The sequence below is a fragment of the Podarcis erhardii genome (genome assembly GCF_964252035.2).
Source record: "Podarcis erhardii genome assembly, chromosome: 11".
Taxonomy (NCBI): domain Eukaryota; kingdom Metazoa; phylum Chordata; class Lepidosauria; order Squamata; family Lacertidae; genus Podarcis; species Podarcis erhardii.
The window spans coordinates 54,007,055-54,079,143 of NC_138501.1; the positions used below are offsets into that span (position 1 = coordinate 54,007,055).

Below are 72,089 nucleotides of genomic sequence, written 5' to 3' on the forward strand. Positions count from 1 at the left end.
AGCAATAGGCTCCAGAAGATCAAAAGAGACTATGAGGCTCTGGGCAGGAAATTGAAGCAATTAAATGCACAAATTGTCATCTCATCTGTCCTCCCAGTTGAACGATGTGGCCCAGGGAGAGAGAGAAAAATAGTGGAAGTGAACAGCTGGCTTCGCAAATGGTGTAAACAGGAACGGTTTGGATTCTTAGATCACGGACTGCAGTTTCTTGAAGATGGACTTCTGGCAAGCGATGGGTTGCACCTCACAACGGTTGGAAGGAATGTTTTTGCCAAAAATCTCAGAAACCTCATCAGGAGGGCTTTAAACTGACTAATGTGGGGGAGGGAGACAGTGCTCCTGAAGGTAGGAGTCTATCAATTGATGAAGATGATCATCCAAATTTCATAGACCAAATGGAGCAAACAGCACGCAGACCTAGTGGTGGGAGGAAAAAATCCTTAAATAAGAGACACGGGGGAATGATTAATGGACTTCAATGTCTGTACACTAATGCGCAAAGCATGGGAAATAAACAAGATGAGCTTGAGCTCTTGGTACAGCAAACTAAATATGACATAATAGGCATCACTGAAACCTGGTGGGATAAGTCCCATGACTGGAATGTAATAATGGAGGGATACAATCTATTTCAGAGAAACAGACCAGACAAGAAAGGAGGAGGAGTGGCGTTATATGTCAGGGATGTGTATACCTGTGAAGAGATCCAAGATTTAGAACCTCAAAGCCAAAGGGAGAGCATTTGGGTCAAAATTAAGGGAGAGAAGAATAACAGGGACCTCATTGTGGGAGTTTACTATAGATCCCCAAGCCAAACGGAGGACATAGATGATGCCTTCCTGGAACAGATGGCCAAGCATGCAAAAGGAAGGGAGATAGTAGTAATGGGGGACTTCAATTACCCGGATATTTGCTGGATGTCAAACGCAGCCAAGAGCATAAGGTCAAACAGATTCCTCACTGGCCTTGCAGACAACTTCGTTGTCCAGAAAGTGGGAGAAGCAACAAGAGGAACAGCCATTTTAGATCTGGTCCTAACCAATGTTGATGACCTGGTTAGTGCGGTAGAAGTGGAAGGATCATTAGGCGCGAGTGATCATGCTCTTCTGAAGTTTACTATACAGCGGAAAGGAGCAGCCAAGCATACTAGGACTCAATTTCTTGACTTTAAGAAAGCCGACTTCACAAAACTTAGGGAAGTGCTGGGTGAGATCCCATGGACAGTAATACTAAAGGGAAAGGGAGTTCATGATGGCTGGGAGTTTGTTAAGAGGGAGATAGTAAAAGCACAACTTCAGGCAATACCAATGAGACGGAAACATGGAAGGTGCCTAAAGAAGCCAGGGTGGCTATCTAAAGAACTTTTAACTGAGTTAAGATTAAAAAAGGATGTGTACAAAAAATGGAAAAGGGGGGAAAGCACCAAAGAGGAATTCAAACAAATAGCCAGCATGTGTAGACACAAAGTCAGAAAAGCTAAAGCACAGAATGAACTCAGGCTTGCTAGAGAGGTTAAAAGCAACAAAAAAGGCTTGTATGGGTATGTTCGTAGCAAAAGGAAGAACAAAGAAACAGTGGGGTCACTCAGAGGAGAAGATGGTGAAATGCAAACAGGGGACACAGAAAGGGCTGAACTCCTCAATGCCTTCTTTGCCTCAGTCTTCTCCGATAAAGAAAACAATGCCCGACCTGAAGAATTTGGAGCAAATGATTCAGCAGAGGAAACACAGCCCAGAATAACTAAGGAGATAGTACAAGAATACTTGGCTAGTTTAGATGTATTCAAGTCTCCAGGGCCAGATGAACTGCATCCAAGAGTATTAAAAGAACTGGCAGATGTGATCTCAGAACCACTGGCACTCATCTTTGAGAATTCCTGGAGAACAGGCGAAGTCCCGGCAGACTGGAGGAGGGCAAATGTTGTCCCTATTTTCAAAAAGGGGGAAAGAGAGGACCCAAATAATTACCACCCAGTCAGTCTGACATCAATACCAGGGAAGATTCTGGAGCGGATCATTAAGCAAACAGTCTGTGAGCACCTAGAAAGGAATACTGTGATCACCAATAGTCAGCATGGATTTCTGAAAAATAAGTCATGTCAGACTAACCTGATCTCGTTTTCTGACAGAATTACAAGCCTGGTAGATGAAGGGAACGCAGTGGATGTAGCCTACCTTGATTTCAGGAAGGCATTTGACAAGGTGCCCCATGATATTCTTGTAAAGAAGCTGGTAAAATGCGGTCTTGACTATGCGACCACTCAGTGGATTTGTAAGTGGCTGACTGACCGAACCCAAAGGGTGCTCATCAATGGTTCCTCTTCATCCTGGAGAAGAGTGACTAGTGGGGTGCCACAGGGTTCTGTCTTGGGCCCGGTCTTATTCAACATCTTTATCAACGACTTGGATGATGGACTCAAGGGCATCCTGATCAAATTTGCAGATGACACCAAACTGGGAGGGGTGGCTAACACCCCAGAGGACAGGATCACACTTCAAAATGACCTTGACAGGTTAGAGAAGTGGGCCAAAACAAACAAGATGAATTTTAACAGGGAGAAATGTAAAGTATTGCACTTGGGCAAAAAAAAATGAGAGGCACAAATACAAGATGGGTGACACCTGGCTTGAGAGCAGTACATGTGAAAAGTATCTAGGAGTCTTGGTTGACCACAAACTTGACATGAGCCAACAGTGTGACGCAGCAGATAATTTTACTATTTATATCCCACACATCTTACTGGGTTGTCCCAGCCACTCTGCGCTGCTTTCAATCTATATAAAACCGTAAGAAAACTTCCCTATACAGGATTGCCTTCAGATGGCACAGGGGTCGGATAACTCCATACCCTCCAACATTTCTCCAGTTAAAATAGGGACAACATGAGGAAAAGTGGGACACTTGGTTTGGGAGTCCAGTCAAGATAAAGCTGGCACGAACTAGAAATGGGGAGAGAAATTGAGTTCTGTCTGCATTTTGTTGCAAACCTGCCTCATTTGCACTTCCTGAAATAATATGTGAATCGAAACTCAGCTTTCCTTCAAAACCTGCATATCTCCAAACTTTGCAGTGCAGTTTGCCAAGCAAAAAAAGTGTACAAAAATGAAAAATCAGGGGAAAGTGTGCAATAAAAGGAGCATATTAGTGAAAATAGCATACAGAAACAAACTGTATTAGGGTAAATTGTTTGCATGCACACACACACACACACACACACACACACACACACACAAGCATATAACAAAAATGTTGAGTTAAAAGTTGAGAAATTTTTGTGGCGACTTTAAATATAAACATCATACAAATGTAGCAAACTCAGTGTAGGAGCTTCAATTTCCAGAGTGGTTTAACCACCAATCACTGTTCCTGGCGATCTCTGGGAATTATAGCTGCAAGAGGAGAAAACAGGGGTCTCCTAACAACTCTCGTCACTCTTAATGAACTACAGCTCCCAGAATCCTTTGGGGGAATGTGGCCTAAGTCACTCTGACCAATGTCACTGGAATGCTCCGATTTTAGAAGGAAGAAACCACCATGTCTTGTGATGTATGCTTCTAGGAGAATCTCCCTCCTCAGCCCACATTTCAGGAAGGATGTTGCAATGGTGAACTCTCACATCTGAGCAAGAGGGATTGCCAATGATCACAATCCACTTAGCCTTTCAGGGCAAAAGGTGAAGAGGTGACTTGGCCAGTGCCTCCGTCCCAGGCCTGGTGTCCTCCATGGTCCTTGACATCTGACCCAGTCAGCTTGTTTGACTTGCAGATCTCGTTGCAAATAAGGCTGGCATTCTCCATAGTGGAAGCGCTTGGCTGAGGAACAGATGGCAGGTGGGGGCACAGGAGAGAGATGTTCCCCACCACGCCGAGGGTTTTTGGCCAAGACAGATGACTTCCTGCAAGGCACAGAAAAGGTATACAGTAGCTGAGATGAAATTTCCCAAGCAAATCTGGCTGAATTTAAAGTGAAACTCACTTCTGTTGTGAGGACTTCCTGTAAATGGGTTTGGTTCTTTAGACATCACCCTGCAGACAAAGGTCCATATAGTTAAAGCTATGGTTTTCCCCCAGTAGTGATGTATGGAAGTGAGAGCTGGACCATAAAGAAGGCTGATCGCCGGAGAATTGATGCTTTTGAATTATGGTGCTGGAGGAGACTCTTGAGAGTCCCATGGACTGCAAGAAGATCAAACCTCTCCATTCTGAAGGAAATCAGCCCTGAGTGCTCACTGGAAGGACAGATCGTGAAGCTGAGGCTCCAATACTTTGGCCACCTCATGAGAAGAGAAGACTCCCTGCATAAGACCCTGATGTTGGGAAAGATGGAGGGCACAAGGAGAAGGGGATGACAGAGAACGAGATGGTGGGACAGTGTTCTCGAAGCTACCAGCATGAGTTTGACCAAGCTGCAGGAGGCAGTGGAAGACAGGAGGGCCTGGCGTGCTCTGGTCCCGGGGGTCATGAAGAGTCGGACACCACTAAACAACTAAACAACAACAAAAGAGACTTACCCAGTTTGGGGGCCTCCAGATATTTTGGACTCCAGCTCCTACCAATCTCAAACAGTGCAGCTGGGGAAGTCTGACCTGAGTTGCTTCATAGAATCATAGATCTGTAGAGTTTGAAGGTACCCTCAGGGTCTTCTCTCCCAACCCCCTGAAATGTGGGAATTATAGCTAAAGTATTCCTCACATGCGGCCAATCAACCTGGGTTCAAAAACCTCCAGGTAAGGAGAGTCCATCGCCTTCCAGGGAAGTCTGTTCCAGTGTTGAACAGCTCTTAGCATTAGAAAGCTCTTCCAGTGTTTAGTCAGAATCTCCTTCCTTGTCATTTGAGTTTGTGGGTTTGGATCCTACCATCTGGAGCAGTGGAAAACTAATACAATACAATACAATACAATACAATACAATACAATACAATACAATACAATACAATACAACACAACACAACACAACACAACACAACACAACACAACACAACACAGCACAACACAATATATAATACTTTATTATTTATTATTTATACCCTGCCCATCTGGCTGAGTTTTCCCAGCCACTCTGGGTGGCTCCCAATCGAGTGTTAATACAGCATTAAATATTAAAAACTTCCCTAAACAGGGCTGCCTTTAGATGTCTTTTAAAGATAAGATAGCTGCTTATTTCCTTGACATCTGATGGGAGGGAGTTCCACAGGGCAGGTGCCACCACCGAGAAGGCCCTCTGCCTTTAAGCAGAGGCTTGACAACCATATGTCAGGAGTGCTCTGATGGTGTTTCCTGCTTGGCAGGGGGTTAAACTCGATGGCCCTTGTGGTCTCTTCCAACCAGTGGCGTAGCGTGGATTGTCAGCACCCGGGGCAAGGCAAGTAATTTGCGCCCCCTAACCCGTGGATTTGCGCCCCCTAACCCGTGGATTTGCCCTAACCCCAGATGTTGCGCCCGGTGCGGCCGGCCCCCCCTGCACCCCCCACGCTACGCCACTGCTTCCAACTCTAGGATTCTGTGATTCTATGATTCTATGGTTCCCTGTAACCTCACTTCTTGCAATGAGGGAACCACCAGAAAGCCCTCGGCGCTGGACCTCAGTGTCCGAGCTGAACAAAGGGGGTGGAGACGCTCCTTCAGGTATCCTGGACTGAGGCCATATAGGGCTTTAAAGGTCAGCTCCAACACTTTGAATTGTGCTTGGAAACATACTGGAAACAAGCTTGCTCCACTTCCATGTGGCAGCCCTTCAGATATTTGATATGTTTCAGGACTTGACGAAAGGGCAACGATGTTTCTTGATGAGATAAAGTTGATCATGGCCACTCAGAGTGAGACAAACATGGACACAGACCCCTAGCCTCACCTCAGCAACCCTGGTGCCGAGTTTGGAGACAATATCTGAAGAGGTGGCCAAACCTATGCTGAAAAAAACAGGTGAAGGAGACCAAAGTCCTGTTCCAGTCTGCCATTTTGATTTATAATGCTTGTCCAAGCATTGATCAGGACGGCTGCACCTACCTCAGGAACCCTTCTGTCACTCTCGGTGACGATATAGTGAGAGGCATCCAAACACCTAGAGAACAAATGGACAGACAGACAAACTACTTTCAAAAATATATAGTAGGTAGTATTGCATTTGAACAGGCCCTGTGTTTGCCTCCCTCCCTCCCTCCCCTCCCAGGACAGATGAAGGCTAACTTGCCCATCCTCTGAAAAGTGCCAGCTAGTGAAGGCGACAGGAAGGATAAGAGGCCAACCAAAACAAAAAGTCTATAAGGAGTGGAGAATCTTTAAAGAATACTTAAAAAACTACGGTATAAAAGGAAACACCTTGGCAGAACTAGACTGATCCTTGTATTGCATAAATATAAGTTAGTAGGGAGATAAAAAGAGACTATATAAGAAATATGCAACTGTGCGGTATAAGGTAATTGATAGATAAAGTACAGTGAGATTAATTGGAAGTCATTTTTAATTTCTTTCTTTATATGTTTTATAATTGATTTCAGTATTGGGAGTATAAATGATGTTAGTTATACTAATTTTGTTGTTTCTTATCTTGTGGTTGTTTGTTTGACTTCTTCATTATTTGTTTGTTTGATTGCATGCATGTAAGCAATGACAAACCTAGACAGCATCTTAAAAAGCAGAGACATCACCTTGCCAACAAAGGTCCATATAGTTAAAGCTATGGTTTTCCCAGTAGTGATGTATGGAAGTGAGAGCTGGACCATAAAGAAGGCTGATCGCCAAAGAATTGATCCTTTTGAATTCTGGTGCTGGAGGAGACTCTTGAGATTCCCATGGACTGCAAGAAGATCAAACCTATCCATTCTGAAGGAAATTAGCCCTGGGTGCTCACTGGAAGGACAGATCCTGAAGCTAAGGCTCCAATACCTTGGCCACCTCATGAGAAGACTCCCTGGAAAAGACCCTGATGTTGGGAAAATGGAGGGCCCAAGGAGAAGGGGACGACGGAGGACGAGATGGTGGGACAGTGTTCTCGAAGCTACCAGCATGAGTTTGGCCAAACTGCAGGAGGCAGTGGAAGACAGGAGTGCCTGGCGTGCTCTGGTCCAGGGGGTCACGAAGAGTCGGGCACGACTAAACCACTAAAGAACAACAACAATGATCGTATGTCTGTTTATTTGTTCATTTGTCTGTTTCCCCATAAATGCATTTATTTTAAATCAAGAAAGATATACTTAAAAAGAAAAGAAATGAAAAGTGCCAGGCTAAATACAAACTATTCCTTTGAAGTTCATCCCTCAAAGAATTCTGGGCTTTGTAGTTCAGCCCTCCCAAAGTTATCATTCCCAGAACAAACTACGGAGCCCAGAATTCTTGGAGGTGCAGAAAATGTGCTTTTAAGGCATAGTGGGATTTGAGCTCCATGTTGGGCAGAAGATTCCTGCATTGCAGAGGGTTGGACTAGATGATCCTCGTGGTCCCTTCAAACTCTACAACCCTATGATTTATATTACCATTGATTTCCCTACTTTGCCTTTACTGTACCATTACCAATAATTCACACATTCTGCACACCATCGTTTCTAGCCTTCAGGTCCCATCCTTCGGGTGCTGAGCAGCTGGTCTTTCTGAAGGTAGGCCAAGTAAGCAGAGTTGTTGACTTTCCCCTTCTGCCTTTCTCCACGACCTGCAAATGGGAAAAATTGCTTCTTTTCTCTTGCGGGGGGCCATTCCTCCCGAGGAACGCAATTTGTTTTAACCAGGTGCTTAATTCTGTCCTTGAATCGATTTATCTCCTTTGAAGCAATTCATTTTTTCCCCATGAAGGGGACATGGTATGATGAAGAATTGACACCATGTAATAGTTCAGAAATGCCTCCGATCGCCAGCCTCCCCCTCCCACAGCGCAGAATGAAATGGTTTGACTGCCGCCGCCGAATTCTCCAGCAGATCCAATATCCTTCCGCAGATTTGTAATTTGCCCATTAACATTCTCCTCTGATTTCATTGCGCCGTCTGGCCTTCGGAAATATGGCCGGAGGCTAATGGGAGCCAAACTGTTTTTTATTTGTCTTGGCTATAAAATTGATATCTCCGTATTAACTTTGCAGGGCAATATCTGTTTATGTAGCGTCATAAACCTGATGGTGGGTTTCACAATCTTGTTAAGCATTTCTTTTTTCGACTGTAGGAACACCTTCCCAGAAAGGCAAATAAGGAACCCAAACGTACAGCAGACGGCAGAAATGGCAAATCTCCCGGAAGAAGGGTATTCAACACTTTTGCTTCCATGGAATTGCAAAGTTGAGATTTGCAGATCCCTTATTGGATATGCACACAGTGAGCAGCAGCACATACCAAATGTCTGTCTTATTAGGATCAGCAGGACTGCAATCCTTTGTGCGTGGTTTCCTGGAAGTAAACTCCATTGACTGTGTTGGCACTGACTTCTGACCCTATGGGTTGCACTTGTAAAATGCATGGAGCTTTAACAAAAGGCTGAAATGCAAACCATCTTGCGAAGCAGTTACCATTGGTGTGAAGAAGGAACCCCATCAAAGGAAAGAAAACAAGTATCTAGCCTCTGCTTGATTCCCCCTTCATTCTCTAACTTCCTTCCTGCTAATCTGCCACAGCATAGCTCAGTGTAGCCTGCACTGATGCACAAGGAGTCCCTGAGGCTTCTTTTCCCAATCTTACCTGGAGATGCTGGCACTGAATTTGGTTCTTCTGCATGTTCAGCACATGGTCTATCACTGAGTTATAGAAATCCTGCAAAGGTGGTTCGACCATAATTGGTTTATGAAAGTTACCGATAGGTAGCCGTGTTGGTCTGCCATAGTCAAAACGAAATAAAAAAATTCCTTCCAGTAGCACCTTAAAGACCAACTAAGTTAGTTCTTGGTATGAGCTTTCGTGTGCATGCACACTTCTTCAGATACAGTGTGTATCTGAAGAAGTGTACATGCACCCGAAAGCTCATACCAAGAACTAACTTAGTTGGTCTTTAAGGTGCTACTGGAAGGAATTTTTTTATTTGGTTTATGAAACTATTTTTGGATGCCACTGTAAATTCCTTGCCTCCCCCCCCCCCTTTTATTTCAACATTTCACCCATGGGCAAAAGTGGACAGAATTAAAACAGGACCTTCAGTATTTGGAATACTGCTTTATTTTTGAAATTCAGCTGTGAAAGGGATTTGCGAAAAAGCAAAAACCTACGGCTTCCCGGTGATTGGTTAGGCAATAATAAATAATGGTGCAAATAAACAGGCCTTTAGAGAGTATTGATCAGTGCTAACTGTGAGCATCACGTTGTAATTGATTGGGCAAAAATAGGTTATTCAGAGGCGTGACTTGCAATAATGAAGTCTGGTTGCGTAAGAGCATGCAATATGTTGACAACGCAAGGGTTTGTCTAGGTGTTACCCCCCCCCCCAATCTAACACCAGGGAGATTGCTGCATGGGGAGATTGGTCCGCCCATAGCTTCAATTTAATTATGTCTTCACACTCCATTGTGAAGCTGTTGTGTTGTGATGCTGAAGCAAGCTGTTGCAAAATGGAAGTCCCAGATCAATATTTCTTGGATGGAAATAGTGTGGAGAAGCTATATACGGTACCTATGTCCCCACATCCTATTTCTGCATGACTCAACCTGGAGAAGTGGTCTTTGCTAAATGTAAAGAAATATGCAATAATAAGAGTACATTCATTTGTAAAAAAGGAATATACAACGGGATAGACAGGAAGTTCAAAGCATTGGTACATATATAATTTTGGAATAGTTTTTTGTCCTTGTCCCCCCCTTTTTTTCTTTTAGTATATAAACTTTGTATAAAGGTAAAGGTAAAGGGACCCCTGACAATTAGGTCCAGTTGTGGCCAACTCTGGGGTTGTGGCACTCATCTCGCTTTACTGGCTGAGGGAGCCGGCATACAGCTTCTGGGTCATGTGGCCAGCATGACTAAGTCGCTTCTGTTGAACCAGAGCAGCGCACGGAAACGCAGTTTACCTTCCCACCGGAGCGGTACCTGTTTATCTACTTGCACTGGTGTGCTTTTGAACTGCTAGGTTGGCAGGAGCAGGGACTGAGCAACGGGAGCTCACCCCGTTGCGGGATTCGAACCGCCGACCTTCTGATTGGCAAGTCCTAGGCTCTGTGGTTTAACCCACAGCGCCACCCGCGTCCCTATAAACTTTGTATACATGTTGAAAATTATAGTATAATAAGCCTTGTGATGTAATACGATGATGTTTACCAATGTAACATAAGAACTTTAATAAATAAAGAAAATTCAAAAAAGAAAAAGAAAAAAGGAGGTCTTTGCTTGAGATCAAGCCAGATAAAACGAGGGAAGGAGTCCACCAGCTTCTGCAGTCATCCATTTCACTGTGAAGCAGTCTTGCCACCAGAAAGTTCTTCCTAATGTTTTGACAGAATCTACTTTCTTCCAATTTGAATACTTTGGTTCAGGTGGTCCCCTGTGGAGCCACAGAAAGCAAGCTTTCTCCATCTGCCTTGTGACAGGCCTCCGCGGATGAAGTATCTTTCGCATCAACATGACAAAGTAAGTAGTTTTTAGCGCTGATTCTCTTCTTCCCCCAAACTCCTAAAACGCAATTCATCTCAATACCTGTTTGCAGAATCAAAGTTGATTTTGTGTCATTTCTTTTTAACAAACCGACACAAATCAACATGAAACCCGTTTATTTCTGTGTTTGTTATTTATCTATTTAAGGAGTTTGTTTGCTGCCCTTCATATGCGTTTAACCTAGGGAGGTTGGCAATAAAAAATTGCAATCAAACACAATTTCCTCCTAAGTGCAAATACTGAAAAGGGAAAAAGAAAAAAGAAAACTCACAAGGAATCCAAAAGTGCTTTTTCCCAGTTCAGCTTCAGAATCAATTCTGATGGCAGATGGATGACTCAATTAACAATGCTTAAAACAGAGCCACCTTTCTGTCAGATCTAAAAAGTTTTTCTCGTTTTAAATGCCCAGTTCTGGAGAATAAAAAACAACAATGTAGAAGCCAGGTGATATTCCCAGGGGATGGCGTTCCATAACCACCGGGGTGCCACATGGTTGAAAAAGGCCTCCCTCTTGAAAGGGGGGAAGGGTGTTGTTGTTTAGTCATTTAGTTGTGTCCGCCTCTTTGTGACCCCCTGGACCAAAGCACGCCAGGCACTCCTGTCTTCCACTGCCTCCTGCAGTTTGGTCAAACTCATGCTGGTTGCTTCGAGAACACTGTCCCACCATCTCGTCCTCTGTCGTTCCCTTCTCCTTGTGCCCTCCATCTTTCCCAGCATCAGGGTCTTTTCCAGGGAGTCTTCTCTTCTCATGAGGTGGCCAAAGTCTTGGAGCCTCAGCTTCAGGATCCGTCCTTCCAGTGAGCTCTCAGGGCTGATTTCCTTAAGAATGGAGTTTGACCAAACTGCAGGAGGCAGTGGAGGACAGGAGTGCCTGGCGTGCTCTGGCCCATGGGGTCATGAAGAGTCAGATACGACTAAACGGCTAAACCACAACAACAATACATAAGATGAGGCTGCAGGATCAGGCCAATGGCCCATCTACTCCAGAATCCTGTTCTCACAGTGGCTGAGCAGATGTCTGTGGGAAACTCATAAGCAGGATTCAAATGCAAGAGTAACTCTACTCTCCTGTGGCTTCCAGGAACTAAAATCCAGAAGCATTCCTTGATGGCACAGCTTGGCCATCAATAACCCTTTCCTCTGTCAGCTTCGCCAACGACTGGGCTCCACCTCTTCTGCCCTGACTGGGCTAGGCGAACTCGGAAGCACTTCCAGAGACCTTCCACTGGGGCAGAGCAGGTCTAAGTGCAACGGGCCCAAACCTTGAGCTGTGAGCACCAAACTCAGCACCAAAGTCAGCACAGTATGAATTACACAAACAAAAACTCTGAAGCATAACTTCTTTGTTCTCTTACAGCTACTGCAAACTAAAAATAAATTATAAACTAAAGGAGGCTACTGGACTGCATGAGTGTTACAGTTTCTTATGCAGTCATCTTATCTCTACATCTGAAGGAGTGTCTCCACCCCCATCGTTCTGCCCGGACACTGAGGTCCAGCTCCGAGGGCCTTCTGGTGGTTCCTTCACTGCGAGAAGCCAAATTACAGGGAACCAGGCAGAGGGCCTTCTCGGTGGTGGCACCCGCCCTGTGGAATGCCCTCCCAACAGATGTCAAAGAGAAAAACAACTACCAGACTTTTAGAAGACATCTGAAGGCACCCCTGTTTAAGGAAGCTTTTAATGTTTGATGTATTACGGTATTTTAATATTTTGTTGGAAACCGCCCAGAGTGGCTGGGGAAGCCCAGCCAGATGGGCGGGGTATAAATAATATATTATTATTATTATTATTATTATTATTATTATTATTATTATCTACACAGATAACACTCAGACTCCCACAGAGTCAAGCAGGAGCGGAAGAAGCGATGAGCAGATTCCGCCCCCTCCTTTCTGAAAACATCATGAGATTCTTGCAATGGGAGGGGGTGAAAATATCCACATCCTCATCCATGAATTTCCCTAATCCTCTTTTTAATCCATCTAGGTTGATAGCCATCACTGTCTCCAGTGGCAGGGAGTTCCACAGTTTAACAATGAGCCGCGCGAAGAAAGACTTTCTTGTCAGATGGATTCGGATGGATTAATAGAACAGGAATGAAAGCCACAGTGCCAAGAAAGCTCTTTCCCTCTCCGCTTGATATTTTAGTTTATTACCAAAGAGAGTGAAATACATATTTTGGACTCCCTTGCAAAGATTCTCTGACTGCAGAGAATCTCCCAGAGGAGGAGGATGCACTGCCAGGTTCCTCCGCTTGCCAGACTTTCGAACGGGCGGCCAAAAAGTCACAGGTGTGGACCACATGAGCAGGTGATGCTGATGGAATATCTGCCACCCCCAACCTCCGAAATGTGCTGGAGAGTTGAAACTGAGACAGCTCTCTTCTTGAGATTCGGTTGCTAGATGCTGTGCAGGTAAATAAATATTGTGGGAAGCACAGATGTTGCTGCTGATCTCACTGGAAACATGTAGGAATAATCTTGTCTGCTGCAGATGTTCTCCAGAGAACCAGGAGATACATCGGTTTTGACCTGTAGTTGGATAATTTCACCAAGAAAGAACAACAACCCTCTGCACCTGAGCCCCTGAAGCCTGCACAGAATTTGTTTTACTTATTTATTATTAAATTTATATCCCGCCCTTGGTCCCAAAGGAGCGCAGGGTGGCAGGCTAATATCTTCAGTTAAAAAGAGGAGCTCTCTTCAAGCCGCCAGACTTTCCTTGAAGCCTGACCCTCTAACCTGCTGAGCTTTTCTCCTGAGCCTCCGAGATGGTTAAAATGAAGCTCAACAGGAATCGATACACCAGGCCTTGCAGGGATGCACCGAGGCAAAACTCAGAACCACAGAGCTGCCCGTGACATGAAACAGATCAAAGGAGGATGGAGCCAACATCCAAGCGCATGATGCGCCAGCCTTTTAAAACTGCAGACGGAAACAGGGAGGACATAGGAACTCAAGAAGAATGTGCTGGATCAGGCCAGTGGCCCAACGAGTCCAGCATCGTCTTCTCACAGTGGCCAAGCAAAGGCCCCAAATGGGGAACCCACAAGCAGGACATGAGACCAAAGCACTCCTCCTTTCTGTGGATTCCAGCAACTGGTACAGTACTCAGAAGCATTGCTGCCTCCAGCTGTGGGGGCAGAGCAAAGCCATTGTGGGTAATAATAATAATAATAATAATAATAATAATAATAATAATAAAATAATATATTTCTTTTTTAAAAAAATAATAATATTTATTGAGGTTTTGAATAAACACATATAAACACATATAAACACAAAAAAACAATAAAAAACATAAACAATCAAACAAACAAATCAAAAACAAGTATAAGTTCGAACCATATTTTCTAAACCTAATTTCACCGACCTCCTCACACCTTCCCCTTCTGTATTCTAATCTCATTTATCTTATCAGCAAATCCATCCCACATTTCCCATAGTTTTTATTAATTTTATTCTTTTTCCTTAATCAATGCCCCTGTAATCCACTAATTTTTAAACCCATATCTTATTTAACCTTCATTAATTTTGTAATATTTATTAAGATAGTCTTTGAACTTCTTCCAGTCTTCTTCCACTGTCTCTTTGTCCTGGTCTCGGATTCTGCCGGTCAACTCTGCCAGTCCCATATATTCTGTCATCTTCATCTGCCATTCTTCCAGGGTGGGTAGATCTGGTGTCTTCCAATACTTTGCGATGAGAATCCTTGCTGCTGTAGTAGCATACATAAAGAAAGTTCTATCCTTCTTTAACACCACATGGCTTACCATACCCAGGAGAAAGGCCTCTGGTTTCTTCAGGAAGGTATATTTAAATACCTTTTTCATTTCATTATATATCATTTCCCAGAAAGCCTTAATCCTTGGTCATGTCCACCAGAGGTGAAAAAATGTACCTTCATTTTCTTTACATTTCCAACATTTATTATCTGGTAAGTGGTAAATTTTTGCAAGCTTGACTGGGGTCATGTACCACCTATAGATCATTTTCATAATATTCTCTCTCAAGGCATTACATGCCGTGAATTTCATACCGGTGGTCCACAACCTTTCCCAGTCAGGAAACATAATGTTTTAACTGTTAGCTGATTTAACTGTTTCATCCTGTGTATTCCATTTCAACAGCAAGTTGTACATTTTTGACAAATTCTTAGTATTGGGTTCTAGCAACTCTGTTTCCAGTTTTGATTTTTCCACCTGAAAGCCAATTTTCCTGTCCAACTTAAAGACCTCCAATATTTGATAATAATGAAGCCAGTCTCGCACTTTATCTTTTAGATTCTCAAAACTCTGCAATTTCCACTTATCACCCTCCTGTTCTAAAATTTCACAATATTTTGGCCATTTAACCTCCATATTGAGTTTTTTCAAAGCTTTTGCCTCCATTGGTGACAGCCACCTTGGAGTTTTGTTCTCCAGCAAATCTTTATATTTGATCCAGACATTATATAATGCTTTCCTGACAATATGGTTTTTAAAACCTTTATGCACCTTAACCTTGTCATACCACAAATATGCATGCCATCCAAAAGAATTGTTAAATCCTTCCAAATCCAAAATGTCTGTGTTCTCGAGAAGCAGCCAGTCCTTTAACCAGCAGAAAGCTGCTGATTCATAATATAGTTTCAAATCCGGCAGGGCAAATCCCCCTCTTTCCTTTGCGTCAGTTAAAATCTTAAATTTTATCCTGGGTTTTTTGTCCTGCCAGATAAATTTAGAAATGTCCTGCTGCCAACCCTTGAAACAGTCCATCTTATCCACAATTTGCAATGTTTCAAACAAAAATAACATTCTAGGCAATACATTCATCTTTATAACTGCTATTCGACCAGACAAGGAGAGCTTCAAGTTTGACCAGATTTCTAAGTCTTTTTTCACTTGTTTCCAACATTTCTCATAGTTATCTTTAAATAGATTCATATTTTTAGCTGTCATATTTTCATAGTTTTTAATGACTGATGTTTTAATGTATTTTGAATCATTTTTTGGAAGCTGCCCAGAGTGGCTTGGGAAACCCAGATGGACGGGGTAGAAATATATTATTATAATATAATATAATATGACAACAATAAAAAATGATTCAAAATACATTAAAACATCAGTCATTAAAAACTTCCCCAAACAGGGCTGCCTTCAGATGTCTTCTAAACGTCAGATAATTGTTTATGACATCTGATGGGAGGGTGTTCCACAGGGCGGGTGCCACCACCGAGAAAGCCCTCTGCCTGGTTCCCTGTAAGTTCACTTGAGGGCACAAGGAGAAGGGGACGACAGAGGATGAGATGGTGGGAAAGTGTTCTCGAAGCTACCAGCATGAGTTTGCCCAAACTGCGGGAGGCAGTGGAAGACAGGAGGACCTGGCGTGCTCTGGTCCAGGGGGTCATGAAAAGTCGGACACGACTAAACGACTCAACAACAACAACAAACCTTATATTTTGGAAATGTACATCCAGCTTTTTACCTTTAATTTTTGGGGGGGCCTCCAAGAGAGTGGACCCCTAAGCTATCGCTTGTTTAGCTTATATATAAACCTGGCACTGTGACCTGTCTTTTCCTAAGTCAGACCATTGCTCCGGTGGTGGAAGGGGCAGGCTGGAGGGCAGGGAGACTGACAGCAGGGGGCGCCAGAGCCAAGGATGGGTGGAACCAACTAATTCTAGGTTGTGTATTTACAGCCTCAACCCCAAGCAGGGACGCGGGTGGTGCTGTGGTTAAACTACAGAGCCTAGGACTTGCCGATCAGAAGGTCAGCGGTTCAAATCCCCGCGACGGGGTGAGCTCCCATTGCTCGGTCCCTGCTCGTGCCAGCCTAGCAGTTCGAAAGCACGTCAAAAAAGTGCAAGTAGGTAAATAGGTACCGCTCCGGCGGGAAGGTAAGTGGCATTTCCGTGCACTGCTCTGGTTCGCCAGAAGTGGCTTAGTCATGCTGGCCCGGAAGCTGTACGCTGGCTCCCTCAGCCAGTAAAGCGAGATGAGCCCCAGAGTTAGCCACAACTGGACCTAATGGTCAGGGGTCCCTTTACCTTTTTACCCCAAGCAGAGACATCACCTTGCTGAGAAAGGTCCATATAGTTAAAGCTATGGTTTTCCCAGTAGTGATGTATGGAAGTGAGAGCTGGACCATAAAGAAGGCTGATCGCTGCAGAATTGATGCTTTTGAATTCTGGTGCTGGAGGAGACTCTTGAGAGTCCCATGGACTGCAAGAAGATCAAACCTCTCCATTCCTAAGGAAATCAGCCCTGAGTGCTCACTGGAAGGCCAGATCCTGAAGCTGAGGCTCCAATACTTTGGCCACCTCATGAGAAGAGAAGACTCCCTGGAAAAGACCCTGATGTTGGGAAAGATGGAGGGCGCAAGGAGAAGGGGACGACAGAGGACGAGATGGTCGGACAGTGTTCTCGAAGCTACCAGCATGAGTTTGACCATACTGTGGGAGGCAGTGGAAGACAGGAGTGCCTGGCGTGCTCTGGTCCATGGGGTCACAAAGAGTCGGACACGACTAAATGACTCAACAACAACAAGAGAAATAGCTAATCACATTGAACAGTAGCCTCACAAAAAATGAGTAGCAGATGGAATTCAAGTGTGCCAAGGTTTGGGGGGGGGTTGTTGGGGAGGGGGAAATGAGGGGCGGAACAGCTTTGCACCCGTAGCTTCTCCCCTCCCCGCCGAAGCAACTTCCCTTATCTCCTGGAACACCCGGACCCAGACTCAGTGGCAGGTGAGCAAACAGAAGTGGCTTTTCGGTTCTCTCCTCTCCGTTCTTTATTTTGGAGATTCTCCACGGCAATTTCTGCCAAGTACCCGTAAAACTCCTGGCCAAACAAGCCAGCGGGCAGGAGAGGGCCAGCGAGCCGGTGGGATGCTATTTATAACCCAGATGCCATTTAAGAGATAAGCTGAGGGAATTTAAGCAGGATTTAAGCTAAGCAGTTATCTGTGACCGGCGGACACAGTGTGCATTACGTTAGATTTACCGGAGAATGAGACGGGGAGGGAATGTGAAAAAATAAAATAAAAAGTGACACCTGTTGCCAAAGCAACCATCTAGAAACACGATGGCATTTTGGCTGCCATTAGCGCTGTGGCAAACAGCTGCGATTCTCCCCCAGCCTCTCCCCCAATGTCCCAGGAGTGACAGCAGCATAAATTTGTCTTCCATCTCCATTTGGAAGAGGGAAAGTGTTCAAGAGCCACTGTATATCCGTGTGGATTCTTTCAACATGTGCTCCACGCTCCCTCCATCCTAAGTCTTCAGTGCGAACTGCTGCAGCCTCCAGTAGCAGTGAAATCTGAGTTTGTTCCTTCCACCTCTTTCCGGGTGCATTCAGTCTGGAGAGAGCTTGGCATGGCACACAAAACTCAGATTCCTCACCACTTTCCCAACCAACTCCATACACTGCTGCAAGCTCAGAGTAGAGTTGGTGGGACCTATGATGTGGTTGAAGTGTTTGGCATCTGTCTGTCTTGGGAGACAATGGAAGAGTATGCCTTCAGGGGTGAAGTCAATACAGTGGTACCTCGGGTTAAGTACTTAATTCGTTCCGGAGGTCCGTTCTTAACCTGAAACTGTTCTTAACCTGAAGCACCACTTTAGCTAATGGGGCCTCCTGCGGCTGCCATGTGATTTTTGTTCTCATCCTGAAGCCAAGTTCTTAACCCGAGGTAATATTTCTGGGTTAGCAGAGTCTGTAAACTGAAGCGTATGTAACCAGAGGTACCACTGTAATAATAATAATAATAATAATAATAATAATAATAATAATAATAATAATTTATTATTTATACCCTGCCCATCTAGCTGGGCTTCCCCAGCCACCCTGGGTGGCTTCCAACAAAGTATTGAAATACAGTGGTCTGTTAAACATTAAAAGCTTCCCTAAACAGGGCTGCCTTCAGATGTCTTCTGAAAGTCTGGTAGTTGTTCTTCTCTTTGACATCTGTCAGGAGGGCATTCCACAGGGCGGGTGCCACCACCAAGAAGGCCCTCTGCCTGGTTCCCTGTAACTTGGCTTCTCACAGTGAGGGAACCGCCAGAAGGCCCTCAGAGCTGGACCTCAGTTTCCGGGGAGAATGATGGAGGTGGAGACGCTCCTTCAGGTACACTGGGCCGAGGCCATTTAGGGCTTTAAAGGTCAGCACCAACATTTTGAATTGTGCTCAGAAACATACTGGGAGCCAGTGTAGATCTTTCAAGACCAGTGTTATGTGGTGTTGATGGCCACTCCCAGTCACCAGTCTAGCTGCCACATTCTGGATTAGTTGTAGTTTCTGAGGAGAAACCATCCATTGGAGAGTTACAGAGACTGATATGGGAGAGACATGTTTCATTGCAGCTTTAGTCTTGTGAAGGGGGAAGGAAATATTGAAAGTCTTGTACGTTTGGCCCATCAATGTGACCAGATCGGGGAGTTTACAGTCTGGGGCTATGGACAAGCTGAGACCTTTCCAGTCCACATATCAATTTGAAATGGATTGGCAGCTGAATTCCACTTCAGCATTAGTAACAGAGTAGCCTCCTTCTCTGAACCTGGGACCAACAGGATTCATGGAAGAAAAGGCCCGCAATGGCTATTGGCCATGATGGCTATTTTCTACTGCCACTGTTGGGGGCAGTATGTCTCTGAATGGGAGTCAGAAGGGCGAAGAGTAGTGCTGTGCTCAGGTTTTGCCTCTGGGCTTCCCACTGGGGCATCTGGTTGGCCACAATGGGAACAGGATACTGGACTTCTGGGATTGGACTGTTAGAATTCCTGCTCCGTGGTTGCAGTCATGGGATTGTTGTCTATCACATGACAGTATATGTTTTGACTCCACAGAGTGGGAAGTGACAGAGACAGGATGTTTGTGTTACTGTGTTCCATGAAGTGGGACTATTGTCCTTTGTTCTTTCTCTCTTTGCTGTCTGATGCTGTCAACTTTTCCCTTTTCTTGCAAGGAATCCTATTCGGAATAAGGGAATTTCCCTTAAAAAAAGGGAATGTGTTAGAGGCTATGTGTTAGAGGCTATGTGTTAGAGAGAGGGAGCCATGTTGCAGTGCCCTGTGTGTGTTTATATGTAAATAAAGTAGATTAGCCAAAATGCTGAGTTGCTAAGGTCTGTCACGCAAGTTGGGCAAATTCTGTGGATCCCGAAGTGTGCCGGTGTCTGTTGGCATCGATCGCTGTGATGTTCAGGCAGAAGAAAGCTTATGAAGCTCCCAAACGATTGACCAGGAGGGAGAGAACATGCCAGTCGGGCATGTGTCTCTGCCAGGGTCCTACTCGAGAGTAGGCTGGACTCCTGACACGAACAAGGTGAGCCTTGGTTTCCTTTCCCACTCCACAGTTCTGTGATTCAATGATCTCTTGCAGTCATTTTGGCAATGCCTCCAGATGGGATGGAGCGAAACAGACCTTGCTCCAAATCTGGCCGGCAAAAGACTTTGCTGCAGCAGTGAGCGCATCGTCCCTCACGGGTGATTTGAACTCGGCGCTCTTGCCAAAAGCACTAGGTGGGAGACGCCTCCTGCTGGCCCCGGACAGGGGCAGTTAGAGCTTCTCCATCAAGGGAAGGTCACCTTGGTCTCCAGCCTGTGCTCTTGTCTGGCTAAGGCACCACGGGGAAATGTAACTCTGGATGTGAAAAGACCGAACATTCTTTGCAATGTCAAGCCTTGAGGGATGGAGCCCAGAGCTGTGACTTTTGAAAGAGGGTGTTAAATGAGATGCACAAGCAACGGCAAGCTGGAAAAAGCCAACAGTTCTTCGCTGATAGCTTTGTTGGCTTGAGGGGGGGGGGGGGACGAGTGCATTCTCAGCCCCGCTTGCTCTTTATTTACTGAACTGCTCTGCCTCCAGATTAACTCCGCTCTCATCCTCCTTTATTTGTTTCAGACCACATACTAAATCCCAAGCAGGCTCAGTAGGGAGCTTCGTGCAAAAACAAAATAAAATAAAAATAAAGACTCCGCGTGGTGGTAGGGGAGGGCAGGGGGGAGAAGGGGCTTGACGAATGGCTGCAGCATTTGGGATGCTTTCGCTTTTAAGCGCAGGGAAAAATATAGCCCAGGAAAGTCAGTTAATTGCAAAAGTGCTCTCTCTCTCTCTCTCTCTCTCTCTCTCTCTCTCTCTCTCTCTCTCTTTCTCTCTCTCTCTATCACAGGACAGCAATTTGCTTTGAGAGCAGCCGCTCCCCAGAACAGCCATGGAGGGAAACTGCCAATTTATAAGCACAACATCAGAGTGGTTGACTAGCACAGCCAGGACCCAGCCCTTTAGGATTTGCTGGGCAGGAGGTGTCCTGCCAGGTATCACAGCAAGACCATCCATTTTGGGGCAGGGCAGGTGAAGGCAAGTTTGGTGCCCGAATAGTTGCTCAGCAGCAGAACTTTAGAATCACACAATTCTAGAGTTGGGACACCCAAAGGTCCTCTAGTCCAACCCTCTGCAATGCAGGGATCACAGTGAAAGAATCCTTGTCACATGGCCACCCAAGGTGCTGGCCTCTTCTTCAATGAAGTGTTATAAGAAAAAATTGCTCCTTTTCCCTTATGGGGTATTCAAGAGCCCGTATAGAGTCCTTAAGTGGGTTCCCTATCAGTAAGAGAAAATGACAGAGGCCAACCCGAGTATATTGAGAAGCAAAGCGGCTAGTAAGCCTGATCTTTATTGCAATGGAAAAGTACTGTTGCAACAGGGTCCCCACTCCCCACACACAGGAGGGAGGAGAGAACCCAGAACCATGGTGTGCAAGCCCTAATATAGACTTTTGAAACTGTCTACCCTATAGCTCAAGTACCCCCCCCCGCCCACATCATACATACATCACAGAAGCGGGCAGTCTGCAGCAGAAATCCTGTCTGCCAGGATACCTGATAATGATCACTGATTGCTTTACCTGGGCAGCCTGGCCGTTCTTTTGTGATGGTTGTTGTTGTTTAGTCGTTTAGTCGTGTCTGACTCTTCGTGACCCCGTGGACCAGAGCATGCCAGGCACTTCTGTCTTCCACTGCCTCCCGCAGCTTGATCAAACCCATGCTGGTAGCTTCGAGAACACTGTCCAACCATTTGTGATGGTAAATACTTTAATTCCTGAATCCAGGTTACAGCTCACCCTATTCATACCCAAAGACAATGGAGAGGCTTTCCCATTTCCTTCCTCTTTGCAGAGAAATATTTGAGATCAATTTGGGAGAGTCAAATTGGCTTCAGGATTGTTCTCTTAGACACGTGGTTTATATACTTATGTATGTGTTTGCCTTGTACATTTATGAACATTTATTTTATATTTGAGACCTTAGAATTCTTATAACAGAAGGTTTATAATAATAATAATAATAATAATAATAATAACAACAACAACAACAACAACAACAACAACAACAACAACAACAATAATAATAATAATAATAATAATAATTTATTATTTATACCCCGCCCATCTGGCTGGGCCTCCCCAGCCACTCTGGGCGGCTTCCATAGAAACCAAAAATACAGTAAAATATCACACGTTAAAAACTTCCCTGAACAGGGCCGCCTTAAGATGTCTTCTGAATGTCAGGTAGTTGTTTATCGCTTTGACATCTGCTGGAAGGGCGTTCCACAGGGCGGGCGCCACTACCGAGAAGGCCCTCTGCCTGGTTCCCTGTAGCTTTGCTTCTCGCAATGAGGGAACCGCCAGAAGGCCCTCGGCGCTGGACCTCAGCGTCCGGGCAGAATGATGGGGGTGGAGAGATTGGGTGATCATCTGTCAGGGATTCTCTGCAGAGGGTTGAACGAGATGAACCTTGGGGTACTTTCCATACCTCTAGTTCTGTGCTTCAACTTTTGATTTAAAACCCCAGATGAATTGATAGCACAGTTCTCCAGAATTTGTCTGATCCTCAGATTTACCAGTAGCTGGCAACCCAAAATCTGCAGTGATGCAAGGTGGAGTCTAATCAGGAAAACATCCGTCTAATCAGGAAAACATCTGTCACATCTGGAAGAGCATGCCCACTGTCTACAGGATGATTCCAAAATCACTGTTACTGCAAGACTGACAAGAAACCAAAGCTATTGCATGTTTTGTTCCTGGTGACCCCGGGAACGCCCAAATGCAAACCACCATCAACCTTGTATCCACCAGATGTTTTGGACTACAATACACATCAGCATCTGAGTTACAGCCCCAAACATCTGGAGGGGCCTGACTGACAAAGCCTGCTTTGATATTTCTCTGTGCTTTTCCCGTGTTGTCCTTGGAATTGGTTTTCAAAAAGACAACTGAACAAATAGTGTGAACCTGCCAGATTATTTAACAGGATCTTGCAATGATTCTTTTTTCCTCCCCCTTGAAATGAAGGCTGCTTAGTAGCCTTTAGTGCTTGGAATGTCAAAAGGATTCTTTCCCTCCTCTGTTAAGAACTGGAGCTTTTGCTGAAAAACTGGCATCCGTGCCTTGTGCATGCCCAGGAACAACCGCAAGGGGGAGAGATTGCTGGACGAAAGCAGCTCCATCCAGGACGGATGGAAGGCTTGAACGCCGCTGGAAAAATTTCTCAAACAGTGCAGAGTTCCTGTGCCAAGGAAAGCCTCTGGGTAAAGCCTGGCAGTGGATGGGGAAAGCTCTATAGCTTGGTGGTGTAACAGCTGCATTGCATGCAGAAGGTTCCTGAGTTAATTTAGTGTTAATTTAGTGTATTCCCAGTCCTGTGGAATACACTGCCACTACAGATTGACGTGGGTGGCGCTGTGGGTTAAACCACAGAGCCTAGGGCTTGCTGATTAGAAGGTCTGCGGTTCGAATCCCTGCAACGGGGTGAGCTCCCGTTGCTCGGTCCCTGATCCTGCCAACCTAGCAGTTCGAAAGCACGTCAAAGTGGAAGTAGATAAATAGGTACCTCTCCCAGCGTTTCCGTGCGCTGCTCTGGTTCTCCAGAAGCGGCTTAGTCATGCTGGTCACATGACCCAGAAGCTGTACGCCCGCTCCCTTGGCCAATAAAGCGAGATGAGCGCTGCAACCCCAGAGTCATCTGCGACTGGACCTAACGGTCAGGGGTCCCTTCACCTTTACCTTTACAGATTGACAGGCTCTGGTGGATTGAGCGGACAAAACTGGTTTCTGCCCGTGCCGTAGTGAAGCAAGTGAGGGGCTTGTCAAGTTGGGAAGGAAAACTGCAGCAGAAGGAAAACTCTGATCCTAAACATTCACTGCTTTGCAGGACATCTTTGGGAGAAGATTAGGCTCAGGAGTAAATCCTACACAAATCTGGAATGGACTTCCTAAGGTGGTTGGATGGCGCCTTGTACTCTGTCTTCCCGCAACTCCTGCAGCCCAGCTAATGCCAAACATCTAGCTCTACTTTCCTTTTGGACCCCATCGGAGAGGCCAAGAGGGGGTTTGACTGGGCAACCCAGGACCTCCAGACACACTGCCCATGCTTGCATCCCAAGGAGATAATTTGGTGCTGCTAACACAGCAGTTTGACCTCAGCCCTGGAGGCCGACTCCATTGTCTCTTGAGACAGATGGATGTCAACAACAGATTCATCAAGCGCCTTCTGCACCAACTTTTAAATGCCTACCAAAAACTTTTCTATTCTGCCAGGTCTATGCAGGTCATTTAGCAGATATCCCTCCCAATGGTTAATTGATGTTTGTTTTTAACTTTTTTCTTTTAAAGGTTTTTATTGTGTGGTTGATATTCTTATTGCTGTAAACTGCTTGGATCTATTTTTACGATACAGCAATATACTTTTTTTATATACATATAAATAAATAAATCCTCAGCATCTCCAGATGGGGCTGGGATTGTCCTCTGCATGAAACCCTGGAGAGCTACTGCCAGTCAGTGTAGACAATATTGAGCTACATGGACACGTGAAAATTTCCTGATACAGAGTCCTTAAAGCAGATAGTGGGATCAATTTTTTGGATTGCTAAAGGGGCACGCTTTACAGTTTAGTTTACAGGGATAGCTCCAGAACACACCCAGACACACAAAACCCCTCTTTCCAGGGACAACCCTTTTTCATAGATCCTACCTCTCTAATGAAGGGACGCGGGTGGCGCTGTGGGTTAAACCACAGATACTAGGACTTGCGAGTCAGAAGGTTGGCGGTTCGAATCCCCGCGATGGGGTGAGTTCCCATTGCTTGATCCCTGCTCCTTCCAACTTAGCAGTTCGAAAGCACGTCAAAGTGCAAGTAGATAAATAGGTACTGCTCCGGCGGGAAGGTAAACTGCGTTTCCGTGCGCTGCTCTGGTTCACCAGAAGCGGCTTAGTCATGCTGGCCACATGACCGGAAGCTGTACGCCGACTCCCTTGGCCTATAGAGCGAGATGAGTGCCGCAACCCCAGAGTTGGCCACAACTGGACCTAATGGTCAGGGGTCCCTTTACCTTTACCTTACCTCTCTAATACTGACTGCTCTTGGAGGTCCAAAAGATGCATACTCCAGTGTCAATAATTTGCAACACCAGATGAGAGTACTGGCCATCTGGCTACCCCAAACAGCAGTAACTGCCCAGGGTTCCTTTTATGCCATTTTCAGCTACCCAATACTGTTAGCTCACTGTGCAGTGCACAAAAATAAAGAATAAAGAATAAAATTCCCAATAAAACACGGATCAATAATGCATCAAATAAAACAACTTGAAAAAAATAACCAGAACAACCATTCCAAAGCAGAGATCTTGAGAGAAACAAATTAAAATTAATGTGATATGACTGCTGGCTTCAGGTCTGGCTCCTCTCTTGTGTTAAGTGAACATTTGGAGCAGGGTTAAGTTTGCCTCTTCACAGGGAGCCCCCCTAGATCCTGGAAACCTGAAGAATGTCTGGGACTTGGTGCATGGATTTCAAGAGCAGGACTGGGGAGGCGGGGAGCCATGCACATTGGGGCAGGACCAGAAGCACAGACCCACAGCCTCCCTATTCATGTGTGCAAGTCATGTGCAGGAGGGCTTCCGGCTCTCAGCATTCCATGAACTGAGTTAGCCAGCAGTTGTCTAGGATGGTTCCCTGTGGTCTAAACCACAGAGCCTCCTGGGCTTGTCAATCAGAAGGTTGACGGTTCAAATCCCCATGACGGGGTGAGCTCCCGTTCCTCTGTCGCAGCTCCTGCCAACCTAGCAGTTCGAAAACACACCAGTGCTAATAGATAAATAGGTACCACTGTGGTGGGAAGGTAAATAGCCTTTCCATGCGCTCTGGTTTCCATTACAGTGTTCCACTGCACCAGAAGCAGTTTAGTCATGCTGATCACATGACCTGGAAAGCTGTCTGTGGACAAACGCTGCCTCCCTCAGCCTGAAAGTGAGATGAGTGCCGCAACCCCATAGTCACCTTTGACTGGACTTAACCGTCCGGGGGTCCTTTGCCTTTTTTTTACCTGTGTAGATGCTTCCCTGTAGGGGGAAATTCCCTTTAGGGATTCAATTGGGAGGCTCACACTAAATCCCCAATATTTCAGGCTTTATTCCATAATGCATTACAGGATAGAGCTTTTCATAATGGTACTTGCCATATAGGGAGGAAATGCATTGTCTTGGCTGTTTCAGCCTCTCTCCGACCAGCTTTTGCCACCCTGTTACTCCACTATCTCTCATTCTATCTTGAAAACACTTACTCGGCCCGTTTTTTCTTTACAGGCAGAGTCCTCCTTGCTCCTTACCTGAAGCTGTTTTCCACTGCAACAGGCAGCGTTGTGTTTCTCCTAAACTGGTCCTTACCAGTTTTATCCTCAGGCTTCATTCTTGCATAGTTACAGAATGTCTTCCACATCCTCCCATTCTGGCCTCTTTAGGGTTTTTCCTGTGCAGATGTTTTGTACCTGTGCCCACCTGGGTGTGCCAATTCCTCTCTCTTGGGCACGGGGGCTTTCAGCACAAACAAGAGCCCAGGATGATTCAGGTTCTGTTAGCCTACAGTTGCTTTGGAATTTGTTGCTAATCCGAAGGATTTGCAAATCAAAGGGATGTTCCTCTTTTGATATCACAAAGCCTTGGAGGTTTCTCTGCATTGCAACACCCATGTCATTAGCAAAGTTAGCCACGTCCCTCTCTCTTCTCCTGTTGCTTGGGGTGGGCATCATTCTCCGAGCGGATGGCTGAGGGATTCCTTCTTCCCACACTTGCATTAATGAGATCAGCAGCAGATGCGTTTGGAGACTGCCAGATGGTCCCAGGGCTTTGGGAATATTCCTGTGGTTTGATGACTTTCTTGTCTTCTGAGAAAATGGGAGATGCTGAAGCTTTGATAACAGGAGGGGGAAAGCTGTTTGCAGTTTTGCAGCGACATCTACAAAGCCCCTTGGATGAAGACTTACAAGGAGTTTGATCACTCACTCACCCAACTCAGTCCTGCTGAAGCCTTAGAAGTAAGAGCAAACAGCACCTAATTTACAGAAAACTATATATTAGCTAAAGTGGTGCTTCAGGTTAAGAATATTTTCAGGTTAAGAATGGACCTCCAGAACGAATTAACCCGAGGTACCACTGTATAAGGTAAAGGTAAAGGGACCCCTGATCATTAGGTCCCGTCATGGATGACTCTGGGGTTGTGCTGCTCATCTCGCTTTATTGGCCGAGGGAGCCGGTGTACAGCTTCTGGGTCATGTGGCCAGCATGACTCAGCCGCTTCTGGCGAACCAGAGCAGTGCACGGAAACGCCGTTTACCTTCCCGCCGGAGCGGTACCTATTTATCTACTTGCACTTTGACGTGCTTTCGAACTGCTAGGTTGGCAGGAGCAGGGACCGAGCAACGGGAGCTCACCCTGTCGCAGGGATTCGAACCGTCGACCTTCTGATTGGCAAGTCCCAGGCTCTGTGGTTTAACCCACAGCGTCACCCGCGGCCCTTGTGACTCCCTGTTGCTACTCAGCTTCAAAAAAAAAGGGGGGGGGTGTCCCCGGATTCATTGAAAAAAAATCTGGTAACCATACTTTGGCCTGATCCAGACGGTTCTTCTAACATTCTTATGGCTCTCTCTGCTCAGCATTCCTCTGCTATGAATCCTACAAACCAACTCAGGATGAGGATTTTGGCTTTAAAAACAAAAACACGGCAGAAGGAAGTAAGGATAGAACTCTGCTCAACGTGTGGCATGAGCCTCACCTTCTCAAACAAGTGGATATTATATATATTTTGTCACTCGACAATTCCAGCATCAAGCAGTGACTGGCTTATGTGAATGAATTGAGGTCAGTTTTGTAAACACAGGAGCAGTCAATGACAACATTCCTAGAGTGTACATGTTAGAACATGGGGAGGGATGTCTGTCCAGCAAGCAGGTAAACTTCCTGGGGACGGACTTCCTCCACATGTGACCAGAGGTGGGTGTGGCCTCACCTGTGCAGGTAATGATAAAAGCACAGGGCAGGCAGCCACTCTCTCTCTTGCCTCTTGCCTCTTGCCTCTTGCCTCTTGCCTCTTGCTCTCTTGCCTCTCTCTCTGCCATCTTCCTTCGATGAGGAAACATCTAAGGATGCCCTCTTGGCTCTCAGCCAAGAGAGGACAGTACTATCTTCCTATAAGTGCATGTTTCTAAGTGCATGTAACCTTTTTAAGCCTGCCTACCTTCTGGGATCATATTGTGAACAGAACGTGAGTAAACTCTTTTATACTTTTATAAAGACTGTGTCGTGTCTTGTATTTTAAGAGGGAACAAAGGGGAAATTACCAGAGTAATTATTATAGAGGTTCTAGCGAACCTGTGCAAGCGTTACCGTTGCGAACTTAAAGGGGAATGTCTATAAACTCTGCTGATATTTTGGGAACTTGTTAGTACAAGTTGGATAAGGATATAATTAGTCAATATATCCTCTCCTGCACCCCAGAACATTCCCACAAAGGGTTATTGGGCCCAGTATTGCATATTTCTGCGTATTTTTGAAGGATTGCATTGGATTGTGATTTTGAGTTGAGTAGTATTTTTCTGAGTTAACTTCCTGGTAAGCACATGGTCCTTTGTTCCATTGTGCAGTGGGGATTAAGCAACCCCCCCCCTTCCCTCAGAGTTCACAGTGACCCAAGGCAGTGAAGAATTGTTTTGCATTTTTAGATTTTTGAGATTTTGATTTTAAAATTTTGAGAAATTTTGAAATTTTGAAGAATTTTCAAATTTTTGGATTTTAAGATGGCTAGAGCAGCTTTTGATAGTGATGCAAAGCTAGGAATGCCTGTGCTGAATGAACACAATTTCATGCACTGGAAGCAGCGCTTGATAGCATGTTTAGATTATAAGCACATTTTGGAAGCTTTAAACCCTCAGCCTACAGGATCGTCTGAGGAGGATTTAGCCAAGATAAATGCTTGGAAACGCATGAACAGCGAAGCTAGACACATAATTTTGAGTGGACTTCGTGATGAGCAGCTATCACTAATAAATAGTACAGATGATGCATCTCAGATCTTAAGAGATATTGAGCGCGTGTATGGAGAATCTAGCATAAACTGCTTCAGAAACTTGGTGTGTAAATTAACCAGAGTGAGGATGAATTCAAAACAGGAATTCACAGAGCACATCAACAAGTTTACTGAGATTATTCAAAGAATTGATTTGACTCCCAAAGCTTTTGATGAAGATACAAAGATAGCATTTTTGTTATCATCACTTGGACCACGCTTTAGCGCATTTGTAAGTTTGATGGATCATAGACAAGGTCTGACTTTTAAAGACTTGATTGGTTATTTAAAAGAAGAATGCAGAGATAGAGCTGAATCTCCAGTGAGAAATGCTAGAAGCAAGGACAGCAGTTATGCATCTAGGCAATGTACAAAGTCCAAAGAGATGCCTAAGAAAGTGATTTGTTTCAATTGTAACAAAGAAGGACACATTGCAAAGAATTGCAAGGCTCCTAAAGCCAAGAAACCCCACCCCTTTCAGCCAAAAGGGGAAAAGAAGGGGAAATGCGAATGCACATGGCTACTGCAAGAAAGGAATTTAGCTGTCCAGAATCGTGAAAATAGACGTAATAAATGGATAATTGATTCAGGTGCCAGCTCACATTTTTCATATAAAAAGGACTATTTTAATGAGATAAATGATGAAGAAGGATCTGAAATTGAAATTGCAGATGGCAACATTGTTAAAGCAAAAGGTGCAGGTTCCATGAGTCTGAAATGCAATATAAACAATGAATGCATTGAGAACACAATCTCTAGAGTTTTGTATGTTCCAGAGCTGAGCTGCAATTTAATCAGCGTGTCCACTTTGGACAAGAAAGGTTTCCAGATCACATTTGGAAATGGAGAATGCAAGGTGACTAGAAATGGCAAAGTGTTTGCTCAAGCAGAGCTAATCAATGGTGTATATGAGCTTGATCTTTCAGAGAATCAGTCTGCAAAAGTGGCACATTCCAGCCAGAAGGATGAAGCAGATCTGGACCTATGGCACAGAAGGCTTGGACATAGAGACACCAACGTCATTCTGGATCTACAGAAAAGAGATCTTGTAAGAGGTTTGCAGGTAAAGCAGAGCAACAAAGCTCCAGCAAAGTGCATAAGCTGTATTACTGAGAAGGCTGTAAAACCTTCATTTCCACGTTGTGCAGAACAAAGAAGCAACAAAGTGCTTGACATAGTGCACACTGACATATGTGGACCCATGAGTGTTCCCTCACTGGGAAAGAATAGATATATTTTAATATTTCTGGATGACTTTTCAAGATTTTGTGTTGTATATTTCCTCAAAGAGAAGAGTGAGACAGTGGACAAGCTCCAAGAATACATTGCCATGGTCAAGAACAAATTCCAGAGAGCTCCAGCTGTGTTAATGAGCGACAATGGAGGTGAGTACTGCTCAAATGAAATGCAGGCTCTCCTGGCCAAGGAAGGAATTGCACACGTAACCACAATTCCTTACACACCACAGCAGAATGCCATAGCTGAGAGAAAGTTTAGGTCCATTATGGACATGACAAGGTGCATGCTAAAGGATGCATGTTTGCCACAGAAGCTGTGGGCCGAAGGAGTGTACACGTCAGTCTATTTGCAGAATAGACTGCCAACTAAAGGTGCAGAGCGCACACCATTTGAACTTTGGCATGGGAAAGCTCCCAATCTGTCGCACATACGTGTGTTTGGAAGTCCGTGTTACTTCCACGTGCCCAAGGAACACAGACACAAGCTTGACTCCAGGGCAAAAGCAGGTATCCTTGTGGGATATGCCTCTGGAGGCAAAGGATACAGAATTATGGACTTACAAACTGGTAAGACAAATGCATACCATGCGGTTTATTTTGATGAATATGGAAAAGTAGACACTAAGAACACTGTTGTGGATTCTTCCGATGAGTCAGAAAGGACTCAAGAATTTGTATATTTCCCTTTTGAGACCCCACAAAGTACTAATCTACCTTCGAGTGTTACAGCGCCCCCTACAGGCGATGCACCAGAGGACCAGAACCCTGGCGGCACCAGAGACGAAGATGAGGACTCAGATGGGGACATGCCTGCGTTGGAGGAGGATGAAGAAGCTGATGCGGTTGCAGAACCAGAGGTCAGGCACTCGTCCAGAACCAACAAAGGTGTCCCACCATTGCGGTTGTCCTACTTTGCAGGGTCAGCGTTTCCACAGGAACCTTCCACTTGGGAAGAGATACAGGAGATGCCAGCTGCAGAAGCCAGTCTCTGGAGGAAGGCCGCACAGGAGGAGATGGATGCACTGCATCAGAACAAGACCTGGACACTCACTGAGCTGCCTCCCGGTAAGAAGGCCATTGGCAGTAAATGGGTTTTCAAGGTTAAGAAGGGGTCAGAAGGAGAAGTGCAGCGCTACAAAGCTAGACTTGTAGCACAGGGATTTTCACAGCGTTTTGGTGAAGACTATGATGAAGTTTTTGCACCAACTGTGAGGTACAGCAGCGTAAGAATGCTTCTAAGCATTGCAGCCTCCAAGAAAATGAGAGTGAAACACATAGACATTGCTACCGCTTTTCTACATGGGCAGATTTCTGAAGAAATTTATATGAAACAGCCCAAAGGTTTTGTAAAACCACATGAGGCACATTTAGTGTGCAAACTCCAGAAAGGACTTTACGGACTTAAACAGGCTGCTAGAGCCTGGAACCAGAAGTTGCATAAAATGCTGATGCAACTTGGGTACAAGCAAGGCGACGCTGATAAGTGCTTGTACAGTAAGTCAAATAATGGACAATTCTCATATATCTTAGCTTTTGTTGATGACCTGATTATTGCCACAGCAAGTGAGAAAGACTATACACAGATAGTAAAACACCTTAGCAAAGAGGTGGAGGTCAAGGAGCTAGGAGATGTCCACTACTACCTCGGGATCCAGGTGGAAAGAGAAGAGGACGGCTCATTTCTTCTCAGCCAAAGACAGAAGATCCACGAGCTAATTGAGCACATGCAGATGCAAGACGCACATCCAGTCGCTACACCGATGGCTACTGACTTCCTGAAGAATCAGCAGGATTCGAAGCAGTTGCCAGACAACAATGACTACAGGTCGGCGATTGGTAAACTTTTGTATTTAGTTACCACATGTAGACCTGACTTAGCAAATGCTGTGGGGATTCTTAGCAGAAAAGTGAATTCTCCCACTGAGCATGATTGGGCAGGTGTAAAGAGGGTGGTGCGATATTTGAAGGGTACCATGAATTGTAAATTAAGGTTACCAGCCGTCAGAGACCCTAAGTTGGTTGGGTATACTGATGCGGATTGGGCTGGGGATAATGCTGATTATAAATCAACAAGTGGTCATGTTTTCATGTTTGGTGATGGACCTGTTTCATGGGGCAGTTATAAACAGAGCTGTGTAGCATTATCTTCCACAGAATCAGAATACGTTGCAGCAACAGAAGCCTGCAGAGAGATCGCCTGGCTTGATCAACTCATAAAGGACTTTGGGTTGGTGAGAAAAGGGCCTGTCAGCTTGCTAGAGGACAATCAAAGTTGCCTGAAGCTGACGCAGAGTGAGAAGTTCCTGGCCAGAACAAAACACATTGGGGTTAAGTACCACTACATACGCCAGATGATCCAGGATGGACTTGTGGAACTATCCTACTGCAGCACCCAAGAGATGACTGCTGACATCCTGACGAAACCCCTACCAAGAGAGAGTTTCCAGAATCTACGTGTCAAGCTGGGACTCTGGGTGGTTGAATAAAGTTGTTTATGTTTTGTATAATGTTGTATTGCCTGAGAAGGGGTATGTGGGATGTAAACACAGGAGCAGTCAATGACAACATTCCTAGAGTGTACATGTTAGAACATGGGGAGGGATGTCTGTCCAGCAAGCAGGTAAACTTCCTGGGGACGGACTTCCTCCACATGTGACCAGAGGTGGGTGTGGCCTCACCTGTGCAGGTAATGATAAAAGCACAGGGCAGGCAGCCACTCTCTCTCTTGCCTCTTGCCTCTTGCCTCTTGCCTCTTGCCTCTTGCCTCTCTCTCTGCCATCTTCCTTCGATGAGGAAACATCTAAGGATGCCCTCTTGGCTCTCAGCCAAGAGAGGACAGTACTATCTTCCTATAAGTGCATGTTTCTAAGTGCATGTAACCTTTTTAAGCCTGCCTACCTTCTGGGATCATATTGTGAACAGAACGTGAGTAAACTCTTTTATACTTTTATAAAGACTGTGTCGTGTCTTGTATTTTAAGAGGGAACAAAGGGGAAATTACCAGAGTAATTATTATAGAGGTTCTAGCGAACCTGTGCAAGCGTTACCGTTGCGAACTTAAAGGGGAATGTCTATAAACTCTGCTGATATTTTGGGAACTTGTTAGTACAAGTTGGAGAAGGATATAATTAGTCAATATATCCTCTCCTGCACCCCAGAACATTCCCACAAGTTTCACCCATGTTCTCATTCCCCAAGTTAAACACCCTGCAAAACTCAGTTGCTCACTTTTATAATTAGAGATCTAGTATCGCCATTCTGGACAAACAGCCAAATGACGATCTTGTTACTCCGTTGACCTTGTGCACCCCGGGAGCGATGATGAAAAGGCAGCGTTGATGAGTCTCAGCCCCACGGCAGGTCCTAACGGGAGGAAGAAGAGACACACAGCCCAGTACCTATGAATAGCTCACAATCAGCAATGCCTGATTGGGGCGTGTGGGATGGAGGCCCTCTCTGGCCTTTGCACAGAGCAACATGTGAGGAAGGGAGGAGAGGGTGGTGCTCAGGAGCCAATTCTGGGAATGATCTGCACTGGGTCAGGCAGAAGGTTGACTGTGGAGAATAAAAGGAGAGAGACAGAACCACCAAAAGTATTCTGAATTAGTGTGATTATTCATCAATGGATACACTCAGCTCCGACTCCGGTGTTGTTAAATATGTTTCTGGGTAGAAATTTAGTTCTCACTCACAAAGAGCTGTCAAGACATTTATTCAGTTGTATCTCAGAGTGGGAAGACACTTCAGTCTGTAAATATTGAGTGGTGGCACCAGAAAGTTTGTCTCTGTGAATGTGGGAAAATAAGCAGAGCCTGCTGGATTAGGCCAATGGCCCATCAAAGGCAGCAGCCTCTTCTCACAGTGCTGACCAGATACCTGGGGGAAACCTGGAAGCGGGAGCTAAGCACAAGATCAACATCTAACCCAGCGTCCTAGCCTCACAGTGGCCAAGCAGATGCCCATGGGGAAAACCCAAAAGCAGAACATGAGCGCCAGAACTCTCCTTCCTCCTGTGGCTTCTAGCGACTGGTATTCAGAAGCATTGTTGCCTCCAAATGTGGATGAAGAGCACAGGGATCCTGGCTAGCAGCCATCAATACCCATCTCCTCCATGAACTTCTCTACTTCTCTTATTTTGTTGTTGTTGAGTCATTTAGTCGTGTCCGACTCTTCGTGACCCCCTGGCCCTCCTGTCTTCCACTGCCTCCCGCAGTTTGGTCAAACTCATGCTGGTAGCTTCGAGAACACTGTCCCACCATCTCGTCCTCTGTCGTCCCCTTCTCCTTGGGCCCTCCATCTTTCCCAACATCAGGGTCTTTTCCAGGGAGTCTTTTCTTCTCATGTGGTGACCAAAATATTGGAGCCTCAGCTTCAGGATCTGTCCTTCCAGTGAGCACTCAGGGCTGATTTCCTTAAGGATGGAGAGGTTGGATCTTCTTGCAGCTCATGGAACTCTCAAGAGTCTCCTCCAGCACCAGAATTCAAAAGCATCAATTCTTGGGCGATCAGCCTTCTTTATGGTCCAGCTCTCACTTCCATACATCACTACTGGGAAAACCATAGCTTGAACTATATGGACCTTTGTTGGCAAGGTGATGTCTCTGCTTTTTAAGATGCTGTCCAGGTTTGTCATCGCTTTTATCCCAAGAAGCATGGCCATCCCCACCTCCTGTGGGAGCGAGTTCCATAGTTCGACTATGCGCTGTATGGAGGTGTGCCTTTCTTTTATCTGTCTTGGCAGTGATGTAGCAAGGGGGGCACAGGGATGGCTGCCCCGGGCACAAAACTGTTAGGGGTGCAAATCTCAAGACCAGCTTCTCCATGAGAACCAGGAAGTGACCTCTCCACCTCTTCTGTTCTTCTCTCTGTGGCTTTAATGTCCTGGATGCTGCTGCTGTTGAATGTGCATGCGTACTCCATCCATTTCCCTCTCTCCCACCCCGGATACTGGCAAGCCACGCTATGCCACTGTGCCCCAGATCAACCAACATGCAGCTTCACTGGATATTCATCTGTTCCAGTGTTATGAGAGAGGAAGGGAAACCCTTCTCCATCCACTCTCTCCATGCCATGCATCATTTTACAAGCTTCTACCCTGTTGCTTCTTACTTGCCTTTTATTGGAGCTAAAAAGTCCCAGATGCTGCAACCATTCCTCATAGGGCAGTCGCTCTTATCCCCTGGATCATTTGAATTGCCTTTTTCTGAATCATTTCACTTCCAGGCCGTGATCTGCGGTGGGGCAGGGATATGAACAGGCCGTCTCCCAGAGTGCTTGAAGCCCCCGCAGCTCTTAGCTTGACTGTCTAGTGACCCCCGTGGTCTTGTCCTAGAAACCCCAGAGCAAATAAACAAGCAAAGCACAATCTAAGCCCCAAAAGAAAGTGGGGGGGGGAATGCCATCAGGAGGGGGAGAGACAGCAGAGGAAATTGCCACTTAAGTACATGCCGCTTTGCGGATTAACAAGCTGGGTTTGGAAGAAGCAAGAGGCAGTGAGAATGAGAGGCAGGAGGCTTTGCAAGAAGCTTATGGCAAGCAGGGGGCATGCAGACACTCTCGCTGAGGATCAAAGCCCTTCCAGAGGAAAGACAACCTGATGTTATTTTTCTTGGCAGGAGACTCTCCCAGAGCTGTTCAAATCGCAGTTCTCTCTGGGGATCAAGGGTACCTTGTCAAGGCCTCGTGGGAAATCTCCCAATCTCCTCTTAGGAGTAAACAACATGCTCCCTTATGGATCCAACAGTTGTGTAACATAAGAACGGATCAACATGGTGGTGGGGTGGTGGAGGTGGGGGTTGCATCCTATTTCAGGCCCCCTTTTTTTACAGGGTGGGAACAGAAGGATGGCCTCCCCCCACAGCCCAAATGCCATTGCTGCCTTCAAGGTCTTGATAATGCCAACAGTGAAGGAATCAAAAGAATCATGGCGGCAGCAGGGGCGGTGTGTGGGTCAGAGTTAGGGTGGTGGCTGGAAGTGGCTGGCACATGGATGGCGGCTAACAGATTGAGGTTGAATCCTGACAAGACAGAAGTACTGTTTTGGGGGACAGGGGGCAGGTATCTAAGAGAAGTCCAAACAATCTTCCCTAAAACCTCAGCAAAGTCCTTTCCTGCCTCCCAAGTGTCAGAGACCAGGCTGAGGAGTGATGCTCTGATGAGGAATGGTGGGAGTCTCCCCCTCCCCTTGGTCCTGACCAGGATCCTGAAGCTGCTCAGGAGCAGTGGGACAGTATAGATTTAGAACAGTGGTTTGCAGAGGGGCATAGTTCTGAAGACAAAAGTTGGGAAGAACTTGGGGGGTGAACAGTGAGGTGAAGAAGAACTGGAATAGAGAGAGCTAACAGACTCTCTCTCTCTCACTGGAAAGTGTCCAGCCTATCATTCCAAGGTCACGTAGAGCAGATAAGGTGACTACACGAAAAGCACGGTGGTTGCGAGATCAGGTTGCAAGGCGCAGAAGTGATAGGGTGCTTAGGGGGGAAGTGAGTGAAAACCTTAATTGGGAGCACCTTCATTCCGAGAATGGATGCTTTGTCTTTTTGCTGTGACTATTAAAAACTCTTTAAATGTTAAGTGACCCTTTTCGCTTTGACCTGCTTGTCTACGGCCAAAGGGTCGGAGCAAGTTGAGTCCCCGAAGCCTGACACCAAGCAAACACTGCTCAGATGTCGGCAGGAGACAAAGGAGAGCCCCTCCACAAGATCTTAGTCAGTGGGCAATTATGTAGGTTTGTATGGGAGAAGATTGTCTTTTAGGAATCCTGGTCCCAGGTGAACAGGATCCTGCCAGAGGGATGTGCTGCATTGTGCACCATCTCTATTAGGGGCCATAGCCAACCCTTCTAGAACAAAGCTGAAGTCCCTGAGCCTCCTTTGGGCTCTTCATCCAAGGCAGACCAATAACAAATAGGGTTTGTGTGTGTTTAATTTCCACTGGGGGGTGGCGAGAGAGACGAAGCTACGAGGGGCGAATCAGGTTGGGGGCGAGGCAGTTGTTTTTTAGATGACAGCTCCTGGCTTGGAATCATCCCCTGAGTGGAGATGCTGAGATTGAACAAATAAAGCCTGAGGATGATTGCCTTGTTGCCGTTGGCCCATTGAAAGAGGAACGGCTCTCGGATCAATAAGAGACTCATCCATGGTAGTTTTGTGGGAGAAAAAAAAACGAGACTCCTGACGCGGCGAGGAAGGTTGGATGGGCTTGGTGGGAATCATACGTCAGCCTCGTTCTAATTGTCTCACTATCAGCCACAGATGGTGCTGCAGCCAGAGTGCTCAATTCACGGCAGCCTCAGCACTTTGCTGCCAGGGCCGTCTTAAGCAATCCGGTGCCATGGTGCAAAGCTCCACCCCCCTTTCCCAGAGTTGTTGACTTTTTTTAGGGCAGGAGGAGGTGAGCAGCTGCTGGAGGGCAGCTCCTCCAGCAGGGAAGAGGCGGAGGCTAAACATGGCGCCTCCCGGCTCAGCTGGCCGCTTTGTGCCATGGTGGCCTTGGCAGGCAGCACACCGAGCGAGCGGGTCTTTGCCGAGCGAGCGAGGGTGCTGCTCCCACTGAGTGTTGACTCGATTTTTCCCTTTAGCCTTCTTGCACCCTGCAGAATTCGGCGCCTGCAGGCTAAAAAGGAAAAACTGAGTCAACGCTTGGTGGGAGTGGCGCACGCACCCTCGCTCACTCAGCGCGCTTGTTTGGTGTTCCCAGGTGTGCTGGTCCCGAGGGTTAACCGCACGGCGAGGTCCTGGTCCAGTCCGAGGTCGAGGGTGCGGTATGGATGCTGTCCGTCAAAGCTGAAGCGGGGTCCAAGGCAGGGAGTCGGGTGAGGCCAGGAAATCTGGCAGAAGAGCAGGACAGGGTGCCGACAGGAACAGGCTACCAACAATGTTGCTCCCGCAACCTGGGGCTGGGGCTGGCTGGCTTTTATCTCCTCTGAGGCATAGGGTGGCCCCGGTCCACAGGTGACTCGTCTCTCCTGGCCTGGAGGCGAGCACTCCTCCTGTGGGAACTTAGTTGCCTCCGCCTCTCTGCCCTGAGCCTCTGCATCTCAGGAGAGGCTGGAGGGTTACCGGACCCAGAGGCAACCTCAGCTTCCCCTGACGGAGCTGAGAGTGGAGCCCCTGCAGGCAATGGGTCCTCCATCCCCTCAGGAGCCAGAGCAGACTCAGCTGATGCCTGCACCTGAGGACCCAGCCCTGGCTCAGCCCCTTCAGGCTCATGCCCCAGCCCCGGCTCAGTGGGTTCTGGAGGCGGGGACTCCTGTGCAGGCTGGGATTCCTCAGGTTCAGCCTCCGAGTCCGAATCCCAGGCCATCACACCAGGACTCTCGCCCTCCAGAACTTGGCGCCCCGGCATCCCACGCCACTAGCCTCTGTGGGTAAGACGGGCCTTTTTGCCGCCTGCAGACATGTGATTTTTGTGTGTGTGGTCTCTGCCCTGCCTGCCTCCCCTGTGACCTGGCACAAAGGGGCTTCTGTCCACACAGGTGTCTTTTGTAACCGAGACATTGTCACATTGTTGAAGCTTTCAGAGTTTCAATGGCACGTCTTGGCTTCACGATTGCCAGCGCCTTGGCTAAGCAACCTCACCTCTTGGCATGCAGCGAGAGTGTGCCCCTTCGCGGTTTTATCAGATTTTATTGATGGATGGAGGGCTCTGAATGGCAAAGAGAGAGAGAGAGAGAGAGAAATCTCTGGAACCTGAAATGGTAGGAATGAATCCTGCAAAGGTTTAAACCAACATTTGTCAGACCTTTTGAACTTGCCCTCATTTTTAAACTTATCTTGGTTCCTGCCATCATCCTCAAACCCCCACATCCTGACCAAAACAGCACCAGGGAGGGGTGAAATCTGTCATTTTTTTGGTTTCCCCAAGTTTCTCACCCCCCCCATCTTCAGTGCAGATTCAGTGCACATTTGTGCACTGATGTGTAGTTCTTCAAAGAAAAAGTCCTTATGAAAAATTGTCAGCCTTTTATTCTACATTTCTCCTGAATAGGGGACTGACAACCACAGAAGTTGTGGACTCTCCTTCAGAGGTTTGTCAACAGAGGTTGGATGGTCGTCTGTCAGGGATTCTTTAGTTGTGCATTCCTGCATTGCAGGGGGTTGGACTAGATGACCCTCGGGACCCCTTCCAACTCTACAGTTCTGCAATTCTAATACTCACAAATGTGTGTGTAATTGTCTCTAATATGCACATTCCCCCAAGCCATTTCCCCTAATTGTATAATGCATTTCTTTGCATGTTATTGTGACTGGTATAAGCTCGCTTTCCTGTAATATGCCCATTTTTGTAGACATTTTGGGGTTTGGGGGTTTGGAGAGTGCATCACAAAATTCAGAGAAGTGGGGATTTTGAAGGATTGCTGCGTTTCAGTTTGCGTATTGTTTGGGGGAAGTGCAGATTAGGCAGCTTAGCATTAAAACGCGAAACCGAAATGAATTCCTCCCCGCTTGTTCCCCAGCGCTGAAAATCTGTTTTCCGCAATCAATCATGCAAAAGTTCCTTGCATGCAGCTGGATGCATACAGTCTACGTCTGCATGGCCTGGGGGGCCAATATTTCTTCTATAGTGGCACCACACAGGGAAATTGAATCTCTCATCCTTCCTAAAAGCAGAGAGTAGAACGAAGCATCAACTCTCCACCAAATCAGGTGGGAATCTTGAGGAAAGTGTGATGCGATTCAAATCTATCCGTGCCTCGGCTAATCTCCCTCCCCAGACTTTTGCATGCACTCCTTCCATATTTCCGTGTCCTGCTCCACCGTTTGAGCACCGTGAGCCCATGATGTAATACTGCAGCAAACAGGATCAGTCTAATCCCCAGGTGTATTTTCATCACCACTGTCACCTTCATTCTGTTCAGCACCAGCCACCGCGTTGTGAAAAATGCGGAGAACCCAGGCGCTCCCAAAATACCTTTGCAATGTCCCAAAGGTTCAAAAATTATAAATGTGGTTGGAAGAGTGCATATCATTCAGAGGAAATTTGAAGTGTGTGGGGGAATTATTGAAATGGCAGGTCAATTCAGCTGAGAAAAGGAAGTATAGCTAAAGTGAGTAAGCCTTTTAAGAGGGGTGTGCACCATATTTGGGGGGGGGGCAGAAGCTGAAACGGTGATTCTTTTTAAAAATAATTTTTTATTCGTTTTTCATACAGAAACAAAAAAAAAAAAAAGCAAAAAATGTTCTCTCAAGCCTTTTGACTTCCCTCCATCCCTCCATGGATTCCATTTCTAAATCTTGTTCCTGCATCTTTTACTGCAATCTATCTGTTATATATCCATAGTGTCCATAGTTTGTGTTACTTTTCAAGTGTCACTGTATTCCTGCCAATGATTTCAACTGTTTACAGTGGTCTCTCAAATATGTTAAGAAGTTATTCCAGTCTTTCCCAAATACTTGGTTTCCTGGTTTCTGATCTATCCCGTCAGTCTTGCCATTACGGCATATTCTGCCACTCTTCTCTGGTTTTTCTTCTTTCCATCTCTGGGCTAAGAGCCTCTGTGCTGCTGTTGTTGAATACATAAACAGTCTTTTATTTTGGTGGTTCCGTACCTATAATTCCTAACAAAGAAAACCTCTGGTTTTCTGACAAAAGTTATCTTAAACATTTTTTTCAATTCATTATATATCAGTTCCCAGAATGCTTTTACCGAAACAGGGTGATTCTTTGGTCTCCTCTCTCCCCAAAGTGTGATGTCAATATTTCCCCACTGTAAGTGGGGTCTGCACGACTTCTCGTGCCACCCTGTTTCTGTCCTTTTCAGTGCCAGATTTCCCATCTGTGGTGGTTCCCAAAGTGGTGGGATCAGGGGTGGGTCTTTCAATTTTCAGCAGTGCCCCATGCAAGGCCAAAATTCAGCACCCCCTACCTCTTGCTTTCCCTCCTGCTCAATTCACTATGTCATAACTCCTGCAGCACCGCTAGGCTCGACACCCAGTGTGGCAGAACAGCTCGCATTGCCCTAAATTTGCCTCTGGTGGGATCCCCTGTCAGTAGTTCATTCTCTCGTTGCTGGATCATGTGATCCTTATTTACATTCCACACTGCTGGAGTGTGGGAACGGAAACTCAGATAAGAGAACTTCTGTCCTTTGTGCTTTTGTTTTTCTGCTCTTTGTTCTCTGCTTTTGGACAGAGAAGATGTGTGTCAGACACTGCTCACACCAGCCATGTTTTGTTGTTTTAGGTAAAGGGACCCCTCACCATTAGGTCCAGTGGTGGCCGACTCTGGGGTTGCGGCGCTCATCTCGCTTTATTGGCCGAGGGAGCCGGCGTACAGCTTCCGGGTCATGTGGCGAACCAGAGCAGCGCACAGAAATGCTGTTTACCTTCCCACCGGAGTGGTACCTATTTATCTACTTGCACTTTGACGTGCTTTCGAACTGCTAGGTGGGCAGGAGCAGGAGCCGATCAATGGGAGCTCACCCCGTTGCGGGGATTCGAACCACTGACCTTTTGATCAGCAAGTCCTAGGCTCTGTGGTTTAACTCACAGCGCCACCCGTGTCCCCTTTGTTGTTTTAATTTGCTGTAAATTAATAAATTTCATGATGCCACATGTCTACAGAGCCTCACTTCCTGCATATCTCTGCTAAGCATACATACAGCTCCACTGGATGTATATTGCAGTTCTCCTCATACAGGCCATTGTACGCACATCTCCTAGGGGAACGCTAAGAGGCAATGGCGCTGCCGGGGGGCTCTGGAGATATAAATGTTTATCAGACTTTGAAAAACTGGTGTCCCTGGAACAATATAGTGGGAATGTTGAGGATAGTAGGAGAGGATGTATTGATTAAATATTATCCTTCCTCACTCACGCTAGTGAGCTAGTAGCAGAGCACATCCCTTGCACATGGCTGGAACCTAGTTGATGGATTCGTTAGAATCATTTGAGTTAAGCAGTCCAGTCTGGCTTGTCCAGATTGGATTGTTCCTGGTAAATCCCCTTTAGTTCCCTCTTAAAAACAATAATGACACAACAGTCTTCTATTAAATGTAATGATAAGGTTTACTTACATTCAGTTCACAGTATGATCCTGAAGGCACACTTTAGCTTGTAGTTACAGTTGCAGAGAAAAGTGTGGCTTCATCCTCTGTGAGGGATGAGCCCATGTGCTGCTGGCTGAGAGCCGGCAGACAGCAAAAGGCATCAAGAGAATCAAGAAGAGTGAGAGGAAGATGGCCGCATGATTAGCCCCTTTATGGGGTCTGCCAGGGTCACGCCCATCTACCTGGTCACAAGCAGGAGAAGGATGCTCCAGACCAGGTGTGACAGGAAGTCCTCCTGGCTGGAGCAACATTCCCCTGGGTGTCCACTCTGGGCAAACAGGAAATGTTGTATTTGACTGCTTACGTGGTGCTGCATCCCACAAATCTCAGCCATTTCATCCAATTAATTAAACCAATACAGTGGTACTGTGATGGCCTGGGATTCCGATTCAGAGGCTGAACCAGAGGAATCCCAGCCTGCACAGGAGTCCCCGCCTCCAGGGCCGGCTGAACTGGGGCAAGGCCTAGATTCTGAGGAGCCTGCACCTGTGTCAGATCCTCAGGAGCAGGCACCAGGTGAAACCCTTCTGGCCCCAGAGGTGCTTGAGGACTCAGTGGCTACAGGTGAGCCTCCTCCGGGGCCCAGTAACCCTTCGGCCTCTCCTGAACTACAGAGGCTTAGGGCAGAGAGGCGAAGGGAACTGGTTTCTCCCAGGAGGAGTGCTCGCCTTAAGGCCAGAGGAGGCGGGGCTCCTGGGGGCCGGGACCGCCCCTGGCCTTAGAAGAAGATAAAGGTCAGTCAGCCCGGTCCCAGGTTGCGGGAACAACATCGTTGTTGGCTTCAGATCTTCTGGTGTTCCTGTTCCCTGCCCGGCCTCCTGCTCCTGACCTTCCAGCGTTCCTGTTCCCGCCCGGCTCCCAGTTTCGGACCTCGCCTCTCATCTTGTGAACTCTGACTACGATCACGGTACCTTCCCCCCGGGACCAGCACAGGTACCTTCGGTTGTGCACGGGATCTATTCCAGAGCTCCGGTCGGATCCCGAGGAATTCGCAACTGGAGGTGCCTGTTCTGCGCATGAACGCGGCAGAGTAGAGTGCTAGCGTAGAGTGCTTCTGCGCATGTGCACTCAGCAAAACCCGGAAAAATACTTCCAGGTTTGCCGCGTGCGTAGCCAGAAGGATACGCAACCAGAGGAGTGCCTATCCAGAGGTAGCACTGTAGCTTTTCAATAAATGTGTAATTTGACGTAAGTGTTTTAAACTCTATCATGTTAAAGTCTTCCGTAGTGGGTCATGCAAATTGCTATTCTGAATGATGCTTTTTATAGGGTAAAGGGCACTTGGGATGAATTTCTGGACCTCCCAGAAGTTTGGGAACCGCTGCTCTAGATCCGTGGGCTTTGCAAAACACGAAACTGTCCGAAATGTTGACTGTGGAGCGCTGAAGCGATCTGGATTTTTTGCTTGCTGGTTGGTTCATGCAAAGCAGCAGGTGATTTTGTTTTGAAGCTAAATGATTAATAATGAGATCCTCTGCTTTAAAAACAAATAAAAATCCAAATCTCTTCGAAAATTTACAAGAAGCATCTTAGAAACCCTTATATTATAATGTCTCTTAGAAACCCCCAAAAGCCTATTATTAAGAGGTCTGTAAAGCCCCAGGCTCATCAGAGGTTCCCAGAAAGAAAAGGTCGCTTGAAGCTGCAAAGATTTTAAAGATGTACAGGCAAGAATACACATAGCTTGGCTGCCTCTTAATTATTTTAAGATAAGAAAGGGACAACCCCCACTTCTCTCCTCCCCCCTCAAAGGATTATGGAAGAAAGTGAATCCCTTTTAATTTTCACATTTAAAGATCCAAGACTTATCTGCAATTTGGCAAGCTTAATCCATTCTGGGCCCTATGTCTAATTTGACCAAAAGTGGAAAATATCACTGTTTTTAGATTTGTCATTATAGCAATGAATTGGGGAGCATAGCTTATTTTCATACAGAGCAGCTTAGAACCTGAATTATGGATCATAGCGGAAAGACCACAGAGCAAGTCTTCACATCTTCAAATATCTGAAGGGCTGTCACATGAAAAATTGAGCAAGCTTATTTTCTCCTGCTCCAGAGGGTCGGATCCGAACCAATGGATTCAAATAGCAAGAAGGGAGAGTCCGACTAAACATTTGGAAGAACTTTCCGACAGTAAGAGCTGTTTGAAAGTGGAATGGATTCCCTTGGGAGGTTGTGGACTCTCTGTCAGGTTTGCGTGCAGGAGCCAGGCCCTGTGACCAATAGGACTCTGCAGGACTGGAGACTTCCTAAGTTTGTTCTGGAGAGGCAAGGCGTGGCCACACAGGTGAGGCCGATTGGTAACTCACAGCACCTGGTGGCAAGAGCCGGAAAGGGATATAAGGTCAGCATTTCCCTTCGGCTCTTTGTCACAGCAACATGTTTCCTGCCTTGCTGTGTTTGACTCCTTGCTTCTCGATCCTCGGAGCCCTGACTTTGTGACTCCTTGCTTCTCGATCCTTGGACCCTGACTTCGTGACTCCTTGCTTCTTGATCCTCAGACCCTGACTTCGTGACTCCTTGCTTCTTGATCCTCGGACCCTGACTTCGTGACTCCTTGCTTCTCGATCCTCGGAGCCCTGACTTCGTGACTCCTTGCTTCCTGACCTTCGGACCCTTGGCTTCTTGACTCCCGGCTCTCTGACCCTCGGACTCTTGGCTTCCTGACTCCTGGCTTCTGGACCCCCGTTCCTGCTCCCACCCCACCATCTTGCCCCTGGTCCCGACGTCCCCTACCAGGACTTCGATCACCCATGAACTGGACCGTGACACTCTCCTTCCTCAGGTTTTAAGCAGAGGTTGGATGGTTGTCTGTTAGGGATGCTTTAGTTGTGCATTCAGGGTTGGACTAGATGACCATTGAGTCCCCTTCTGACTCAATGAATCAATAATTCTAATATTGTTATTAATACATACATTTAATATCACCCTTCATCTGTAGAGCTCCAGGCAGGTCACAACATGCAAGATAAAAGTCATAAAATGCAAGCTAAAAACACAAAATACATAATCAAACCCCCCAAACCCCCCTAAACAACTGTAGCTGGAAGCTTCAGTATTCAAAGCGGGAACTGGAAGGCAAGAGCTAGAGTCAAGGAGCAACATATTCTACCCCCCTTTTTTTATTAAGGTGATTTCAGTTAAAAGTGATACAGAAAAAAGGGAAAGTGAGAGGGGGAAAAACAACAACAAAGATACAAGCAAAAATGTGCAAAAGAGAGAGAGAGAGAGAGCAATATATGCTATCGTATTGTATCATATTGAGGCAAGGAGCAAACATTTCAACAGAAAAGCATCTGTTTGCTTTCATGCACATAATTCCAATCAGTCGTTTATGTTGTTGATTTTATCTGGTTGAAAGAAAGAAATCTTTCCGACTGCAAGAGCAAGTCGCCCGAGGAAACGGTGCATAATTCAAGGTTCCGGGTTGGAGCGAGGGGCGTCGGACTCAGACGAGGCGATCTTTGAAGTGACTTTCAACACCGATGACGCCAGATACTTTTAAGAGGGATTTCAAGTTAAAAAGAAGAACCTTTTTCCCCCCTCTGCGAAATAAAGATTGGCAGCGATGCAGAGAGGGGTTACATGAATAATTGTCACAAAGCAAGAGGCTTAATGAGCACGGCCTGCTCAGCTTATCAAAGAACGCAAAAAATGTCAGTGTGTAATTACCTTGATATGAGGGAAGGGGCCAGGGCTCAGGAGGAGAGCGTGCCACTTGCATGCAGAAGGGGCCCCGTCGGAGTCTGTGGCTTCTCCTCCTAAAAGGCATCTCAGGATGGAGAGATGGAGGAACTCCACTCTGAAAATAGGAAGGGCTGCTGCCGGACAGAACTGACCACAGGGCTTAGGGCCCTCGTATCCACGGGACCGCCTCTCCTGGTCTGCCCTGCAGAGGACCTTAAGGTCCATGAATAACCATTGTTTAGAGGTCCCGGGCCCTAAGGAAGTCAGACTATCCTCCACCAGGGCCAGGGCCTTCTCAGTGGTGGCTCCAACCTGGTGGAATGCTCTGTCCCATGAGACCAGGGCCCTGCAGGATTTAACTTCCTTCCGCAGGGCCTGTAAGACAGAGCTATTCCACCTGGCCTTAATTTAAATTCAGCCTGATCTTTTATTTCCCTTCTCTTCCCTCCCCCTCCCCTTTTATGAAGATTACCTGCTTTGAGACCCCACAGCTAATTCTCCCCAGGTCTCCTCGCTGGCCCAAGTAGGACCAATTCAGCCAGCTAGCCCTGGGGATTATCTAATGCTTATTTCCCCTAAAATGATTTCTGAACTTTGAATTTTATTCTTATTCATGTTTTTATACTGTATTTTGAGACTCCGTTGGGTAGTGATAAAGCAGGATATCAAATCCAAACTACTACTACTACTATTCTTCTTCTTCTTCGTCGTCTTCGTCGTCTTCTTCGTCTTCTTCGTCTTCTTCGTCTTCTTCGTCTTCTTCTTCTTCAGCAGGCCATATCAGGGCCCTGTGGGGCAACCTTCTGTCCCGCCAGGTCCTGTTGCTGCCCCCAGACAAACCAAGCTAGCCTCTTTTCCTGACAGATGAACAGAGGTGGCTCTGCATTAATCAAACATCTGGAGAACCTGGCAAATGGCCATCTTCATTACGCCTGGTGCTCAAAGCCCTCCACCCCCTTCTTTGTGTCATGGTCTCTGTGTGGAGACTCCTCTCTGTCTTCAAGGTCAAGCAAGTTCTCAGTTTCCCAGGCTCCTTGAAAGGGCAAGGAGGCAGTCCCTGAGCTGCAGAGAGGAGACCTACAGTAGATCATGCAGAGATTCGGGTTTCTTGGTCGTTGCTGAGGGCCAGCCCTAGCCCTAGGTGCTGGTACTCAGTTGCTACAGTCAGCGCCACACTTTTAAAATTGAAGAAAGGTACCCCAGCATCTTTAAGAGTACCAAAGGTGATTGGGGTGGACACCTCTGGGAAAGAGCTGGAAGAGGCTTCTCTGGCTCCAGGTGTCAGGAGTGTGTGCAGGAGCCAGGCCCTGTGACCAGTAGGGCTTCGCAGGACTGGGGCCTTCCCAAGTTTGTTCTGAAGAGGCAAGGTGCGGCCACACAGGTGAGGTCGATTGGTAACTCACAGCACCTGGTGGCAAGAGCCGGGAAGGAATATAAGGTCAGCATTTCCCTTCGGCTCTTTGCCACAGCAACACGTTTCCTGCCTTGCTTCCTGATCCTCAGACCTCAGCTTCGTGACTCCTTGCTTCTCAACCCTCGGACCCTTGACTTCGTGACTCCTTGCTCCTCGACCCTTGGACCCTTGACTTTGTGACTCCTTGCTTCTCAACCCTCGGACTCCTGGCTTCTGGACTCTCATTCCTGCTCCCACCCCGCCATCTTGCCCCCGGTCCCAACGTCCTCAGCCAGGACTTTGATCGCCCATAGTCTAGACCGTGACACCAAGCATGGATGAGGCTGGGCCCAGCTTAGCCTTGAAAACATTGCAACCTAGTCAGCTTCATTCATGCTTCCCTTTCCTATCCTTTACAGTTGTCCCTGCCAAATTTCATTCCCCAGCTGTCCTGTTTATGGAGGTTGTTCAGTGTTTTTAGGCTGGCTTTCAAAGCCAGGCTGGCCAAATGTGGGGGTTCTCCTCCCTCTAAAACTGAGGGGGTCTCTGGTGGGGGGGGGGCGGCAGTTGTGTGATGGCTATACTGTTCCCCAGCTCCTTAAGCTTCAACGATGCCAGCAAGATATGGGAAACAATTAGATCGCAATTAATACACGGGAGGTACGTCAAGATAATTAGCCATGAGTTTAACGGGATGGATGTGACGACCACATTCCCTGCTAATTGATGTTTAGTTAATTTGCCAGCGGCTGCCTTGTTAAGCAGTTATGAATGGTGTAAGAAACCCACTGCAACTTGCAACATGCAGAAGGGGCCGCAATTATATCCGGCTGGCTTTGCAGTCGTTGGGTTCATCATGGATTGCGGCAATTCTACAACTCTCTCATTTATGTGAAGTTTCAGATCCATCCTTTCATGTACAGTGATACCTCTGGTTGTGAATGGGATCCATTCCAGAGACCCGTTCGCAATGTGAAAAGCCCGCAACCTGAAGCGCCGTATCTGCGCAGGTGTGCGGTGCAATTTGGTGCTTGTGCACATGCGTGAAGTGCAATTTAGCACTACTGTGCATGCACGAGCGGCAAAACCCGGAAGTAACCCTTTCTGGTACTTGCGGGTCACCGTGGGAAGCAACCTGAAAGAATGTAAAATGAGTTATGACTGTATTCATTTAATTCATGGCATTCTAGTCCCACCAAGCAGTTTTGGGAAACAGCGTTCCATGCCACCCTAGTCTCTGAGCAGTGAGACACTCCAAGGGTTCCAAGCTCTCGCCCAGAGTTTGGTTTCATTGGCATCAAGGTCAGTGAAGACTGTGACGTCTTCAGGATCACAGAATCTTAGAGTTGGAAGGGACACTGGGGGTCATCTAGGGCTCCCTCTGCTTCTTTGGCTATACTTCAAGCCAGTCCGCCGTCCGGGAGCCCCAAGGTTGTGAGCCGGTGTAGCCGTATCAACAAACAGTGCAATGGTAAAACAATAAAACAATAAAAGAATAAAAGAATAAACCGATTAAAACGAGGCGACAAGATAGACAGCCAAGAGTCTTTAGGGTCCTTAAGGTGCAGTTTTAAGGTCTTCAGGGCTTTCAAGATCAGCACCAAGACTTTGAATTGTGCTCAGAAACGTACTGGGAGCCAATGCAGGTCTTTCAAGACCGGTGTTATGTGGTCTTGGCGGCCGCTCCCAGTCACCAGTCTAGCTGCTGCATTCTGGATTAGTTGCAGTTTCCGGGTCACCTTCAAAGGTAGCCCCACGTAGAGCGCATTGCAGTAGTCCAAGCGAGAGATAACTAGAGCATGCACCACTCTGGTGAGACAAGTCTGCAGGCAGGAAGGGTCTCATCCTGCGTACCAGATGGAGCTGATAGACAGCTGCCCTGGACACAGAACTGACCTGCACCTCCATGGATAGCTGTGAGTCCAAAATGTCTCCCAGGCTGCGCACCTGGTCCTTTGGGGGCACAGTTGCCCCATTCAGGACCAGGGAGTCCTCCACACCTGCACACCCCCTGTTCCCCCAAAACAGTACTTCTGTCTTGTCAGGATTCAACCTTGATCCATTAGCTGCCATCCATCCTCCAGACACTCCAGAATTCCTAGTTTACACCCCCAGCACAGTCTCCTGTTGCCACTCCACTTCCGCAGGCCACCCAGGGGAATGGTCTAGTTCCCAAAGACCCCTGGGTCATTGTGTCCTGGCGCCAGAGAAGAGTGGAAAGCAAACCCCTCATTCCTCGCCTCTCTCTGTGGCTGCAGTCATGATCACCCAAATGCCACCACTGCTGTTTCTACCCCTACCCAGATAGTGGCGGGTGGAAGTTAAAGAGAAGGAAGGAGGGGGCTGGTGCTGTCTGAAAGCAGGTATTGAGGTGAAGGATGTCAAACTGGCTGGGAAAATAAGCAGAGCTATTTCGGAATTGTTCGGAAATGGCTTGGTTTATTTTCCAAGTCAGTCCAGTTAGAGCCCAGGAGAAATCACCCGTTTTTAAGCAGTGATTTTGCTTGTGGAAGAATCCACGAAAAGCTTTCTAGGAACCCCAAGATCACAAAGGACACTGTTTCGGACCCCCCTGGCTTCTAGCGATATCACCAAGCTTGCTTCAGCTAACCACCCAGGAGCAAAGTTCTGCTTTTCTGCACTGTACGGAAAGCAGGCTTCATAGTCAGTCCGGCCCCCAACTCTTCTTTTCTTCTGTTTATCGTAATAAGAAAGTGCTGTTGGAAAAAAAAAAAAGCTTTGGGTTTTTTGCAGTATTCCCCATTGTGGGATCTCTGGGGGCGCAAGACAGCTTTGACGGCCGATTGCGGCGGTTTTGTTGCTTGTTAGATGAAAAGTGAAGGGTGAAGACAAGCCCATGAATCATTCCTGTTTGGTTTGGCTCGGGAGAAGGGATGTGTTTAGAAATGTTTGATTCCCTTCCTCCTCTGAAAGCCTTTCTTCTTCCACCCCGTTTGCTTTCTTAAACTCGTTTCTCTCCCTCTCCTAGATTACCCTGAATTATTCCAAGATGGTAAAACAGGCAAACTCATCTTTTTCTTGACTTGGCTTCCTTCGCAGCAGATGTCGAATGAAAAAGTCTGGCTTTGAGAAAGGGACTTCTCCACAACGGCTGGGGAGATGAGGGCCTGGTTGCTCTGCGGGCAGAGGGAGAGAGCTGGGAACTGCAGCTTCTTAACCTTGTCTCTATCCCAGGAAGAAAAGAATGCCTTCTCCTTGCCCTTTCTAGGAGACTTTTTCTGAGTCCTCATTTCCTTCCAGGGACATCTGCTCTGAGTTTGCCAAGGCTGAGCTCCCACTGTTCGATTTGTCTCTGCCTTTCTCGCCGGAGAAGCTGCAAGCAGGGAAGGAGGGAAACATTATCTTTTTGTGCCATGCTGTGTTGAGCTAGGGGGTGTGCTGGGGCTTTGGAAAGCAAAGGGGCTCGGAGTTGAGAGTGGATTTCATGCTCTTTCTTCAGCTCATAGTGGGGAGGAGGAATGGACGTTTCCCCAGAATGTCTGCTTTATATACATTATTTACACAATGGGCCCCACGTGATTGGCTAATTCCGGGATTCACCTGCAGGCCAATCAGGTTGCGGATTCACTTCCACCTGGAGCTGGATTGGGTGGCTGCTGTGGACCAATCAGACTGCTGCATTCTGGACCCTATTGTTCTAGGACCAACGAGACTGCTGCATTCTGGATCCTATTGTTCTAGGACCAATCAGACTGCTGCATTCTGGATCCAATTGTTCTAGAACCAATCAGACTGCTGCATCCTGAATCCTATTGTTCTAGAACCAATCAGACTGCTGCCTTTTGGATCCTATTCATAACAGAATGCAAACTCAGGGGTTCATTGCCCTGAGCCCCTTATGAGCCGAGCCAAAGGCTGGCCCAGTTCCTAATGAACCCACGGCCACTATCTTGTTTTCTAACATAAATACCAATAAGAACATCAGAACACCAGAGGAGCTCCCTGGATTGGGCCAATGGCCCATCTATTCTATCTCCCTGTTCTCACAGTGGCCAACCAGATGCCAGCTGGAAAGTGGCAAGCAGGATTTGAGCACAAGAGCCCTTTGCCCTCCTGTGGTTCCCGGCAACTGATATTCAGAAACTGTGCTGGGCCCAGGGGTAACCCATGAAAGAAGGTCCAGGATCTTTCCAGAATCCGAAGGTTCTGCTAGGAGTCAGTCCGACAGGGCCAAGGCAGGACACGAGGCAGGAAACCAGGCAAGGACAGGCACAGGATCTCAGGCAGGATCTGACAAACAGCAATGCTGCTCCCGCAACCTGGGGCGGGGTCCGACAGCCTTTTATCTTTGTTGGGGTGATGGCCGGTCCTGATCCCCCGGCAACTCACCTCCCTGTCTTGCCTGAAGTCGAGCACTCCTCCTGTGAGGGCGGGGTATAAATAAAAATTATCATCATCATCATCATCATCATTATTATTATGTGTCTTTTTGTGCTGCTTTATCATCAATCATCAAATTTTAGAGTTGGAAGGGGCCATAATGGTCATATTCCAACCTCCTACAATGCAGGAATTATAGGTGGCTAGCACCCACCCGGAAGCGATTTTGTGTCAGGCACCCACAGGACTTTCTCAAGATTCCAGATCTCCGAAAGCCTTTGATTTAAGCTTTATAATGGCTGCAACGATTGTTGGGGCAAGGAAATAGATGGAGCAAAATTCACTATATCTTCAGGAAAGGCTAATGAAACATGTGGAGCCAGCAGTGATGGATAAACTGACAAATACAATCCAGAAAAGAGAAAGCATGAGATGGAATATAATGTATGCAGAGAGACGGGACTGTTTTGTGGACTGCTTGAAAGCACTGTGCGGAAATGAGAGGCTAGGAAGATATTTGTTTACCTAGATTGGGTATTTGTTTTCCCTCTCTCTCTCTCTTCTGTTTATCATTGTATTATAATGCAGTTCCTTTTCCTTTCTGTAGTTTAATGAAGAAGAAAATTTATTTCTTAAAGGAATTCCAAATGCGCCCACTGTCTGGCGATCCCTGCTCTGCTAAGATAGCCACCACAGCTCCATACAAGAAAAGGAATGAGGAGGAAAGATGCAATGTTGCAATGGTTGTATAACCCAACTGTGCTATCTGCTGAATGGTTGACTCATGTCTTGAGATGATTTATTTGATCGCTATTGCAATAATGTATTGATTTTCAATTTCCATGTCCTCTTGGGAGCTGCTTTGAGTATGCTATAATAAGAAAGCATGGGACCAAATAATAAGAAAGAGTGGAAAAAGGATGCAGCTCTGTGCTGTAACTGTTGCAAGTATTGCTGGCCCCTTAGCCCAACCCCTTCCTCCTTTAACCACGCCCACTTAGCACCACTTCTGCTCAGCTTTGGCTGCACCTCTTCTCTAAGGAAACTGCCTATTTAAATCCAATATAATATACCGTGGGATGCCTGGAGAATGGGTATCATGAGGACACAAAGACTGGATGTAGTTCAGCGGCCAGAACTTGGAAAGCCAGCCCTACAGTGTGAAGGCATTTGGTGTTTATGAGATTTGGCTTTAAAGGGTAATTAAGACAAGTTAATGGAGAAGGGGAGGTCTTTCAGTGCCTAATTCATATCATATCACCCTTTATATATTGAATCCATAGCTCAGTTGGTAGAGCATGAGACTCTTAACTACAGGGTCATGGTTTGAGCCCCATGTTGGGTGAAAGAGTCTTCATTACAGGGAGTTATAGAATTGTACAGTTGGGACCCCAAGGGTCATCTAGTCCAACTCCCCCCCCCCCAATCTCAGCTAAAGCATCCATTATGGCAATTGAAATTGACTCCAGTTGGGGGGATTCCCTCGTTACCTCCAGCTGGGCCATCACTTACAGCTGCTCCACTACCGGTTGGGTCAGGGGAGGCTGAGGCAGCCTCTGGGTCTAGTAACCCACCAATGTCTCCCGAGCTGCAGAGACTGAGGTCTGAGAGAAGGAGAGACCTGAGTACTCCCAGGAGGAGTGCTCACCTTCGGGCGAGACAGGGAGGTGAGTCGTCGGGGGATCAGGACTGGCCATTACCCTGTCAGAGATAAAAGGCTGTCGGACCCTGCCCAAGGATGCGGGAGCAACATTGCTGTTTGCTAGAACCTGCCTGAGACCCTGTGCCTCACCTAGCCTGGTTTCCTGCCTTGGCCCTGTTGGACTGACTCCTCATGGAATCCTTGGATTCGGGACCGGACCTGGACCACGTTGCTTGGGTTAACCCCCGGGCCCAGCACAGTTGTGGATTTTTGAAGGAATGTTTAGTGAGACCTTTCATAGTGACCTACTGACAGACACACTGATGGCAGTGAATTCTTTCTAGTTGGACCATTTCTGCACATGAAAGTCATAGTCTTAGAGTCAGAATGGACCCAACGTTGCATCTAGTCCAATCCCTTGCAGTGCAGGAATCACAGCTACAGAACTATTCTGGCCCCTTTCGGGCTGGGTAGAAATATTCTGTGCCTGCGCAGAAGGCAACAGACCTTTGCCCATGTGCAGTTGCATTGCAGGCTCCAAGTCTCACCCCAGCTACTTTCTCCCATCTCTTCAGCGACTCTGCGATGAGCAAATCTCCCTCTTTTGCATTTCTCCCCGTTGTGCATATATTAAAGGCCTCTGTCAGGGAATGTGATATGAACTGTAAAGCTCATTACTTAGTAAAACTCCTATGGAGTTAAAATAATGAAGTTAGTAATGAGATGATAATAATGAGGATAAGAAGGGAACAAAGGAGGGGGTTTAGCGCAGCTGAAGAGTGGCCCTGTCAGGCGGCGAGGCAAGGCTGCTTCCTCACGCGGTAGATTTTGGGTGCTGCTAAGGTTGGCCAAGTGGATGGCTGCCAGGAGCCTCTAAGAAGAGCTCGGATCTGCCTGTCAGCTCCACATATGACTCCCCTACAAGGAAAATAGCAGCGGGAGAATCTGTGAATTCCAGCTTCCCTTCCTTTTTACCAATCTGAAGCTCAGTTTGCCTCATTTGTGCACCGGTTTGCATTTTTTCATCACCTTTCTTTTCCTTTATTAAACGTTTTCCTGAAATTTCACAAGCGGTCTGTGCGTGTTTCTCCTGATACAGACACCAACTGATTTGCATGTGTCCAATTGATGCGTGCATGCATCGTGGCAACCCGGAAGTGACAGGAAAGGGGGGCGGAATGGGGATGGGTGGAACAGGGCTTCACTGGGTGTAATGGCACACACAATGACCCAGAACACAAGGCCCACACAAATCAGTGGTTGCTTGTACAGTGGTACCTCTGGTTGCGAGCGGGATCCGTTCCAGAGGCCTGTTCACAACCTGGAAAGAATGCAACCCATTTCTGCGCATGTGCGGGTCGCAATTCACCCCTTCTGTGCATGCACGTGACGTCATTTTGCGCATCTGCGCATGGACGAGTGGCGAAGCCTGGAAGTAACCCTTTCTGGGTCACTGTGGGACGCAACCTGAAAACACGCAACCCGAAGCAAATGTAACATGAGGTATGACTGTATACACGTTTTGTGTGTGTGCAGTTTTGCCCATTTTGCCAGCCACTTCCTCCTAACACCTAACATTTATTTATTTAAACGTATTTCATAGAATCATAGAGTTGTGGTGTTGGAAGCACTGCTAGGCAGGGGCGGAGCTATTTGCCCCGGTACCCGGAGCGGTGTGAGGGCAGGGCTAGCTGCCTGCACGGCGAGCGTCGGGGGGGGCGCCACTAACGACTTGCGGCAGCATCGTCCCTAGTGGCCCACCGCCTGTGCAGTGATCGTCTGGGGTGCCGCCCGCACAGCAAGTGTGGGGCGGGGTTGGGGTGGCGCGGCGATGTCACCCGTCCTCACGGCTGACACCCAGTGCGTACCGCACCCCCTGTTCGAAACATGCCCAGGAAGGCTGCCAACTTCCAAAGACTTCAGGGCGTCTCTGCGGTGGTCCTCCCTGGCTATAAATCTCCCTCAGTCCAGAGAGACCGGTGATAAGCGACCCCTTCCTCCTGAGAGGAGCACGCTCATCTTCTGGCGTCTCATCGCAGAAGAAAGAGTCAATCAGTAGCTCTAAACCACTTTATTTTACAGTCTATATACAGAGAATCTTTCAGCATGGATTCATTCATGGAGCTATAAGAAAGCTGCAGAGATAGCGCAGGCAGGATAGTGCACACCCCGGAAACAATCTCTTTCAGTTTCTGCCTTCTGGAAAAAGGTACAGGGTTATAAAGACTAGGACTAGCCGCCTGAGAAACAGTTTCTACGCAAATGCAATTCTGGTTCTAAACGCAGCATAAGGAGTCTCCATAGTATATTGTATTTTAAAATGGGGTTTCAGAGTTTTTAGGGGTTTTTGAATGTTTTATGTAGATTTTCAATTTCATTGTTCTGTATGGGACAATGACAATACAGATAGTGTATATCATATACAGTCGTGCCTCACAAGACGAAATTAATCCGTTCCGCGAGTCTCTTCATCTTGCGGTTTTTTCGTCTTGCGAAGCACGGCTATTAACGGCTTAGCGGCTATTAACGGCTTAGCGGCTTTAAGAAAAAGGAAACAAACTCGCAAGAACTCGCAAGACGTTTCGTCTTGTGAAGCAAGCCCATAGGGAAATTCGTCTTGCGGAACGACTCAAAAACCGGAAAACTCTTTCATCTTGCACGTTTTTCGTGTTGCGAGGCATTCGTTTTGCGAGGTACCACTGTATATCGTATATCGCATGTCTGTGCTCTCTCAGCACCAGTACAGAACAGCAGCACTCTCAGAAGTGAAACTAACTTCCAACAATACTCCAACAGTACTAAGACTTCCTGTCTCACGCTCACTCAGACACTCACATGATATAAACGAACACAGGGCTACTGCTGGAGTGGCACCCACCTACCTCCCCCAGTGCTGCTAGGGATCACGTAGTCTAATCCCCTGCAATGCAGGAAAGTCAGCTAAAGCTCCCATGGCAGAATGCCGTTCAACTTCTGCTTGAATGCCTCCATCAAAGGAGCATCCACAACCTCCTGAGGGAGTCTGTTTCACCTTACTGTCCGAAAGTTCTTGCCAAAGTTTAGTCAGAATCTCTTTTCCTGTAACTTGAAGTCATTGCCCCGAGTCCTCTCCTCCAGAGCAGGAGAAAGCAAACATGGAAGTAACCCGTTCTAGTACTTCCGGGTTTTAGTGGTCCACAACCCGAATAAACACAACCTGAAGTGTCTGTAAGCCAAGGCAAATAGGAGTATAGCATCTAGATCAAGGGAAGTAATAGTGCCACTGTATTCTGCTCTGGTCAGACCTCACCTGGAGTACTGTGTCCAGTTCTGGGCACCACAGTTCAAGAAGGACACTGACAAACTGGAACGTGTCCAGAGGAGGGCAACCGAAATGGTCAAAGGCCTGGAAACGATGCCTTGTGAGGAACGGCTAAGGGAGCTGGGCATGTTTAGCCTGGAGAAGAGGAGGTTAAGGGGTGATATGATAGCCATGTTCAAATATATAAAAGGATGTCACATAGAGGAGGGAGAAAGGTTGTTTTCTGCTGCTCCAGAGAAGCGGACACGGAGCAATGGTTCCAAACTACAAGAAAAAAGATTCCACCTAAGCATTAGGAAGAACTTCCTGATAGTAAGAGCTGTTCGACAGTGGAATTTGCTGCCAAGGAGTGTGGTGGAGTCTCCTTCTTTGGAGGTCTTTAAGCAGAGGCTTGACAACCATATGTCAGGAGTGCTCTGATGGTGTTTCCTGCTTGGCAGGGGGTTGGCCTCGATGGCCCTTGTGGTCTCTTCCAACTCTATGATTCTAGGATTCTATGACTGTACTGATTTTTTTTGCTGGCCAATGGGTCACCTAGCCCAACTGCTGCAGTGGGTCGTGCCCATACTTATTGGCACATATCTTTGGGAAACTCCTTTGGATTTTCTACCTCAGGCTCCCAGACGCCTCTGGCCAACCCTGGCCGTCTCGTGTTGAGTTTCATGTCTTCCCTTGCTTTCCAAGTCCTTCAATATGACAGAGACTGCTTTAAACGGAAACCCATCTCGCTTGAGCGCAGTGCAAATAGACAGATCCCCACACTACACATTTTACAGGAGGACTTTTAACTCGGCATAATTAAAACCAAACAACAGTAGCCCCCAAAGCTGAGGAGGTATTTATACAGACTAATAGCTCTCAGGTAGAGTTACACACGGACGTCTGGCTGGAGAATGATATGAAGTACTCTCTCGTATTGCGACTTAATCCGGGTTGAGGAGCAAGAGCAGTATGGTGGAGGGGAGAAGAAGGAAGGGGGGTGTTTTGATTTTTTTGGGGGGGAATAGGGAGCAACAGGCACCTGTACAGCTCTTGAAAAGTCAGCTCTGGTGCCCAGGCACTGCTTCTCTGTCTATGAGAAAGATATATACAGTGGTACCTTCATTCTCTCCATTCTGAAGGAAATCAGCCCTGAGTGCTCACTGGAAGGACAGATCCTGAAGCTGAGGCTCCAAGACTTTGGCCACCTCATGAGAAGAGAAGACTCCCTGGAAAAGACCCTGATGTTGGGAAAGATGGAGGGCCCAAGGAGAAGGGGACGACGGAGGACGAGATGGTGGGACAGTGTTCTCAAAGCTTTCAGCATGAGTTTGACCAAACTGTGGGAGGCAGTGGAAGACAGGAGGGCCTGGCGTGTTGTGGTCCAGGGGGTCACGAAGAGTCAGACACGACTAAATGACTCAACAACAACAACCTCGGTTCTCAAATGCTTTGGTACTCAAACAACTTGGAACCCAAAACACTGCAAACGCAGAAGTAAGTGTTCTGGTTTGCAAACCTTTTTCGGAAGCCAAACATGCTCCGTTTTGAGTTTTATGCTTCCATTTTGAGTGCCACACTTCCGTTTTGAGTGTTACTCTGAGGTCTGTCTGTTTTTGCTATTTATTTTGCATTTTTGAGGCTCCTTTTGTTTTTCTGGCTGTGTGGAACCCAGTTCAGCTACTGATGGATTAATTTTGTGACTGCAGTACACTGTTTATTGCTTTCATTTTATGGATCAATGGTCTCATTAGAGAGTAACATTCATGTTAAATTGCTGTTTTAGGGGTTGTTTTTAAAAGTCTGGATTGGATTAATCCCTTTTGCATTACTTTCTATGGAAAAGCCCCCCTTGGTTTTGGAACGCTTTGGTTTTGGAACGGACTTCCAGAACGGATTAAGTTTGAGAACCAAGGGACCACTGTACTTCTATATTTGGACTTTAGGACAGAATTCCAGTTTCTAGGACAGTGCTCCACCTCAGTTCTTCTGATGGGGTGCCTTTTTAAAAAAGATTTCTTTTAAATTGATGTTGAATATAGAAACAAACATACATTCAATTGCAGTTCCCTCCTGGTCCCCCTTGACAACCACAACGATGTCTAGTTGGATTAGTAATAATAAAACAAAACATCAGTTGAATAGCTGCCAATTTAAAAAGTGTCATTTCACAGGTTCCTGTGGGTCTTGGGTGGTTTATAAGCATGTTCTTCCTTTGTTGCAAATGACATAATAAAAGTGGACACTTTGCAAAGTTTCCTAGACTCTTCTGTTGCCATCTTTCTTGTACCTTCTTTCCCATCAAGTCCCAAACTTCATATAAGTTCACATTCAGTGTCCTCCAGGGCCCAGCAACAGCAAGGTATAAGGTACACAATTAAGTCTCTGTTCCAAAAATCTTGTGCCGATGAATCCCTCATGCCCCTGAAATTTCATTGGCCTTTATCAGGGACAGAGACCTTAGCATGGCAGACCCTGTCCTGTGGAACACCTTGCCAATACGACAATCCTTGCCCGTTGGAACATGGCTTTAAAAACAACAACCACTAACTTGTTTTTATTTTATTTTTTAAAAAATGATATTTATTCAAGTTTCACAATAAAAACATACATAAACAAAAAACAGAAAAAACACGTATAATTTCCATCCTTATTTTCTTAAACCTAATTTCCCCGACCTCCTCATACCTCCCCCTTCTGTATTCTAATTTCATTATCTAATCAGCAAATCCAATCCCTTATTTCCCAAAATCTTTAATAATTCTGTTCTTTTTCCATAATTAACACCCCTGAAAACCACATAATTTTTAAACCCATGTCAATTCTAGCCTTCATTAATTTTATAATATTTGTTAAGATAGTCTTTAAATTTCTTCCAATCTTCTTCCACTGTCTCTTTCTCCTGGTCTCGGATTCTGCCAGTCATCTCTGCCAGTCCCATGTAGTCCGTCATCTTCATCTGCCATTCTTCCAGAGTGGGTAGATCTGGTGTCTTCCAATACTTTGCAATAAGTATCCTTGCTGCTGTTGTAGCAAACATAAATAACACCACATGGCTAACCATACCCAGGAGAAAGGCCTCTGGTTTCTTCAAGAAGGTATATTTAAATACCTTTTTCATTTCATTATATATCATTTCCCAGAAAGCCTTGTTTTTAGTAACTTGTTTTTAGTGGCACATTACTGGTGTTTTCAACCAATTTCAACCAATTTTATTTCATTTTGTATTTCATTTATTTGTTTGTTTGTTTGGAGCATCTGTACTCTGTTCTTCAGCCAGAAAATCTACCACAGCAGCTTAGATGCAGTCAAAACAAGATAATCACTAGTCCGCAGGCTTACAGTCTTAAAAAAACAAAACAAAAACACGGCACAGAAGGAGAAGGGACAGGGAGGGAAGAAGAAAATCAAAATCTCCAACAACAGTTTCTAACCAGCTTGTTCTGATAATGAAGAACTGCCCCAGTTCAGGGAAACGATGAACAAAGCTGATGAATCTCTCCCATTGAGGATGATGATGATGATAATAATAATAATAATAATAATAATAATAATAATAATAATAATGTGCACCGTGGGGAGAAATGCTGTTTATACATGTTCATATTTGTGCTTTGAAAGAGAAAATATTCTGCGGCTGTGAATGTTCGAGGCTTCATGCTGTTGCAACGCTGGAAGCCTCTATAGCAGTAGTCCTTGGTGGCAGGTTATGGCAGAGGAGAAACGATTGTTTTTACATTTTATTTGCTGGGGTCTGGATCAGGTCAGTTCAGTCTGTTTGGTCTGAGTGACATCAGACTCTGATGCGCCTGAGGTTCCCGTCAGTTGGCAGTTAACCATGGCTTAGGGATTTTGCCACTTGAGGAGAAAGGTGTGTCAGGAAGAAAACTGGAGAATAGTGGAGAGGGCAAAAAAGTCGAGTCCAATACATTTATACCCAGTGTCTTATTAACACTGGTGTCTTATTAATACTGATGAAGATTTATTGAGAAAATTTGAATACCATTTCAGCTGTGTAAAAAGGAAAACCGAAAGTGGAATGAACTAAGATGATGATGATGATGATGATGATTATCATCACCATTAATAAATTTTTATTTATACCCTACCCTCCCTGGCCATACCCAGGCTCAGGGCGGCTAACACCAATAAAATTACAATAAAACATAAGGGGGGGGGACAAAAACAAAAAATAATTAATTAAAATACGGGTTAAAATACAATTTAAAATTTAAAATGCAGCCTCATTTTAATAGTAGCCCATAAATCAAAACCATAAGGGCAAGGCAGTGGTCCAAAAGTTCGTGATCCACCATATCGAAGGCTGCTGACAAATCTGAAAGAATCAGCAGTCCTGACCCGCCTCGATCCAGCTGTCTACGGAGATCATCTGTTAGGGCAACCAAAGCCATCTCGGTCCCGTAACCAGGGCGAAAGCCAGACTGAAATGGACCCAGAGCCGATGTTTCATCCAGAAACCTACCAAGCTGTTCGGCAAACGCTCTCTCTCAATTACCTTACCCAGGTACGGAAGATTCGAAACTGGGCGGTAATTGGATAGATCTAAAGGATCTAGAAGGGACGCGGGTGGCGCTGTGGGTAAAACCTCAGCACCTAGGACTTGCCGATCGCATGGTCGGTGGTTCGAATCCCCGCAGCGGGGTGAGCTCCCGTCGTTCGGTCCCAGCTCCTGCCCACCTAGCAGTTCGAAAGCACCCTTAAGTGCAAGTAGATAAATAGGTACCGCTTTATAGCGGGAAGGTAAACGGCGTTTCCGTGTGCTGCTCTGTTGCCAGTTCGCCAGAGCAGCTTCGTCACGCTGGCCATGTGACCCGGAAGTGTCTGTGGACAGCACTGGCTCCCGGCCTCTAGAGTGAGATGAGCGCACAACCCTAGAGTCTGTCAAGACTGGCCCGTACGGGCAGGGGTACCTTTACCTTTTTAAAGGATCTAGAGATGTTTTCTTTAAGAGCGGACGCACCACCGCTTCATTCAACTCCCCTGGAAATGTCATAAGGAAAGGTAAAAAGATGTAGAGCTAGATATGATCTGCAGAATGATTAGATAACACCTTGTGTCTTCTTTGAGTCTTGGTGATGAGTGCAAATTGCAGATGTCTTTGTGATGCCTGGGAACGATGAATGGGAAGAGATTGGGACCTCCTTCCTCAAGTATTTTGCAAAATAAAAAAGCCATGATTCACCTACTTAAAGCCCATGACTCATCCACAAGGATTTTCTTTGAAAGGGCTGAGGAGATTATGTATTTGAGAGTTAGTTCCCCGAGTACAAAATGTGATGTATAAAGTATGCCTATTGAAATGGCTAATCAGCAAATGAACAAATTAGCCACCAAAAAAAAAAAAAAAAAAAAACCCCAGCGAAAAACTCTCCTTCCTTATTAAGCAAAATTGGCTTTGGGTTCATATGTCACAAACCCAGGGTGCACTGAATCCATTGCCAGCAGTCTGCCCAGAGTTTTATAGTAAACTGGATGGGGAAAATAATTTCCTCCCCAGAGGCCACATTCTCTGACAGGCAGCCTTTGGAATGAGGTGCAGTGGTTCCCCGCAAGATGAACGCCTCGCAAGATGGAAAAACCCGCTAGACGAAAGGGTTTTCCCTTTTTGGCGGTGCTTTGCAAAACGAATTTCCTATGGGCTTGCTTCGCAAGATGAAAATGTCTTGCGAGTTCCTGCGGGTTTTTTTTCCTCCCCCCCTTTTTCTAAGCCGCTAAGCCGCTTATCTGCTTATCCGATAAGCCGATAAGCCGCTAAAAGCCGCTAATAGTGCTAATAGCGCTAATCCACTAAGCTGTCAATGGGCTTGCTTCACAAGACGAAAAAACCGCTAGACGAAGAGCCTCACGGAACGGATTAATTTCGTCTTGCGAGGCACCACAGTACAGTGGAGACTGCAGTGTTATTATGATTAATAATAATAATAATAATAATAATAATAATAATAATAAATTTTATTTATATCCCGCCCTCCCCAGCTGAAGCCGGGCTCAGGGCGGCTAACAACACTAAAACAGTGCAACATTATAAAAACATTATAAAAATTAATTAAAATCAAAATTGATGGCAACCATAAACTAAAGTTTTGTAAAAATTGCCAAAGGAGGGAGTCAGGCTGCGCCCTGACCAAAGGCCTGGTGGAACAGCTCTGTCTTGCAGGCCCTGCGGAAAGATGTCAAGTCCTGCAGGGCCCTTGTCTCTTGTGGCAGAGCGTTCCACCAGGTTGGAGCCACAGCTGAAAAAGCCCTGGCTCTAGTTGAGACCAGCCTAACCTCCCTGTGGCCCGGGACCTCCAAGATGTTTTTATTTGAAGACCGTAAGCTCCTCTGTGGGACATACCATGAGAGGCGGTCCCGTAGGTACGAGGGCCCTAGGCCGTATAGGGCTTTGAAGGTTAAAACCAGCACCTTAAACCTGATCCTGTACTCCACCGGGAGCCAGTGCAGCTGGTATAGCACCGGGTGAATGTGATCTCTCAGTGAAGACCCCGTAAGGAGTCTCACTGCCGCATTCTGCACCCGCTGGAGTTTCTGGGTCAGTCTCAAGGGCAGCCCCACGTAGAGCGAGTTACAATAATCCAGTCTGGAGGTGACCGTCGCATGGATCACAGTGGCTAGGTCAGGGAGAGATGTAAGGAGCCAACTGCTTAGCTTGGCAGAGATGAAAAAATGCCGCCTTTGTTACAGCTGCAATCTGCGCCTCCATGGAGAGGGAGGTGTCGAAGATTTCACCCAAACTCTTATATGGTTTATTTGCACATAGATAAGAAGAAGAGTTTGGATTTGATATCCCACTTTATCACTACCCGAAGGAGTCTCAAAGCGGCTCACATTCTCCTTTCCCTTCCTCCCCCACAACAAACCCTCTGTGAGGTGAGTGGGGCTGAGAGACTTCAGAGAAGTGTGACTGGCCCAAGGTCACCCAGCAGCTGCATGTGGAGGAGCGGGGAAGCGAACCCGGTTCACCAGATTACGAGTCTACCACTCTTAACCGCTGCACCACACTGACTCTCATACAACCTGAAGCCTTTGATTGTGGGGCTCAAAGCATTAACACCCTAAGATGGTCCTGCTTCTCCCATAGCCACAGCCTTGGATTCAAGCAGAAATCAGGCATGGCTCCTCTCCTTTGTCTTTCTAACTACCAGGCAGTTGAGAGGAAGGGGGCCACACACTTGTTGTCTTGCACAACTACCGCTGCCATATGTCCTCTTTTTCCAGGATGATTCCTCTTTTTCAAGTCTGGTTGCCACATGTCCTCTTTTTCCAGGACGATTCCTCTTTTTCACGTCTGGTTGCCACATGTCCTCTTTTTCCTGGACACGTCCTCTTTTTCAGGATTAAAATTTGTGACCGGGTGGATTTTTAAAATTTGGCAAAATGTCCGGGGGTTTTGTTTCTGTTTGTTTTGCTTACAGTAATCCAAGAATTTCTAAAAAATAAAAACAATGCAAAAAGCACCATGTGCCGCACTCCCACCCCTCGGCATTTTTCATGAATGGAACAGGAACACATGGCCTCTTCCCAGGGGTCAATGAGGAGCGGGGGCTGTAAGCCCCTGTTGTGGCCACGTGAGCACATCAGGCTTCAGGGAATCAGCTTTCTCTCCCCCCCCCCCCCGTGGCAGTAGATAAGCAGAACAAAGGAAAATGAGTCTTCTTACCAGTTAGAAACTTTAATAACCACAGCAAGAGAACAAAGAACACACCTCCTAGTAATGGCGGTGCTCCCAATTAAGGTTTTCACCCCTTACGTCCCTATTAATCTACATCACTTCTACGTCTTGTAATCTGAGCTTGTACCCTCTTGTGCTTTGTGTGCTTTCTGTCCTGTCACTTTCTGAGCTCTTCTCAACTTTGGGGAGAGAGGAGGAATGCTGTCCAGAGACTGTGAATCTGTTAACCTTCTCTCTTCCAGTGTTTCATCTCCTAGTTGTTCCCCACCCAGTATTTCCCAGCTTCTGCCTTCTGAACTATGTCCCTCTGCAAACCATGGTTCCAAATCTATACTGTCCTCCTGCTCCTGGGAAGATTCAGGATCCAGATCCGGATCCGGAGCAGGGGGAGGGGGAGGGGAGGCTCCCACCATTCCTCCTCAGTGCAGCCCTACTGAGCATGGTCCCCGACAGAGCATTTGTTGCAGCGCCCACACCTCTACTCCGGCAGGCTCTTTGAAACTAAAGACATTGCAATACATCGCACCTCCTAAAGCCTATTTATAGTAAAGGTAAAGGTAAAGGGACCCCTGACCATTAGGTCCAGTCGTAACTGACTCTGGGGTTGCGGTGCTCATCTCGCTTTATTGGCCAAGGGAGCCAGCGTACAGCTTCTGGGTCATGTGGCCAGCATGACTAAGCCGCTTCTGGTGAACCAGAACAGAGCACGGAAATGCCGTTTACCTTCCCGCCGGAGCGGTACCTATTTATCTACTTGCACTTTGATGTGCTTTCAAACTGCTAGGTTGGCAGGAGCAGGGACCGAGGAATGGGAGCTCACCCCGTCACGGGGATTCGAACTGCCGACCTTCTGATCGGCAAGTCCTAGGCTCTGTGGTTTAACCCACAGCGCCACCTGTGTCCCCACAGCGCCACCTGCGCTTATAGTAGGGGTATTTAAAATGAGAGTCGTCTTCACAATCCATGGTTAAAAGTAGAAGTTGGCAATTGTGTCCTCTTTTTTGCTCTCCAAAATACAGCAACCCCTAATTTGTCCCATACTTAGGCCATTACCTCACCAGGAAGCTAGCCTGGCCATTCTAAGTACAGTGGTACCTCGGGTTACATACGCTTCAGGTTACAGACACGGCTAACCCAGAAATAGTATCTCGGGTTAATAACTTTGCTTCAGGATGAGAACAGAAATCGCACGGCAGCAGCAGGAGGCCCCATTAGCTAAAGTGGTACCTCAGGTTAAGAACAGTTTCAGGTTAAGAATGGACCTCTGGAACGAATTAAGTACTTAACCCAAGGTACCACTGTATTTCAGTCCTTGCTTAGTGTCAGAGGACTGCCATCAGAACCGGGGAGGGAGGCAGGGGGGCCGTTGGGATACAGAGAGCCTCCGAAGCTCCTGAGGAGCAGCTCTCTTCCAGCAGTGGGAAAAGCCACACCTCCAGTGGAGAAGAGAGGGAAGGGGCCAGCCAAGCCAGGAAAGGGCTCAAGGAGGATGCTGAGAGCCCCAGCGCCTCACCTAGCCAGGCTGGCCAGGAGGGACGCACGCCACTTCCGTCGCCCAGCTTGCGCAGAGGGGTGAAATGCAAGGAGGGGAGGAGGAGGCTTGGGGTGCCGAAGTTCTTATGTTGGGGGAGAAACCAGAAGGGCCACTCCCGGATTCTGCAAGCGACTAAGACGGACAAGACCTTTGTGTATCTGCACTGTAAATAGTTTGCACAATAAAACCTGTGATAGACAGGTCAGAGTCTTGCCTGGTTACTTACGAGCCACCACCACACAGCATCTGACACATAGATTTTGAACACTTGCTGGGTCCAGGAATTTGAAGGGTTTCGGCATGCAGGCTATCCCCCCCCCCCAACTCATAGCACTCTGTTCTATTCTCTGTGGGGTGGCTGCAGCCTCGTAGGGCCCTAGGCTTTCCTGCTGCATTCATGCACTGAGGGTGGGCCCAGGAGCAGAGTGGTCAGCACATGGCACTGCCTAGCGCTGCCACTGGGGGCTGCAAAGGAACGCGCAGCGAGAATTTCCGGGAGATGGTTCACCCAAGGTGCATTTCACCGAGCCTGTCTCTCCTGTGGGCCTCTCTTGGTTCCTTCACACCAAGCAAACCTCAAGAAAGAGTGCTGACGTATTGAATTAGTTACGACCGGCATAATTTGCCCTGGCACCTCCGTTGGCTCAACTCCGCCCCTCTCTCCCTCCCTGGGTGACAATAGGCATATCCTGTCCTGATTGAACGCGAAGACTTCAAACAAAAAACTCCGTGGCGAAAGCTTAGATCCTGGGAGCTTTTTTTGCTCTCCCCACCACCCTCAATTCCTCGCCCGGCTTCACCGCAATGAAAACATGTTTTATTAATTTTGTGTGCGCACACAGACACAAAAGGATGTAAGAAAATTGTGGTTGCATTGCCATCTCGCTCCCTGTTGAGTAAGAGGAAGGGATGAAATATGCTGACAAGCACCACATGTTTTCTGAGCGCAGCGCTGGGCTCCTTTCAACACCCCCTCTCGCACATGGGCTGCTCACGGGACTGTGGAGCTGGGAGGCTTCCAGAAGCCATCTAGACTGCCCTCGAAAAGACGGCAAGGAGACAGGGGCCCAGCAATGTAGACAGAAACACTGTGCACAAGTGTTGCTCATGTGCCAAGCTTTCTTTTCTTCATCGCTTCCTCTAGGGAATCCATGCCTGCCCGCTGCATTGATTGGCAGGTTTCATGACCTCTGGATGGCCTCTAGATGACCTGAATGTCCCTCATTGTTGATTACAGAAAGGGGAAGAGGTATGTGTGGTCGTGGGCTGCCATTCAGAGCCCCACACATTGCACTGAAGCTCCTGCACAAGTGAGGTTTCTCGTTCACTTCCATGGAAGAGGCTGGTCTGCATGAGCATCTCTTAGTAAACATGGAGCTACTTCCTTTATTGTAGTGCTTGGGGACATGCTTGATGGTTTTTGTGGGGGGGGGGGATAACTGTGTGCATCAGAATCCCATGCAACTACCGTACTTTTCAGTGTGTAACACACCCCCTATTTTAAAGGTAAAGGTAAAGGGACCCCTGACCGGTTAGGTCCAGTCGTGGCCAACTCTGGGGTTGCAGCGGTCATCTCTCTTTATTGGCCGAGGGAGCTGGCGTACAGCTTCCAAGTCATGTGGTCAGCAGGACTAAGCTGCTTCTGGTGAACCAGAGCAGTGCACAGAAACGCCATTTACCTACCCACCAGAGCGGTACCTATTTATCTACTTGCACTTGACGTGCTTTCGAACTGCTAGGTTGGCAGGAGCAGGGACCGAGCAAGGGGAGCTCACCCCGTTGTGGGGATTCGAACCACCAGCCTTCTGATCGGCAAGTCCTAGGCTCTATGGTTTAACCCACAGCGCCACCCCCATCCCTCCCCCTTCTTTTGGGGGACTAAAAATTAAGAAAATGGGGCAAGATTGCCCAGAGTTATTGAGCTTTTTTTGGAAGGATTGCTCAATGTTGTTGTGCTTTTTTAGGGGGGGGGTTGCCAAAATTCACTCACCTGTCTGACCTACACTCATGAACGTTGAAACAGCCTTCTAACATCTGTCTGTTCGCTAGCTGCCCACCCAGTTGCCCCAACGACAGCCAATCAACACTTCCCTTTGCCACAGCCACCAATAACACGCTGTTGACGAACTCCGGCTCACGGCATCAGCCAATCCCATGTCCCCCCATGCACTATCCATGTATAAGACACCCCACCCTATTTTAAACATAATTTTTCAGTAAAAAAAAACCTAGTCTTGTGCATGGAAAAGTATGGTACATTTGTGATGGAGGGAAGACAGTGCAAAAGGTAGAAACCTGCATGCATTCGTGACCTGTGGGGGAATCAAGATTCTGGAAGTATTTCAAGGGTTCAGGTTGACCGAGAAATTGTGTTGCTTGAGAAAATGCTTGAGCTGAAATTAATCCCTTTCTGATCCATAAGACCGTGCCATTAAATTCAACGTGTGCCGCCTCTGGATTCTGAAATTTCAAGGACAACACTACATTTTCTGTGGCGAAGCCCATTGGCTGGCTGTGAAGGCTTTCCAGTCTTATAAATAAACGTGGACAAGGTGCAGATGAAATTCTAGATGCTGAGAGAGTAATGCAACTGTTCTGGGGGTTCTTCCAACCCCACAGAGCTGATATTGAGGTGTCTGGGGGAGGGGTGGGGGCGGAGGAAAGTCCTGTTGTGCTAGCAGACACCTTATCAGGACTAGTGAGCTGAATCCCATCCTGAAAACTTCATTTTGTTCTCAAGAATTTGAGTCCTGTCCTCTTGACATCTTTCCGCAGGACCTGCAAGACAGAGCTGTTCCACCAGACCTTTGGCCAAGGCACAGCCTGACCCCCACCTTTGGTAATTCTTCACAGAACTCAAACGGTTGCCATCAGTTTGATTTGAACTGATTTTATAATGAATTGATTTTATTTTGTATTATTTTGCTGTTGTTGGCCGCTCTGAGCCCAGCTTCGGCTGGGGAGGGTGGGATATAAATAAAATTTTATTATTATTATTACTATTATTTTGAGGCTTTGCTGAACCCTGGATTCGAGAATTTCATAGGTGCCTAAATTTCTAATTTATGTGAGGTTTTGTTCCAGGATAAGAAGAAAACAGGGAAGCCTCTTTGCCTCTGCATTTCAGGGGGAAAGCTGGGGAGATATCAGGTGCAGGTGGCACCATCCTTGCACCAAGGAACTGGAAGAGTTTGATCAATTTAGTCTGGGGGTTTGTTTGCTTTTAGGAAACCCCTTCCCTTCCGTTTCTAGACCAGTATGGATGCCCTGTCAGGGCTGATGGGAACTGCGGTCCGAAACATTTGCGTGGCGAGTTCCCGCCCCCTCCCAGGAAGAAATAAAGACACAGGACACCAAAAATGAAGGTTAATAGGTGAAATAGGCCACAACTTTATTGATTACAGGAATGAGTGGTATTGGCTTAGGCATTGGCCCTATTGACTAGCCGGCTTCAGCCCGATTGCATGAATTGCAAGGGTTAACCACCAATAGAGGGAGTCCTGCTGAGGCACCGTCAACTAGGAACTCCCCTGGAGTCACCGCTTGGGGGCGTGCCTTGGGCCCACACCTCCATAGGCTGGTGCGGATGCAAGAGGGGGGAGCCTCGGCCGCGCCAGCTCTAAATAGGGCGAGCCACGCCCCCTTCTCCAGCCAGCCGATTGGTTGGCGGAGAGGATGACGGGGCCGAGGATTCCCCTACTCTCACGGGGGCTGGAAGCCCGCAACCCCACCTGCTCCCAAGCACGGAAGTGGCTTTGGGTGACACCTAGTCAAGAAAGGCTGTTTCAGCCTTTTAGTAGAACTAGAACCAGTGGTGGACTATATGCCCAAGCTGCCCAGGGCGGGCATGCTCCTGATGGGGGTGTGGTGCGGATGGTCCCCTCCCAGGCGTGGGATAGCCGCTCGGGTGCCCGGAGCGGTGCACGCACCCTGCAGCTGGGGCCGGAGTGAGCCACTCACAGGGGAAGAGTGAGGCGCCTATGGCAGACATTCGGCGCACTGCCCACCCATGACTCCCAAGCCTCCCCCAAGCTGTCAAAACAAAGGGGGAAGGGGGGAATGCAGCTGGCAAAGCAGTGTAGCTCCTGCCCTTACACCAATGGCTCGAGGTTGGCTTGGGAGTTGTGGGTGGGCGGCCTGCCAAATGTCACCCCCCTCAGTGAGGGCACCTGGGGTGTCCTGTCCCTGCTGCCCCCCTCCTACGCCTCTGACTAGAACCACCTTATAGTGTTTGGAAACAGCCTGATCTACTTCGGATCCACTCTTCCTTAATGGCTCCGTCTGATGCAGTAACTTGCCTTCTGTTGGATTTCCTCCAGCTTTTCTGCGCACACTTTGCCATGATCAATCTTGCTCCTGTCTTCTGCATCCTCCCTAGTTTGTCCACAAGCCTCCTCTCATTCGGGATGGAATCATTTAACGTGCAGCAGCCGTGGGGCACCTGAAACTAGGACTGCCTGAAGCAGGTGGACAAATGATATCTTTCTTTCTTATATACATACATACGTAATTTTATTTCTACGCCCCTTTCCCACAATTCCTGCACAAGGTGGATTTGTTGTTGTTGTTGGCATCTGTCTGCCTCAGGAGACAAAGGAAGAACACACCTTTGAAGTCAAACTGTTGAAGAGCTCCTTCTGTGGCTGTGGAGGCCGACAGGGGAGAGAGACATGTTTTATTGCAGGTGGGTCAGAGGCAGGCATCTGGTTTTGCTGCAATATACCATATTTTTCTGTGTATAAGACTGTATTACCCCCCCCCCCCCGATTTTTTTAGTTTAAAATTGGGGGTCGTCTTATACACGGAATGTTTAAAATATTTATTTCTTAATTTTGGGCTAAAAAAATAGGGGTCGTCTTATACATGGGGGCATCTTATAGATGGTAAAATATGGTACACACACACACACACACACACACACACACACACAAACACACACAACTACAAGATGGTTTGTCAGCTTTGAATTCTTGTCAGAGACATCACGGAAGCATCTTGGAGCAAAGCAAAGGCTTTTTGTATCCCTGAAATCTCCCCACATGCTTTCTATATTTCACCTGCCATGTCTTCCTTCTCTCTCTTTCTTTCTCTCTCCTTCGCTGTCTCTGTCTTGCAAATTTTATGGGCATTGTAAAGAGTGCTCCTGCCTGCCTCGCAACATTACCTTTTCAAAGTGCTGACACTCATCTCCTCAGGATGGAAACTCCTTTGGCCTTTCCTAGAAGTGCTTCAGAGGGCGGTATGGAGGTGCAGGATCCTTCTTGCTGGCATTTATGAGCTCAGTCCCACCATTAAATAGGGGGAATTTGCTCCGCATTTGAAAGTGAACTGACCTAATCTACCGGTCCTGGCCTTATAAATGGATTTGAGCATAGCTATCAACCATATGCGGGTGGCACTGTGGGTTAAACCACAGAGCCTAGGGCTTGCCGATCAGAAGGTCGGTGGTTCGAATCCCCATGACGGGGTGAGCTCCCGTTGCTCGGTCCCTGCTCCTGCCAACCTAGCAGTTCAAAAGCACATCAAAGTGCAAGTAGATAAATAGGTACCCCTCCGGCGGGAAGGTAAACGGTATTTCCGTGCGCTGCTCTGATTCGCCAGAAGCGGCTTAGTCATGCTGGCCACATGACCCAGAAGCTGTACGCCGGCTCCCACGGCCAATAAAACGAGATGAGCGCTGCAACCCCAGAGTCGTCCACGACTGGACCTAATGGTCAGGGGTCCCTTTACCTTTTATCAACCAGATTAGACAGTGTTCTCTAAGCTACCAACATGAGTTTAGCCAAACTGCAGGAGGCAGTGACAGGAGTGCCTGGTATGCTCTGGTCCATGGGGTCACGAAGAGTCAGACACAACTAAACGACTAAACAACAATAATCAACCAGATTATGCACTTTCTGGAATTTTGGGGTGCAGTTTGACCTTGAAAAAATGTGAAATTCACATCTGAAAAGGCCTGTCTGACTAACACCATTTTTAGAGGACACCAAAAAGAAAGCAATTTCTGCTGAGCCTCTGCTGGCAGGGAGCACACCCTCCAACATGCCACAGAGGAAAACTGGGATGTGCATTTGGGGGGGACCACACTCGTGCACAAGTCATGTGAGCACGGCCCCCCAAATGAGTGTCTTTTGGGGTCATACTTTTGTAGCAGCCAGTACAGGACATCCCAGGATCCAATCAGAATCCAGGATGGCTTCTGTAATTCTTCCATGATGTCCCGGGCTATGCAAGGAGTTCCACAGGGCAGGATTTTCCCCACCAACGGCTAGGTCCCTAATAAAGGCTGACTGAATCTCAGAGGCT

General features: G+C 47.0%; 1 long non-coding RNA gene across 1 annotated transcript; it reads left to right on the forward strand.

Annotated features, from left to right (window-relative positions):
* Positions 1-20,773: 20,773 nt before the first annotated feature.
* LOC309352920 lies at positions 20,774-41,716 on the forward strand. Its single transcript, XR_014161481.1, has 2 exons — positions 20,774-20,844; positions 41,348-41,716. It is a non-coding gene; the product is annotated as an uncharacterized lncRNA (long non-coding RNA).
* The last annotated feature ends 30,373 nt before the right edge of the window (positions 41,717-72,089 follow it).